At 35.3% G+C, this 72089-nt stretch overlaps 2 protein-coding genes and 1 long non-coding RNA gene across 3 annotated transcripts; all 3 read right to left on the bottom strand.

The window, feature by feature from the left end:
• Positions 1-29996: 29996 nt before the first annotated feature.
• On the bottom strand, positions 29997-30397 carry LOC130590698 (uncharacterized). Its single transcript, XR_008968544.1, has 3 exons — positions 30358-30397; positions 30203-30269; positions 29997-30116 (listed from the first exon to the last, which is right to left on the bottom strand). It is a non-coding gene; the product is annotated as an uncharacterized LOC130590698 (long non-coding RNA).
• A 4843-nt stretch (positions 30398-35240) lies between these two features.
• Positions 35241-36609, bottom strand: LOC130590892 (uncharacterized). Its single transcript, XM_057393605.1, has 2 exons — positions 36310-36609; positions 35241-36111 (listed from the first exon to the last, which is right to left on the bottom strand). The coding sequence occupies exons 1-2, from the start codon at positions 36549-36551 to the stop codon at positions 35244-35246; spliced, it is 1110 nt and encodes a 369-aa protein (XP_057249588.1). The 5' UTR covers positions 36552-36609; the 3' UTR covers positions 35241-35243.
• Positions 36610-51790: 15181 nt separating this feature from the next.
• On the bottom strand, positions 51791-52215 carry LOC104885185 (L10-interacting MYB domain-containing protein-like). The gene is made up of 2 exons (XM_010669887.1): positions 51913-52215; positions 51791-51823 (listed from the first exon to the last, which is right to left on the bottom strand). The coding sequence occupies exons 1-2, from the start codon at positions 52213-52215 to the stop codon at positions 51791-51793; spliced, it is 336 nt and encodes a 111-aa protein (XP_010668189.1).
• Between the last annotated feature and the right edge of the window lie 19874 nt (positions 52216-72089).

The following is a 72089-nucleotide window of genomic DNA, read 5'->3' as shown; positions in this document are numbered from 1 at the left end:
ATGTTCTCGGCTATTCTTAAATATTTAGGAGTAAAAAAATGCAAAAAAAAATTATTTTATTTTTTTGGTCAAAAGGGATGCGGTTATGGTCAAAACCGCAACCTTTCACTTTTAGTGAAGGGCTGCTACGGAAAGGGTTGCTGCTAAGAAAACGCAGCCCTTAAGGCTGTTTTGACCGCAACCCTTACATTTTTTTTCCACTAGCGGGGATTAGCTATAATTACTACCTAAATTGGCCTCAGTACCCAATTAGTGAAATAAAAAATTTGAGTCCCCAATTGGTGAAAAACACCAAAATTTAGGGCTCAACTTTATGCTTAACTCAATCTAAAACTATTCTTAGAACTCCACCTATCAGATTAAATTTTTGATTGAATTGGTCCTTTAACATATTGAATATGGTAAATACATAAAGGTTGTGATACAGGAAACGACGATGGGGATATCCTATCCAAAATCAAGGTGACAACCTTAGAAGCTCTTCAGCTGATACAATCTCAAAAGCACCTGAAGTTAGCACTGGTTAAAGCCTTAAAGGTCACTTTGAGAATTAGTTACTTCGGCGTACATAATTGTGGTCCAAGCTGAGACATAACAAGCCCTCAGGGACCGTTTCATCACCTAGAATCGAGGCTTTGATTACATGCTTACACTTTTGGGCTCACAATTTCTTTATGGCAATTGCTTTAGAGACTTATTGATAAGTAGTCTAATCTATCCTAATTAAAAAAATTGTCCCCTAAAAATAATTTTAAAAAGAATGTAGTAAACCTAATGTAATTTATCTATCTATCTATACAAAATTTCATATAAAATTCGTCATGATTTATAATAAGACGATGGTAATTTGACGTCCAAATGACTCACTTATAGCAAAAATGACAATTTTCATGTATAAGGTGATCCAATCCGTGTTTGGATCCTCTAGAGTTATAAAATAACTCTACAAGGTAGAGTTTGAACAATATTAACCATTGAATAAAAAATCAATGGCTTATATATTCTCTTTCCAGAACCCCTCCTATTTTATCTCATCATAATCTTCCCCTAAATCTTTCCCTTCCATCAATATATGCCCTCGATTCTAATATGTATGGCTCAGATTCAACTCTACCTCGTAGAATTTTCCTAAAACTCTAGAGAATCCGGACTCAGGTGATCCATTATCCAAAAAAGACTCTTTAACTTATAGAGTGATCCTTCTAATTTATAAAACTAGAATTTTTTTTCAAAACATAAACTCGATTTTTTTTCGGCATAATAGTCAAAATTTGAACATTAGACATACGAAGTATAATTGTTTTTAGTTGCAAAATTTGATTGGTTTAGTTTCTGTCACTTAAATCTCTCACCATTCTTTTTGTTTTTTTTTTTTACTTTTCAAAGTTAAATTCTATGAACAAAATAGAAATTTTATTGAATTTATTTATGATTTCTAATATTATAATTTTTTAGTTGGTCTTTGAATTAAGTACAGTACTTCATAAAGTGTAAAGAAAGTGGACAATTTGATTTCAAGACAATTTTTTCATAGGTTGTAGTTTGTAAGTGAATTTTTAAGTTTTTGTAAAGTTTCCTCATTTTAGTGATTTGCATAACGTAAATTATGCAATTTTATGATTTTAGTTGACTTGTGAGTGATTATTATTATTATATTTTTGGTATTTTTGTTTGAAGTCCCCTTTGATTTGTAAGTGAATTTATGATTTAGAATGGGAATGGGGTACCAAAGTCTCTTCATTCGGGGACACCATAGCTCCCCCTTCCCTTATATAATAGAGATATGTTGCACTTTAATTCTTGAATGATATTTTACATAAACTTTTTTACCTTGATAATTAATCGTTATTATATAATAGAAAAAGTTAGGTCCAAATATATGTAAAAGTTTCATTATATATAGTAACAATATAAAAAAGTAAATAATTTTTTTCCTTGTCTAACTTCTAAATTCTGATTTCACTACAAATACACCTCTATTTTTTATCATGACCCACCATTAATTGTGAATGGTTCTTGAAATAGTGATTTGTAAGTAAATTTTTGTAAATGTTTTTGTATGTATTGACGTTCTAGGTTATTATTTTTTGTTTGTATGTTAATTTTAAGTTTTTATAAAGTTTCTTGATTATTTGAGTGATTTACGTGATTTTTGTAATGTGATTTTGTCAATTGTATGAGTGATTTGTAAAGTTTATTCTTTTAAGTGATTTGCGAGTGAGTGTTGTAAATTAATTTTTGGTAGTTTTATTTGAGTGTCGATTTTGATTTTGACATTCCTTTTGTAATTTAGAAAGGGAAAGGGGGCAAAATAGACATTTCAAAAGAGGACACCATTATTCCCCTTCTCTTATATAATAGAGATGATTCATTTTAGAAAATAAAGTGACCCTTTTACGGAACAAGTGAGATAGTTTTACCATAAAATTATTGTAAGACAGCCTTTCCCTGCACCCTCCTCGCCATCGCCCAAAAAACTCTGTTATTATCTTCTCCTTTCTCTCTCCTCTATGTGCTTCAAGGTGAGGGGATAATTCAAGAAGATGAGCGAGTTTAAGGGTGAGTGAATTGGGATTGTGTTGTGCATGTACATGTTATGTTTTACGCACATGTTATGTTTTGATGATGAAAATTAATATAATATGTTATAGCTTGAAAGTATGTAACAGTTACAACAGATGCATGAAGAAGAAAGAAATTGATAAACGAAGACTTTGAAGAAAAGAAGAATCAAGAATGAAGTTCGAGTTTATAATTTCTTAGAATAGTAACTTTAGATTCAAATGTAATGTGCTTAGTAATATGCAATGTGCTCAATATAGAAATATAAAGTTAATATAATTATTATCTTCTTTGAGTTAAGAAAGTAAATAATTATATTAAAATTATATTTCTATATAAAAAGGAAATAAGTTTTCAAAATCAGAAATCAAAAGGGATTAGGAAAACAAGTTTTTAAAGAAAAAAGATTTTCTAAAAATTGCGGTTTAATAAAAATAAGTTTTGAAAAAGATTTATAAAAACGTGTTTTTATAAAACGAGTTTTAAAAAGATTTTAATAAAACAAGTTTTTGAAAAAGATTTTGATAAAAATCGTTTTTGATAAAAACGTGTTTTCTAAGAAAGATTTTTATAAAACAAGATTTTATAAAAACGTGTTTTCAAAGAAAAGATTTTTATAAAAACAGAATTTTATAAAAACGTGTTTTCAGTTTTCTAAAAGGATTTGGAAAAATACTTTAAGTTGAAAAAGAAAATCTATATGGAAACTTATCTTTGTTTGTTTAAAAGATAAAAGATAGAAAAAGATAAAGTTTATCCCTTAAATCAAGGATTAAAAGATAAAGATATTTTTAAGTGATTTTCGTCCTAACCAAGCCTATAAAAGGGAATCAGAATTCACTTTTAAATCTCACGTTTTCAGAGAGAAAAATCGAGTCTAATCAAAAAGCTGAAAACTATTTCCTTGGCACTGAGCATAGCACTGAGCTGTTAGGTTTAAGTTACTATTTCAAAATTGTAATTGTCCTCTATTTGCTTGACTAAGAAGCACATCTTTGAGGATCGTTCTTTTCTGTAACTTTTACATTATTGAGAGTGTCAACACTTAGAGTTAAGTGTTGGGAGTCATTACTAGGGTTAGTAGTGAGGGGAATCGTATTGTATCAAGAGTTTGATATTATAGGATTCAAAGAAATAAAAGAGTTTTTGTTTCTTGTGGACGTAGATCTCAGAGGTGAGATTGAACCACGTTATATATTGTGTCAAATCTAATATCTTTTAAGTTTATTATTCGCAAAAACGCAAATTAGTAATTTTCGAGTGTTCAGCTCAGAGCCTGGCACTGAGCTGTGAAAGGATTTTTGCGAAAATCGATTAGATTTCAACACTCAATTCAACCCCCCCTTCTTGATTGTTCCCTTAGGTTCCAACAAGTGGTATCAGAGCAGGCTATTCTCGTAAGACTCACATCTAGAGAATAGAAATCATGAACACACAAGACGACCTTCGCGACAAGTATTCCAAGTGTCCAATTTTCAACGGGAAAGACTATGGATGGTGGAAGACTAGGATGAGGATCTACATTCAAGGTTCTGACTTTCAATGCTGGAGAATCATAAAGACTGGACCTCTTCCTATTCAAAACAAAGATGATGAAGGAAACCTGATCGACAAGGAGGAAGATGAGTACAATTCTGTTGACTACGGAAAGGCAGAAAAAAATTTCAAAGCCATGAGTATTCTCCAATCTCGAATTGGACCTGATGAATATTCAAGGATCTCAGCATGCACTACAGCAAAGGAAATCTGGGACACACTGGAATTAGCACATGAAGGTAAAAGATTAAACAATGTCTATATAATCTGTCTAGATACCTTACCTAATGAGAAAATTTCTTGCATGAGTGCCCTACAAGACAATCCACTACTTTGGCATAAAAGACTTGGACATGTTAGCTCTAGACTGCTTAACAAATTGAGAAAAATGGATTTAGTAGATGGTTTACCATCCATAAACTTTGATTGGGAAACAATTTGTAATGCATGTGCTAGATGCAAACATGTTCGATCATCTTTTAAGTCAAAGACATTTGTTAGCACCTCTAAACCCTTGGAACTAATTCACATGGATCTTTGTGGCCCAATGCGTGTAAGGAGTAGAGGTGGTAGCAAATATGTTTTGGTACTTGTTGATGATTTCTCTAGATTTGTTTGGACATTATTCATTGGTGGGAAAGATGAAACATTTGATGTCTTTCTTGTTCATATTCGAAAAGTACAAAATCAAACAAATTGTAAATTGCTGTCTGTCCGTACTGATCATGGCACTGAGTTTGAAAATACAGATTTCGAAAAATTCTGCAATGACAATGGAATTGATCATAATTTCTCTGCACCAAGAACACCACAACAGAATGGAGTTGTAGAAAGGATGAATCGTACTTTAGAAGACATGTCTCGAACCATGCTTCTACAAAGTGGTTTACCTATGTGCAGGTAGATGATGACGAAGACTTCTCTATTGGACTGATTAGAGAGTCACGAGACAAACAGCATGATGAGAATCAACCTGAAACAAGTTCTGAGGCTCAGAGCATGGCACAGTCTGAAGAACAAATCAACAACTGCGACGAGAATGAAAAGATGCAGAAGAGATAACTGAAACTGTCGAAGAAGAAGTGTCGGCAGAACCAACAGAAGCTGAAGAAAACGAAAACAACAGTGAACGCTCAGAGCATGGCACTGAGCCACAGAACGAAATTTTCACTCCGAAGAAGTGGAAACACCAAGGATCACATCCTACTGACCTAATACTCACAGACATATCAAAGGGAGTTCAAACTCGTTCATCTCTTCATAACTTCTGTGCTTTCAATGCTTTTATATCTGAAATTGAACCATCTAATTATAAAATTGCATTGACTGACCCTGATTGGATTTTGGCTATGCAGGATGAGTTGAATCAATTTAAAAGAAACGAAGTTTGGCATCTAGAACCTCGTCCCACTCATCAATCAGTAATTGGAACAAAATGGGTTTTTAGAAACAAACTGGATGATAGTGGGATGATTGTTCGAAATAAAGCCAGACTAGTGTGCCAAGGCTTTAACCAACAAGAGGGAATTGAGTATGATGAGACCTTTGCCCCTGTAGCCCGTTTAGAAGCTATTCGAATTTTGATATCCTTTGCAGCTTTTAAAAATATTAAACTTTTTCAAATGGATGTCAAAACTGCATTCTTAAACGGGTACTTAAAAGAAACAGTGTATGTTGAACAACCTCCTGGCTTTATTGATCAAAATTTTCCTAAACATGTTTATAAACTAGATAAGGCACTTTATGGTTTAAAGCAAGCTCCTAGAGCTTGGTATGAACGCCTATCTATCTTTTTAATGGAAAATGGCTTTAAAAGAGGTTCAGTAGATAGGACATTTTTCTGAAAAGTAAGGGGGAAGAATTGCTAGTTGTTCAAATTTATGTTGACGATATTATTTTTGGAGCAACTACAGAATTATTATGTCATTATTTTGCTGAACTAATGAAAAGTGAATTTGAAATGTCTATGATGGGAGAATTAAGTTTCTTCCTAGGTTTACAAATCAAGCAACTAGGTAATGGCATCATGATACATCAACAGAAATATGTGAAGGAATTATTGAAGAAGTATGGTATGGAAGATTCAAAGACTTATCCTACACCTGTACCTACTGCACTTAAGTTAGATCTGGACGAAAATGGTAAGAAAGTAGATGAAACAATCTACCGAGGTATGATAGGTTCTCTTCTTTATTTAACTTCCAGTCGACCAGATATTCTTCACAGTGTATGTCTCTGCGCCAGATTTCAATCATGTCCAAAGGAGTCTCACTTCAAAGCTGTCAAACGAATCCTTAGATACTTAAGAGGCACTACTAACTTATATCTATGGTATCCTAAAGGAGGCAACTTTGACTTGATTGGTTATTCTGACGCAGATTATGCAGGATTTTTAGTAGATAGAAAAAGTAGCTCTGGAACAGCCACCTTCTTAGGTCCTTGCTTAATCTCATGGGCTTCCAAAAAGCAAAATTCTGTGGCTCTTTCAACTGCAGAAGCTGAATATGTTGCAGCCGCATCTTGTTGTGCACAGGTATTATGGGTAAGACAACAACTTAGAGATTTTGGTGTTTTGATTGATAATGTGCCCATTATGTGTGATAATACAAGTGCCATAAACATCTCTAAAAATCCTGTTCAACATTCACGTACAAAGCATATAGAAATTAGATATCATTTCTTACGTGATCATGTCGAAAAAGGTAATATAGCCCTTGAATTTATTTGTACTGAAGACCAAATAGCTGATATTTTCACTAAACCTCTTGCTCGTGAAAGATTTAAAAACTTAGATTAGCCTTGGGTTGATTTCAAGTGCATAGTTGATTAATGTGTCCTTTGATCCCTTTGCAAACTTAAGAGCTCAAAAGATTATACCTACACAAAGTCAGATGTTTGATTTAATTCAAGACTCCTGAAAAGGCTAATGATGCTGTCCTGATAACTGATACCTAAGTTGCTTCAGAAAAAATTCCATGAAAAAAATTCCAACAACAGTATCACAATTTTCGAAAATTCCATTGATGTTGCTTTGTTAAAACAAAAAGAATTTCAACAACTGTTTTATAAAATTTTTCTTCGAAATCTCGTGCAAAGCATGTGAGAAATAAGGCTAAGTAGACTAACCTTCCCTCATTAATTACCCCCACCTAACCCACAAAACCGGCCCTTTTTATTTTCAAAATAACCCAAACCCCCATCCCTTCTCATAACCGGTTAAACCCTAAAAAACCTTCCACCTTCTCTCTACCTTCACCATGGGAAGAAAAATGGTGGCTCGGCGGTTTCTCAAGAAAAACGTCGTTTCCTCACCAACTCCGTCACCCTCGTCCTCTCCGCCGCGCATTCCGACACCCCGCCATCACCAACACCCCCACCTTCCCCTCCTCCGTCACCTCCTCCACCACCTCCACAGCCAACACCACCGTCCACCACAAATCTACCAAAACCTCCCACCTTCACAAAAGGCCGTTTCAAAACCTTCGCTTCAAAATCTCCGGCCACCAAACCCTTTGTCCGAAAACCGACCACCAGATCTGCTACACACTCCGTGCCAAAGTCGAACCCACCTCCCTCTCCTCGCCGGCCACCGCATTCCGGTCCGTCAAGTTCCGCTGCTACCTCCGAAGCGCCTCCGTCAAGAAAACGAAAAACTCCTTCCGGTAAGTCTTCCGCTTCACAACCGCAAGAAAATTCTGTCAAAGTTTTATCCGGTCGGGTTTTTCCCACTGATTGGGTTGCACAACCCGCATTTAAGTTTTTCTTGGAGGCTTTACAATCACAAGGGTGGGTGAAACTAATGAATTATAACGCTGGGGTGTATGAATCTAAGGTTGCTGAATTTTATGAGAATTTGTCTGTTAATGAGGATTTGGTTTTAAGTTCGTTTGTAAATGGTACTATGATTACCCTTACTGTGACTGAGTTCGCTCAGATCTTGGGAGTACCTTGCTCAGGTTTTTCAGAATTACCTCACCAATCATGGCCGTTGTTGTCGGGAATTGACAACGCCACGATTAACCGGACCTTATCTGATCAGCCCCTCACTCATGCCCAAATTTTTTCTGTTTCCCGTCTCTCTGCTCCACATAAGCTACTCCGTAACTTGATCACCAAGTCTGTTTTGCCTCGCATTGAAAACCGTGGTGAATGTCTCATTATGGACCAAGTCCTTCTTTGGTTGCTAATTCATGATCTCCCCATTAGTCTGCCTCATCTGATGATTCTCCATATGAAGAATCTTTCTCAATCTTCTTTATACTATCCCTATGGTGTTTGGCTTACTAAGGTTTTTGATGCTTTTGATGTGATCTGTCCCCATACTAAGGGGGTCACCTGTGTTGATGTTATGAGTACTGGGCTTTTGAGCAAGATGGATTTATGTGTTATGAATGATGAATTGGTCAAGAAAGATTTTCGGGGTTGTGTTCCAAAGGATGCTTGTATTGGTTGTTTGAAGCTTGGGGAGGAGGTGCGTGAGATGCGCCGGCAATTACAGCAGATTTCGGCACGACAAAGAGCCAGTGATACCCTTGCCGCTCAACGTCACCGTCAACTTATGTCCAAACCTTGACCAGCTTTATTTATCCTAGTTCTACTTTGACCTTTTGATAATGCTTTGTAGTTTTTGTCAACTTGTTGTTTTTATAACTATTTTGGTACTTTTGGATACTTTTTGGATGTTTCTGATGATTGTGAATTGGTATTGGTTGTAGCACCAGCATCCCTAGCCCACTTGGTTGAGCTATTGGATTATTTTGGATCTATTCTGACTATATGTGTGCTTTTTTGTCTTTTTTATGCTTTTTGAGAATGACAAAAGGGGGAAAAGAAAGCATATAATATTAACTAGAATCTTGATGATACTCTAGGTTGAGATAATGTGAATAAAATATAAATGAGCATGTAGGGACAAGTGAATGATTGAAGCTATTAATCTGAGGTACGGATAGATTCTAAAAGGGTAAATACTAAATATTCAATCCATGCATTGTTTGAGGGGGAACAAAAGTCAATATGCATACTTTAAGGGGGAACAAATGTTTTTAATAATATTATATTCATGAGTTTGTCATCATCAAAAAGGGGGAATTTGTTGTGCATGTACATGTTATGTTTTATGCACATGTTATGTTTTGATGATGAAAATTAATATAATATGTTATAGCATGAAAGTATGTAACAGTTACAACAGATGCATGAAGAAGAAAGAAATTGATAAACGAAGACTTTGAAGAAAAGAAGAATCAAGAATGAAGTTCGAGTTTATAATTTCTTAGAATAGTAACTTTAGATTCAAATGTAATATGCTTAGTAATATGCAATGTGCTCAATATAGAAATATAAAGTTAATATAATTATTATCTTCTTTGAGTTAAGAAAGTAAATAATTATATTAAAATTATATTTCTATATAAAAAGGAAATAAGTTTTCAAAATCAGAAATCAAAAGGGATTAGGAAAACAAGTTTTTAAAGAAAAAGATTTCTAAAAATTGCGGTTTAATAAAAATAAGTTTGAAAAGATTTATAAAAAGTTTTATAAAACGAGTTTTAGAAAAGATTTTGATAAAAACAAGTTTTGAAAAAGATTTTGATAAAAATCGGTTTTTGATAAAAACGTGTTTTTAAGAAAAGATTTTTATAAAACAAGTTTTATAAAAACGTGTTTTCAAAGAAAAGATTTTTATAAAACAGATTTTATAAAAACTGTTTTTCAGTTTTCTAAAAGGATTTGGAAAAATACTTTAAGTTGAAAAAGAAAATCTATATGGAAAACTTATCTTTGTTTGTTTAAAAGATAAAAGATAGAAAAAATAAAGTTTATCCCTTAAATCAAGGATTAAAAGATAAAGATATTTTTAAGTGATTTTCGTCCTAACAAGCCTATAAAAGGGAATCAGAATTCACTTTTAAATCTCACGTTTTCAGAGAGAAAAATCGAGTCTAATAAAAAGCTGAAAACTATTTCCTTGGCACTGAGCATAGCACTGAGCTTAGGTTTAAGTTACTATTTCAAATTGTAATTGTCCTCTATTTGCTTGACTAAGAAGCACATCTTTGAGGATCGTTCTTTTCTGTAACTTTTACATTATGAGAGTGTCAACACTTAGAGTTAAGTGTTGGGAGTCATTACTAGGGTTAGTAGTGAGGGGAATCGTATTGTATCAAGAGTTTGATATTAAGGATTCAAAGAAATAAAAGAGTTTTTGTTTCTTGTGGACGTAAATCTCAGAGGTGAGATTGAACCACGTTATATATTGTGTCAAATCTAATATCTTTTAAGTTTATTATTCGCAAAAACGCAAATTAGTAATTTTCGAGTGTTCAGCTCAGAGCCTGGCACTGAGCTATGAACAGTGGCGGATCTAGAGTTGACATTAAGTGGGTTCAAGTCAAAGTCAAAGTCAAACTTATAGACTGAAAAAATAAATACATATAACAAGAAAAATAATCAATTTATTAAAGTTTAAACCAAACTGACACATATTTATATATTAGCTTGTTTTCTTTTTTGACAATTGTCCTCGACGAGGTTTCATTTTCTGAAAATACTGCATAATATCTTCATTTGTGACACTATCAAACATCTCATCTTCTATGAAGGTTACCAAGCAATCATTCATCCATTGATCACCCATTCGATTTCGCAACTTGTTCTTGACATAATTCATGGAAGAAAAATCTAAATTTGAATAAATAATTTAGAATTTCAAATGTTGACTATATTTAATTACTCTAAACATTAAATACTCACTAACTTACCACATAAAAAAGGGATCTAAATTGTGAATTGAAACTATAGCATAATAAGTTAATTCTATAATATATTCATCATTGATTTAGATTTGTAGAAGAAAAAATAATCTTTTAAAAAATAAACAGTGTTTTTTTTACCTTTTATCCTGTCGAATTAGTCGAATATTGAAATTGTTGGAAACTGGAATAATTGTTCTCCAAATATCTGACTTCCCGGCTTGCCCAGTAAAATTTTGTCAAAAAACACATATATGATGGTAATTTGCTGTGGTGTGATGTTGTGACGGCTATGTGATGTGACAGATGAATTGTTTTTTCTAGTGGAAAAGAGGGTAGGCTTATAGAGTTATAGTACCGTAAGAAGCAAACTGATTTTATTTACTGTATTTGATTTTTTTATATTACTGTTTCCAAGTAGGATAGGGATATAGGTAACTAGCTTACCTGTTTTTCCGTTAGAAACAGATGAAAAAGCTGCACATGGGAAGTTGTTTTATTGAACTAGTCAACTGTAAAAAGCAAAGGAAATTGTGCAGAATCCCCTCCACTCACGTTTCATCTTTTTTTTTCCCCAAATTTAGTTCACTAAATTTTTCCTAAAATCTAAGTGGGGTCATTTGACCCCCCAACCTAAAACGTAAATCCGCCCCTGGCTGTGAAAGGATTTTTGCGAAAATCGATTAGATTTCAACACTCAATTCAACCCCCTTCTTGAGTGTTCCCTTAGGTTCCAACAGATTGGATTCTTTGCATGCAGAGATTGAACGCGGATAAACAATAACACAAGGCGGCAGAACACGATCAACACCGCGCATCACTATATTAGCGGCACAAAAGAGGAGGGAAAACAATGGCAGCAAACAGGGGATGGGACACCATGCGACTACCAACGGCAACGCCTGCATGCAGCGACATTATATTGCCACAATTGGAACGACAACACGAATAAAGGAGGGAGACAATATAGCCGCGACCGCGAGCGAATGAGAAGGAGGTGAGTGATGAGTGTCCCCAAGGGTGCCGGTTCAGTCCCCTACACCGCCGCCAGTTCAACTTGCTCTCCATTTTAGGGTCTAAGGATTTCTAGTACCTTTATATCTCACTCTCCTCCTGTTCTAGGTTCTGATCAAGGGACGCATGAGAGTGGATAGAGCGTGATGAGAAGAAGGAACGAAGGAGGCAGATGAATGAAGAGAGAGAGTATCATGGGTGATGGTGGGGAGGGAGTTTTAGTGGAGGGGTGGTCGGAGAGATTGAAGGCCGGCGGTGGGTCGGAAAGATGCTAGGGGGAGGGAGAGATATTATAGGGATTAATTAGGATTTTTTTAGTGGGAATTAAATAAAGTTAATTAGGATTTAACAAAGGAATTAACTATTAAGGGTTAATGACTAATGTAGTTCACCAACTTAGTTATTTAGGCCATTTTGATGTATTACTATGAAACTGAATGGTATTTGGTTAATTTTGAAAAGTGCCAGTGTACTTTGTGAATTTTTAAAAAACTCGGGGTACTTGGTGAAATCTCCGATTTAAATTTAGTAAAACTTTTGCTACATATATAGTTTATAATATTATAACTTTTATACCATTGGAAATTGTTTGAAATATGCTTTGTAATAAGATTCATTTACAATATAGTTTTACCTATAACTTAAGAAAATATTTTTATTTAGATAAAAAATAATGTATAATCTAATCCTAGTCTAATGTACATATGAAAATATTTACAAGAATAGCATGATATATGTAATCATATTATTTCATTCAGGAACATACTCAATTGAAGTAAAACATATTAATATTGTAACAAAATTCATTCAGGAAACTTTATTGATATATAATGGGTACGTAGGATGGTAGAAAAATAAAACTACCTAAAAAATCAATAATAATATAGATTTTTAAAAATAAAGTTATATAAAGATAATAATACATACCTATATTTTTTATTAAAAAGTTACGGTTTGATTATGAATGAGAAACCTAAAAAGTTATGTAATAAGTTGAGTATAACTTTTCTCCATAATTTGAAAATTTAAAATTTTCATAACCATTGGAGAATGGTTAAATGATACTTCAAAACAGGATCTGTTATTAGTCATATCGTTATATAACTTATTAAAATATTTTTTTTAAATGAACGGTAACATATGATTAATATCTTATTTTAACTTGTGCGTTAAATTATACTCCTGAAATTGATATCATATGATATGATATAATAAGAGTATGAATTTGATATGATAAGAAATATTAGATAGATTATAGTAAGAATTTTTTTATAAATATTAAGAGAAAATAGAGTTAATTTTCAGTGAATTATGTAATAAATTAATACAAACGAGTATTATAAATTTTTCTATATAATATTAAAAAAGGTTAATTGGCGCGAACAACACCAACTATATATTAGTTTGGTGCACAAAATAGCACTAACTGGACAAGGTGCGTTTGACAACACAAACTTCATAAACTGGGTGCACTTAATAACATAAATGAAGCTTTTGGCCTAAGATTCCATCTACGCCGGGGAATCTTCGAATATTTTAACATTTTTAGGGAATCTCTACCACTGAATCAATTTCCCTTTTCTTTCCCTCCCTTTTGCTCCCAAAATCACGTGACCCTTATTTAACTCTTTTAAACCCCAAATTTTTTTCCCCACATTCAACTCCACTCCAAGAAAACCCCCAAATTGATTTTCTCTTCAAAACCCTAGATGTTGAAGATAAGTGCTAAATCTTCAGCAAATTCAAGAAATAAGTCATATGGAGGATGCTCGATTCAAATACGTTGTAGCCATGGATTGCCTGTTGTTCTCCAAACAATAAATAAGTTAAATGAGAACCATGAAAAACGATTTTATGGCTGCCCTAAATGGACGGAAGATGATTGCCATTGTTGTTGAATGAAATGGAATGTTACCTTTGGAAATAAAATAGTCTTTCGCAGTTGCAAATGAAATGTTACCTTTGTACTGAAATTTGCTGAAGATTTGGCACTCATCTTCAACATCTAGGGTTTTGAAGAGAAAATCAATATGGGGGTTTTCTTGGAGTAGAGTTAAGGATGGCAACGTATAGGATCTGGACCGAATCCTCTAGGATCCAGATCCGTTTTTTAGCTAAGGATCCAGATCCTGCCCGGATCCGATTGGTAATAAATTTGAGAATCCATATCCGATGGATCCCACGAATCCAGATCTAAAACGGATCCTAACTTATTTTTTTCTTCAAACGAATCTAATTTTCATCCTAACATTAAAATAGTTTAGCAAAACGTCAATTTCAACAAACTCGAGCAATATATACACCAAAAAACAACAATTAAGTTCATCAAAACTAAACAAATGAAAGTGTAATTTCAACAAACTCAATCAATACACCAAAAAATAAAAACGAAATCAAACTAACAATTCGAGCAACAACAACAACTAAAATTATCTTTTGAAAACTAAACAAATGAAATTTGCAAACAACTTGAGCAAGAAGAAATACAAATGGTGTTGCAATTACAAATTCAGGCGAGCAAAATGATAATTACTGATACAAACGGACGAAAATCAACAAGAAGAACAAACGAAAAAAATTCAAGCTACTTTCCAAAACAAAAATCAAAAAAATATTATTGTTCCAACGAAAGTCAGAAACGAGAACAAAGCTGGCGAGTGGCGACGCTGGCTGCTTTGGCGCGGTGGTCCGACTGCTCTAGCGTGGTGGTCCGGTGCCGGAATCAGTGAAGAGAGAGGAGTGAGTGACTGGCATGACTCGTGAGTACGTGAGCGTGACTCAGTGAAAACTGAAGAGGAGTGAAGACTGAAGGGAGTGAAACACTAAAACTAGGGAGTCTAAGTGAAACGGCGCTTCACTTGAGAGAATTAGGGTTTAATTATATATTTTAATTTTAACTTTAAAAAACATGTAAACGGATTCGGACCCGGGTAATTTTTAGAACTCGCTCGGTCCAGATTCGTTTTCAAGCGCGAGGATCCAAATCCTACCCGGATCCGCCGGGTCCAATTTTGAGGATTGGCGGATCTGGATCCACGGATCCGGGTAGGATCCATTACCCACTGCCATCCCTAAGTAGAATTGAGTTTAGGGGAAAAAATTTGGGGTTTAAAAGAGTTAAATGAGGGTCACATGATTTTGGAAGCAAAAAGGAGGGAAAATTAAAGGGAAATTGATTCAATGGAAGAGATTCCCTAAAAATGTTAAAATATTGAAGATTCTCCGCCGTAGATGGAATCTTAGGCCAAAAGCTTTATTTATGTTGCTAAGTGCACCCAACTTATGAAGTTTGTATTGTTAACCGCACCTCGTTCAGTTGGTTCTGTTTTGTACACCAAACTAATAGTTGGGGTTGTTCATGCCAATTAACACTATAAAAAATTCATTATAACTGAAGAGAGTTTGAGATTTGCTTTAAAATAATAATCATTAATTAGGAATATGATTGTGTATGTTACTATAATGCAATCATGATCTTTCTCCGAATCCTTTCATATAATATAACTACATAGAGGTATATATTCTCCTTATTTCTTTTTGTTCTTCCTATTCGGAACTTTTGGCACTATAAAAAAGTTGAGAGAACCTTCTAAATTCTTTTCAATATACAAGAGAAAACATATTATGTATGGTCTTGTTTAATTCGTTTGATTTAGTAGATTGAGAATATCAAACTTTTATAATTTGTCCTAATATAAAATTAAAGATATATTAATATGTATATTTACTAATACACAATAAAGGATATATCAATAATATATAATTAAAAATATTAATTGTGCATTGGCAAACAAAGGGTGTATATAGTTCTCACAAATAAAGTTTTATAGTGATATACTAACATATATATATGTTGAGTTTTGGAGGATGAAAAAAATTAGTGTTTAATTTTAAAAAATAACCTTAGAATATTATACTATGTAAGTGAATATAACATTTTACATAATTTCAAAAATTATAATAATTAGTATATATCACTGGAATTTCCTTGAAATATGTTTCAAAATAAAATCTTTTTATTGTATAGTTGTACAACCTAATATAACACTATAAATTAATAGATGTCATGAATAATTATTTGTAGAACCTATGAAAAATGAAATATGAATTAGAACAAGAGTAGAACTATAAGAAATATGAACCTCAATACATGTAATATTACTTCATTATACCATTAGAGCCAACAATAACACAAAATTATAACAACAATAGATTCATAATAATCACGATAAAATAAAACTCGACTTTGGATTAAGTGAATTACCTAAGAATTTTGTCAATCCTAACTAAAATAATTTTGTTATTTTAAATACCAATAATTAACCTTTTATGTTAGAAAAATGTCCCAAATAAATCAAAAAAAGGAAGGAGCACATAAAACAATGGGAAAGTATTAAAGTTATCTTATTTATTATCACATATAATGATAAATTAACTAGTATTTTGGATTGGACGATAATGTCCCAGTTACAATTACCAAATATATTATTATTATTTCATAATTTATTTTATTAGTTTTTTTTGTAATATTCTGTCTAATGCGAAATTGAAAAATGTATGTTATGGCATGATAAGTTGTTTTTTAAAAATTTTAAGGAACTAGGGATAAAAATAACAATTTCAATGGATTTGGGGTAAGAGAATGTTATTACTTAATTACATATAGGAAAATTTGCCAAAAAATACCTTGTACGAGTTTAGTTTTGCGAAAAAAACCTTATAAAACATTTTTTGCGAAAACAAATTAAAAAGTTAATTCTTTTTACAAGATGAAACTTGAGACCATTTTCCGGTGTTGACCATAGACTTTCCGGCGTTGACCCTAGCAACTTCCCTTCTTCCTCCATAATCACCACTTAGCCACCACTACCAACACTTGCTGCCAGCCCCTCACCACACCAGCCACCACTCTCCCCATTTTCCTCACTCATCCTCTCTCTCACTTCCCATGGTTCCTACTTTCTTCTCTCGCACCTCTCTTCCTCCTGTGTGCTGCCGCTTCAGACTCTGAGGCCTATCCTTTCCTGAATTACCTCCATCTTCCTTCTACTTTTTGGGTTCTTTTTGTTTGAATCTCAACTTCAAATACTTGTTTTTGAAAATTTCAGCTTGAATCTCAAAGTTTTAAACCCAATAATCGACTTTTAAGGTTTGACTCTCAAAGTATCAAACCCAAAAATTCAATTTTTGAGTTTTTAAGTTTTTAAGTTCGAGATCTGCTCATTTATGGTTTTTGGTTTGATGTTGAGCAAAGATTTCGAGGTAGTTTCTGTTTCATTTGTGGTGGTAGTGGGTAGTGGGTTTTGTGGTAGTGGTGGGGGAGGGGGTTTTCATGGTATTATGGTCATGTGATGGTGTGGTGGGTTCAGATTTTCTAGGTTGCGGAGGGGGGCTCTGGGTGGCGCAGCAGTGGGGGGTGGACGAAGGGAGCGGAGATGGGGAGGGGTGAGGGAAGGACGAAGATAGGAGAGACGAGAGAGGGTGGGGGGAAGGGGGGTGGGGGGCTGTCCCCTGAGGGGGTGGAGGGATGAGTTAGGGGCTGCTGGTGGGGTGGGCTGCAGGTGGTGGGGGTTGGGTTGGGGGTGAAGTGGGGGCTAGCGGCAGGTGTTGGTAGTGGTGGTTAGGTGGTGATTATGGAGGAAGAAGGGAAATAGAGGTGGTCAACGTCGAATAGTCTATGGTCAACATCGGAAAACGGTCCCAGATCTTATCCTGCAAAAATAATTAACTTTTGGGTTTGTTTTCGCAAAAAATGCTTTGTAAGATTTATTTTCGCAAAACTGAACTTGTGAAGGTTTTTTTTTGGGCAAATTTCCCTTACATATAATTATAATAGTTTATTAAGTTTTACTTTGAAACATAAAGCATTCAAACTGTAGCGGATTAGTGGTTAAACTCTCACATTTCATTTCAAATGTCATGTGTTGATTCTGTTGAAATCTTACTAACTACACATTATTAATATTTTAAAATGAGATTATAAACATGTGTATTAGAAACTTGAGAAGAGTGTCAAATGACACCTTTCTTTTGATAAAAACGCCTTTTAACATATTTGAGTAAATATAATCTTACATCTCTAGTTCTCTACTACATAAAAAATGACTTGTGCATTACACGAAATTTAGTAACTATTATGTATATTAAAGAGAAATGATTTGGGTCTAACTAGTCAGATAGCTAGAATTACAAGAGAAAACGAAGATATATACCTGCAGAAGCAGGGTGATGAAGCGTTGTTATAGTTTGTATGGAATTCCATTGTGGAAAATAGACAGTTAAGAAATTTGTCCTCCACATAAATAAGACATATTAGACCACTAGACTACCACCTATTGTCAGTTTAGAAATTTGTCCTCCAAATAAATCAGACATATTAGGCCACTACCACCTATTGTAATACCCGCTAGACCTATATATAACTCCAGACTCCAGAGTAAGGCTATATATTGACTATATATGCTCTAGCTAATTAAGACATTCTCGTCAAAAAAAATAAAGACATCAGCCATTGATGATTGACCCATTAGATATAAGTGAAACCCATACATGCAATTTTCATACTCTTACTAATTACTATAAGTCGAAAGCAACATGTATGCATGTTGAGCATCTTACTACAGTAAAGCAGCTTGGCATACATGACATGTGCAATATAATATTTGGTCGAACCTAACAGGCTAACAATTAACATGCATAAAGGGATGGGCAATTAACCAACCCCCCCACCCCTTCAAATTGAATGTACTTAAACAACACTACATTTTCATCAGATCATATGGATCCCATTAAGGGTGCGTTCTGTTCAACTTAAAAAATTAAGTTTCAGGTCCAATAAGTTCTGATAAGTTCAGATAAGTTGCAATAAGGTCTAATAAGTGCAATAAGTTCCAATAAGGTCTAATAAGGTCCAATAAGTTCCAATCAGGTGTAATAAGTTCCAATCAGGTGCAATAAGTTCCAATCAAGTCTAATAAGGTCCAATAAGTTCCAATCAGGTCCAATAAGGTCCAAATAGTCAATGTATAATAAACATTTGTATTATTGTCCATTATTTTGTTATTCATAATTTCATATCACTATTAGCGGATTATGTTATTATTATAATTTTAATTAAAGTACCACAATGATTATATAGTATTATACTTGTATTAGTGCCTATTATTTTATCATTTATTTGTATTATGTCTATTATTTCATTATTTATTTGTATTATGTCTATTATTTTATTATTTATTTGTATTATGTCAATTATTTATTGTTCATACTACTATTAGCTGGTTATTATTTTATTAGAATTTTTTATTAAAGTACCACAATGTATAGTATTATACTTGTATTATTGTCTATTATTTGATTATTCATATTGCTATTAAATAATATTATAATCATGGTCAAATAATTAAGGTTAACAATAATAATAATAATAATAATAATAATAATAATAAATGTTAATTAATTTTTGATTTTCTACTAGTGTTTTATAAAATCAAAACAAGACTATTAGATATATTAGTGGTAAAATTTATGTATAGGCAAATATATAAATAGTAAATTTTTTTGTTAAATTAATTATCATAAGAGATAATTAATAATCATTATTTTTCAAAGGACGGATTATAATAATATTACTCCATAAAAAATTTGAAGGGTAGTATTTACGTTAGTGGTAATATTTATGTTATTCATGGTCAATGTTTTTGTCTAATAAGGTCAAATAAGTTTCAATCAGGTCTAATAAGTTTCAATCAGGTCTAATAAGGTCTAATAAGTTTCAATCAGGGCCAATAAGGTCTAATAAGTTTCAATAAGGTCAATAAATTCCAATAAGGTCCAATAAGTTCCAATCAGGTTCAATCAGGTCCAATAAGTTGAATTAGGTCCAATCAGATTTAATAAGTTCCAATAAGTTCAGTTCAGGTTCAATAAGTTCAGTTCAGATAAGGTCCAATAAGTTCAGGGCCAATAAGTTGAATAGAACGCACCCTAAGTGGGCAAAGCCTCTTGATAGCTAATGGTTCGGAATCGAATCCGTTCAAGTTGAAGAAGTTGTATTGTTGGAATCTTTTAAAAGAGTACTCCAACAATATAATTAAAGTAATTTTATAGGTTAGAGGTACCAATTTAGAATCAAGTTGGTACAAAACATTTTCAAGTTCATAAAGCATTTATTGATGATCCCATGAGGTACAAGGATCTTTTGGTTATGTGACGTGATGAAAGTACCAAATACCAGCTATCAACTACCAACTTAGGGTGCGTTCTGTTCAACTTAAAAAATTAAGTTTCAGGTCCAATAAGTTCAGATAAATTGAGATAAGTTCAGATAAGTTGCAATAAGGTCTAATAAGGGCAATAAGTTCCAATAAGGTCTAATAAGGTCTAATAAGGTCCAATAAGTTCCAATCAGGTGCAATAAGTTTCAGTCAGGTGCAATAAATTCCAATCAGGTCTAATAAGATCCAATAAGTTCCAATCAGGTCTAATAAGGTCCATTAGGTCCAAATAGTCAATGTTTAATAAACATTTGTATTATTGTCCATTTTTTTATTATTCATAATTTCATATCACTATTAGCTGATTATGTTATTATTAGAATTTTAATTAAAGTACCACAATGATTATATAGTATTATACTTGTATCAGTGTCTATTATTTTATTATTTATTTGTATTATGTCTTTTATTTTAAAATTTATTTGTATTATGTCTATTATTTTATTATTCATATTACTATTAGTTGATTATGTTATTATTAGAATTTTTTCATTAAAGTACCACAATGTATAGTATTATACTTGTATTATTGTCTATTATTTGATTATTCATATTGCTATTAAATAATATTATAATCATGGTCAAATAATTAAGGTTAACAATAATAATAATAATTATAATTACAATATTTTGCAATTCGTCTTTAAATAACTAGAGATAACATGTTAAATGTATAAATAGTAAATTTTTTTTGCTAAATTAATTATCATAAGAGATAATTAATAATAACTATTTTTTTAAAGGATGAATTTTATTAATTATTACTTCATAATGAATTTTGAGGGGTAGTATTTACGTTAGGGGTAATATTTAAATTACTAATTGTCAATTTTTTTGTCTAATAAAGCCAAATAAGTTTCAATCAGGTCCAATAAGGTCTAATAAGTTTCAACTAGGTCCAATAAGGTCTAATAAGTTTCAATCAGGGCCAATAAGGTCTAATAAGTTTCAATAAGGTCAATAAGTTCCAATAAGGTCCAATAAGTTCCAATCAGGTTCAATCAGGTCCAATAAGTTGAATCAGGTCCAATCAGGTTTAATAAGTTCCAATAAGTTCAGTTCAGGTTCAATAAGTTCAGTTCAGATAAGGTCCAATTCAGGGCCAATAAGTTGAATAGAACGCACCCTTAGAGTCAAGTTGGTACCAAATTTAAAAAATATTCACTTTGGTACCCAATTAGTAATTTGGTACTAAATTAGAGTCAAGTTGGTACCAAGTTACCATAGTATCAACTTAACTATGATTTGGTACCAACTTATGGTTGGAGTCTCCAAAAAACTCCAACAATTGAACGTCAATCAAAGCTCCACGGGATGTGGCTTGTTGGGAGTAAGTTTATTTGTTTAACAACATAGAGGTATTACTATCATTTTATCCATCCCAAAAAAGATGTTTTATTTCTCCTTAATTCGCAGGTTTGCTAATGATGTAAGTATCATGAATATATTTAGTTTACACATTAATAGAAATTATTTGATTTAATGGATCGAATCAAATAAGACCCGTATGACTATGTTCTTTTCTTAAATGTTGAAAAGAATTTAGAAGATTCTTTTTTACTTACGAATAGTGCCTAGATTACAAATTAAATAGGAACATATTTTTTGAATGAAGGGTGTAGTCCTTGTATAATGCTTCTTCCATACCCTTTTGTTCTTTATACTTAAACTCATGTAGTTAAAGATTTAAGTTTTGAGATGTTTTCATATTCAATAAATGACTATATTCAAAATATCAAATTCTTGAATTTTTACCAATCTGTGTAATGTATTTGAAAGATATCAATGGTAAAAGATACTAGTGTACGTAGTGTAGATTGTGCAAAAAGAAGTGCAAAAATAAAAACAAAAAAATATAAGATGAATGTTTATTTTGTTTTACTATTAATATATAATACTTCCTCCTACAAAAGTGGCACGTGGTGCTTTTTCACGTACTCATATACACTTCTTTGGACATTAATATCTCTAATTACGTATAAATGATTAAAATCATAAAAAGTTGATATTTGGAATCTTCACATTGAGAGAAACTAAACAAGATCCCAATTGAACTATATATTTTCCTTATATGATGATAAGAGAAAGCTTGTCAAAATTGATTAATGAATAGTATCCAAACATTAAATGATGCAACTATTTTGAAACGGAGAAAGTATATATTGGCAAAAGTTTGCTGGGTCTTGAAGAGACCGCGTTTTTAAAAAACACAATCTAGTTAGGGGTACAACTCAACCTTGTCATTTCTTTTCTTTCTAATAGTGTTCATGTTCTCATGCCATTTTCAAAAAGATTAGACATATTCCTCGTCTAACCTAGCTTAGATACACCTTTAACATTACCAAAATAATAGCTACAAAAATTTGAGTGTCATTGTTACACTATGCAAATTAGATCATGGGAAGGGAGTAGGATGAGCATCGACGTCGTTTCATTAGTTTTAGGGGAGCCAAAAATTGGGATGGCTTCTGGCGGTATTTTTGAAAGTGGGTTAACTCCCCCATTTCAAGCTTGTATACTTTGTTGCTTACATCACTCACCCATTCACTCTTTTACTCTCTCATTTATTTTTCAAGAGCCATTTCAATTCTCTCTCTCATTTATTTCGTTCTTCATTTATTTCTCCCTGATTTTCATTCATTTCTATCATAAATTCCCAAAAGTTGATATTTGGTTTTATTTTCTGTTTTGCATTTTTAAAACTTTGCATGTTTTATGTACTCAATTTGTAAAATGGGGGATATAAGTGAAAATGATGAAATTTCAATTGATAATGTTACTTCTCCTAATGCAATGGGAGATTTAGGTGATGGAGGAGAAAGAGAAGAAGATGAATTACGAGGAATTCCGGTATTTATTTGTTGAAGCAATTTTTTTGATATACAAATGCATATGGTTTGTTGTACAATAATATACGAGTGTACATTTTGTATTTTTCAGTGATCAAAGTAACGACCATCAGTGTACATCGTGATTTATCCTTATTGCGTTGGTTGTGGTACCTTTTTTTGATTCCTAGCTCCACCTACAGTTGCATGTACATGTACGTACCTTGCTGGGGGGTTGTCATTGTATATTATACACTCAAGCATAGAAATTGAACAATCTTGCTATAACATTATACATTGAGTCATAACCAGTGAATATTCAATAAAACAATATTGTACATTGAGTCATATCTAGTGAACATATTGAATTTCATCACTTTGAATTGTGGCACCTAGAGCACTGTGAGGTATGAGACTGTAATTGTACATATTGAATTTCATCAGTGAACAAACATCAACACACCAGTGTACAAAGAAACAAAGATTGCAAATTACTCACTTGACATCAGCTTCAAGAATTGGGTTACTTTCAGCTGGGGGGTTGTCATTGTATATTCTGATTTTTTTAATGAACAACCACGAAGCCAAGAATGTACAAAGAAACATAATAGAATAGAAGTATTCATTTGGCATCCTAGTTGCATGTAATGTTTCACTCTCACTTGTGGGACTGTCAATGTCATTATACATATATTGAATTTTAATGAACAACCATAGTCTATCATTTGTACCTTTACCCCAGTAATGTACAATCAATTTCACTTAATGTACAACAATGTAAATAATAAGAAGCAATAACCACAGTTTGTTTGCATGTTCATAAAAATAACAACATAGTTCATATGTTCAATGGAAGTCCATTATTGTACAACAGAAAGATTAACAATGTAAGTTAATTGTTCAAATCAAATTCCATCATGCAGCCCCATAAAATCGCCAATAACACACAATGAACAATAACAGACATCCAAAGTGCAATCCTTGTGATATAGTGAACAATGTGTAAAGACAGATCTTCAAAGTAGAGGTTCAGATATTTTTTCAGATTTTTCCCCTTTGCTCTCAAAAGAGTGGCCAATGGTATTTCTTCACTTTGTGTTCTTGCATCCCCAAAAAAACGAAATTTAGTAACTAGAGGACGAAATATTTAAACATGGAAGGAGGAGAAAATTACTCAATTGTTGGGATATTGAACGGAATTTGGGGTATTGAATGAACTATTTGCAAAATTTACGACTAATTTTTGGGATGGTGGAAGATAATTATAGTGGATTGAAAATATGGAGGTTATGGAGGCTATGGAGTTTTTGAATTTTTTGGAGAGGGAAAATGTAGAGGGAAGTGAAATGGTGGAGGTTGAGTGTGGGAAAGTGAGAAGTGGGATGGTGGTTTACCCGCATTTAATTTGTGAACAGTAACTGTCAAATCAATTACTTTTTGCATTTTCCATCTGTACACTGGAAGTAAGTCAATATTCATTGGCCGTCAAATCAATTACGTTTTGCATGTTCATTGGTGCATTTTGTTCTTCTTGCCTTGCGTTTTGGAGCTGGTGTAGGATGTTCACCCTACACCTCATTCCAACATCTACTTATTGGAGAAAGAGAGGGGTAGTGAATCAGTGGCAGGGGAGTTCTTTGGGTAGCGTTTTCCAATAGAATTAAAGAAGATTTCCGACGAGCTAGTGGGTTGTGGAGCCACTGCAGTAGGGTGTGAGTGAATTCCAAAATGATATGAAACACCTATCAATAATGACATGAAATATATAATTTTATAAATAGTATGAAATAAATTTTAAAATGACATTATATAATAATTCCAAATCATATAAAATATATTTAATGACATGAAAGAGATTTATAAATGGGATGATATTGTTTCAGAATGACATGGATCATAACTCTAAATAATATAAAACATACCAACAATGACATGCAACAAATTTAAAAATGAGAAAACAGTTGCAAAATGGTAGAAACATAACAATAACAACATGAAATAGATTTTTAAAATGACATGAAATAAATCCTAATGGATATGAAACATTGCAATAATGACATTAAACAATTATATTAGTTCGCACGTCTGAGTTTTTGTTACACACTGCTAAAAAGCATACATAATATTAGGAAAACAACGAAAAAACACTAAATTTAGTCATCTTGACATTCCGCCCGGTCAATCAAATAAGGTGGCCCTGTGGGGCGGTGGTGATTTCTTATAAGGACTTAAATGGGCACCACCCGGCAATCGGACAAGGCCGCCCGATCGGGCTCACAAAAATAATTTTTCAAACTTCATTCGCGATTAACATGGCAATAGCACCTGATTAGGCAAATCTCGCCTAGTCAGGCCAAACCGCACAGTCAATCAGACGAGCACTTTTCTCCAGTTTCTCACTTCAATTTTTCTTCCAAACCGCATGTCTTACTTTACGGTCATGCTATGGGCCAAAATTTATTTGAGGCACCAAATGCATAATTTGAACAATAAAGCATAAATGAGAGGAATCAAGTCCAACCATAATACATATCAAATCACATAAATAAGAGGTCAAAAAAGCTCAAAGCAGTTTCAATTGCTAAGGAAGCGGGGTAAAAAATCTTTATATAAAATAGACACATCATTATTCACTGTAAGATAGAATTTTCTAAATTATTTTCAATATATAAGAAAAAATGTAGTTATGAGGAGTCTTATTTAATTTATCTTAATAATTACTTTATTAATATTCAATCGTTATTGTTTATGCTAAATGCTAATAGAGTAATTGTTTATACTAATAGAGTAATAGATAATGAAAGATACTAAATATCAAATAAGTATATTAACGAACATGGACGGTCAAAATAGACAAACGAAAAAAAATAGAGACAGAGTAGTGGAGTACGCACAGTCTATGAGTCTCTCCAGGATTTACATTATCGATCAGGGTCCAAATTAATGGTAAATGTTTTATGTTTGAGTATTTGACGGTCTAAGGAAAGAACAGTCGAGTCTTACAATCCTCTGGAACACCTTAAACTGCCAAGTCTTTGCTTTCTATTTAAGGAAGTGCCATCATGATTCATACAGCAGAAACAGTTCATCTTTTCAAAATCGCCTTCTCGTAATTTTCTTGGGAACATGCAAAGCCAAAACACAGAACATTTGCTTTTCCTACTTCCATTTTTCTCTCATCACAAACATATTTGTTTAATTCCAATAACTCCACTATAAAGTATAATTTATAAACCATGGCGTCCTTGTCATTCATTCGTTAAGGTGTCGTCAAATGTTCTATGACAAATTTTTATATTTGATTCAATATGAAGTGTTGAAATATTAAGTAAATCAGCAATTTCACAATCGAATAATCGATTTCATATCTTAAATTTGTTCAGTCGGTTATTTGTTCTTCTGTTTATCTTTTTCTATATTTTATTTTTTATTTTACAATTACTATCTGTGCGACACTGTGACCTCATTAAATGTGTGGAAGCCGAATAGGAAAATAAAACACTGAGCATATTTATGTAGAAAAATTATTAAATGGGATCTTAATTCTTAGTACTAACTACTAAGGAATATTTGGTGTAGATGGTGAAATATTTTAAGATATAAGATAATATTGTGATGATATTATGAAAATAATATTATATACTATATGATGTTATTGTGATAATAAGAGTCTTGTACCAGGAGATAGAATTAGTAAATTGAGATATACTCCCTCATATCTTTATTAGTTTACTCTTTTTTTTCACAAAATTTTAGGAAAAACAATGTTGTGAGACATAGAAGGAAAGAAAAATATGTTGAACCCATGTATGTGGTACACATGTGACTATGTAAGTTGTCTCACATTAGAGAAAATGAGAGAAAGTACCACAATATAAGCTACAAGAACTACTCCAACTATTGCCAATTGGTTTTAGGATGGAACCTCATTTGTGCTTATTATGGTATAACTTTTTTTTTTTCATAGACCAAACTAAAGTCACGTAAACTACACAAAATCTGCCTTTATAATAATATGTAATTACAACCTAAAGCAAATGTAATCATAGCATTGCTCCATTACAAGACATCCAACCAATTCATAGACCAACTTGAAGTCACGTAAACTACAAAAAATCTATCTTTGTAATAATATGTAATTACAACTTAGATGTAAATAATGGTAGGCATTGGTCCCTTATAACCTTTCACCCACAATTGTTGTAACCAGTTCTATACGGATCATTGGGAAGTACGACATCTGGGTAGACTAAGATCCATTCCTGCTCAATGTCAAACGCGAATACTATTTCATGAACAAAAGTAAGTTTGTCTTTTCCGAACAATTTTTTAGCCTAGGAAGTGTTACAAATGCGGTCACTAATAGCTGTTTTAACTCAACAATTAATATTCCACGCCAAAGAATTCCGTTAACATCTACCTACTGAATATCTTCAATGCGACTAATGGATTTAATGTGATGTCTGACTCTCATATATTGAAATTTGTTGATACAAAATTTGAGAGACAACTGTCCCGAACAGAACTGGGAAATCCACCTCGCATGTTTTTATACGGAGCGACTCTTCTACCTTATAAAATGTAACAATCTCTGCTCCTCCTTGTTCGGTTCACCCAGGCCCGTTTCGTATTATTTATAAATTTTAACATGGTATCAGTGCTCATTGGGGTTGAGGGGTGGATGAGATTTGAACGCATGACCTTTATGTCACGCTGGCTTTGATACCATGTCAAAGGACCAACTCAACCAAAAGCTTAAACTTTAAGTTGTAACCGGTTGGAGAAAGAGGAGAGAAAGTAAAATATAAGCTAGAGGAGCTACTCCTACTATTGCCAATTGGTTTTAGTATGGAACCTCCTTTGGGCTTGTATGTGGACCGAACATTCCTCCTCCATACCGGGTTGTTTATGCCCATTTTTTAGTCTTATCAAATTTATCATGGTATAAATATTTTTTTCAATAGATCGACTTGAAGTCACGTAAACTAAACAAAATCTGTCTTTGTAATAATATGTAATTACAACTAAAGCAAATATAATCATAACATTGCTCCATTATAACACTAGTGGAAAAAAGCAGTAGGGCTGCGCTGAAAATGGTATGTAGGGCTGCGCTTTTAGAGGGCAGCCCTTTCCATCGCAGCCCTTCATTATTCAAGTAGGGCTGCGCTAGAAAAGCGCAGCCCTTCAAGACGAAGGGCTGCGCTTTTTTCAAAAAGGCGCAGCCCTTCCTAGCAAGAAGGGTTGCGCCTTTTTGAAAAAAGCGCAGCCCTTCTAGCAAGAAGGGCTGCGCCTCCTTCACAAGCGCAGCCCTTCTTGCTTTAGAAGGGCAGCCCTTCTTGCTAGAAGGGCTGCGCTAGTTTAAACTAGCGCAGCCCTTCTTACTTGAAGGGCTGCGCTATTTTAAACTAGCGCAACCCTTCACTATATATATTTTTTTTTATTTTGCTTGCACACAGCCTGCACATACCAGCAGCACAGCCTGCACCCACACACCAGCCCCACCCCACCCATAACCTCTCTTGGACAAGAAAAAAATGCAAATTGCAATACGATAATAGATGACAAGTGGAGAAAGGTAATAATTAACTTCAAATATATTAAATAATGTAAAAAGTGTACATAGGTGATAGAAACTAGCTAGTACTTATTGTTGGAGCGAAAATCTCATCCTATGCAATCATCGGTAATGTAGGACGCCAACTTATCCCGAACTTCGTCAATTTCTTCCTTGGTGAAGTTCCTCAAACGTGTATGGAACTAGCATAAACCTTGCAAAACAACCAAGGAATAAACATATACAAAAAGTCAATCATTTTACCGTAGTTAGTACTTCTAAAAATGACATATATCTTCCCGAAATGGAATCAAAATCAAATGCAAGCCTAAAAGTCTACACACTAGTTATAATATATCTCATATAATCATGTTCAAAGAGAATTTGAGGTTAAATCACTTCATAACTACATTTTGGGAGCGAAAAGGCCAAATTAGGCCAAAATAGGCCGGAAATGGCCTTTTTCGTTCCCGAAATGCAACCAACAAGAATTAAAGCCTAAAAGTCTACACACTAGTTATAATATATCTCATATAATCATGTTGAAATAGAATTTGGGGTTAAATCACTTCATAAATACATTTTGGGAGCGAAAATGCCAAAATAGGCCAAATAGGCCGGAAATGGCCTTTTCGTTCCCGAAATGCAACCAACAAGAAATTAAAGCCTAAGAATCTATATACTAGTTATAATATGCCTCATATAATCATGTTCAAAGAGAATTTGAGGTTAAATCACTTCATAACTACATTTTGGGAGCGAAAAGGCCAAATTAGGCCGGAAATGGCCTTTTTCGTTCCCGAAATGCAACCAACAAGAAATTAAAGCCTAAGAATCTACACACTAGTTATAATATATCTCATATAATCATGTTCAAAGAGAATTTGGGGTTAAATCACTTCATAAATACATTTTGGGAGCAAAATGCCAAAATAGGCCAAAATAGGCCGGAAATGGCCTTTTCGTTCCCGAAATGCAACCAACAAGAAATTAAAGCCTAAGAATCTATATACTAGTTATAATATGCCTCATATAATCATGTTAAAAAAATTTGAGGTTAAATCACTTCATAAATACATTTTGGGAGCGAAAATGCCAAAATAGGCCAAAATAGGCCGGAAATGGCCTTTTCGTTCCCGAAATGCAACCAACAAGAAATTAAAGCCTAAGAATCTACATACTAGTTATAATATGCCTCATATAATCATGTTCAAAGAGAATTTGAGGTTAAATCACTTCATAACTACATTTTGGGAGCGAAAAGGCCAAAATAGCCCAAAATAGGCGGAATTGGCCTTTTCGTTCCCGAAATGCAACCAACAACAAATTAAAGCCTAAGAATCTACATACTAGTTATAATATGCCTCATATAATCATGTTCAAAGAGAATTTGAGGTTAAATCACATCATAACTACATTTTGGGAGCAAAAAGGCTAAAATAGGCCGGAAATACAACAAACAACAATTGGAAACCTAAAAGTTACATACCTTTCGAAGATCAACAACATCTTTGCAATAGTTGACGATATCGAGCATGAACCTCATGACGTAATACCCACACGCAAGTCCACCTTCTTGTACCGGACACTAAAATTCACCAAAGATCAATAAATGACATGTTATATGTGTATTATGTGTTTGTATAAAAGGATGCAAAAAATATTACATGTTACCTCGACTAAATACCAAACAGGAGCTTTTCCTTGTCGAAGTCCAGATGAAGTAATCTTCTTCATCACACTACATCAATACACATTATTATAAGATTAGATGTACATTTAATATTTAATAAGCAATAAGTGTGCATATATAGTTTCAATTAGGCTACCTATTTAACAATGATTTGACTAGTAAGGACCGTATTGTTCTTTACGCAAAGAATCAAAGTGGTAGACTTCGTTACTTGACACACATATTGCAATGAGTGTCCAATGGTTCCTACAACAATAAAAATAATGTTATGTTATCGTAGAACAACTAATAGGTCAATTTAATTAATTAAAAAGTCAGTTTACGAAGCATACGATTCAATGTAAGGAAGAAGAACGATCTTATATCCAAGACGAGAACATGCGTTCAAAGAATCCTTGAGATATACTTTCACCTCTTTTTCGTTTTGTACGCAACTGTCATCTCGTACAAAGCTTGGACATAACCAACCAAAGATTGGCTGACTAGATCGCCTCACATCATTGTATAATAGCCAGAATTCATATTGATAAAAATAAAACTTACTTATTATGGAAGTTATTATTAGTTGGATTGAATACTACTTAATTAAAAAGTATTACCTCATGAATGTTTGTATCATGGAAACATTCAACTCTTCCCCAAGTAAGAATTCTTTAATATCATCCTTACAAAGTAGGTCGATGTTTCCTCATCAAGTGTGGTGGTGCGACAACTTAATCTCAATCATTGCTCCATCGGCTGCATCACTAATGCACTCATGTAGCCGAAGCACGGTTTAGTAAGGCGTTGCACCACCTCCATATCCGTAATGAGTGGATACTTTGCTGAAGAATTCGTTCCCACTTGGGCACGTCGGCCTCCCTGAGGTGAAGCTACCTTCTTTCCCTTCCTGTCGGCCTTCCCCGAACCCTAGTAATTAGTTAAATTAAAAGATATTACTGACAATCATATATAGGAACTATAAAAGAAAACTATGTATATAACTTATGTTAGAGATTGTACCTGATATGCTAACCGCACCAATGCACGCGGCCATAGAATATAACTGCCAATGGAATGACAATAACTGTAGACCAACTGCTGCATTCGCAGCGGAAGAGGAAATGCTTCGAAACCGTCACAATGTCTTCAACGCTGACCACATAGTGAATATCAGCTACTGGCTGGTTGTGCAATAGTGGCCGGTCCCTAGGGGGCTGTACAGATCCATAAGCCACGATAATGAATCTACCATGACCATCTCCTTGATTACATAGCTCACATGGTGTCTCTTCCTTTAAAAAAAAACTCTATTCAAGGTTAGTCTATGAAACAACATATTTAAGAACAATATGTTGTGATATTAAACAATTACCGTTAACTCCGGTTGTGGACGAGGCTGCGTAGGAACAGGCTGCATAGGAACATTGCCCTGCGTGAAAGCACCAAAAGTCGGTAAGCCCATCTGCGCCAAAATGGCGTTGAAATTCTGAGTCATCTCCGCTCTGAGCTCCTCCCGAAGTTCGGCTTTCATAGCCTCCACATCTATGGAAGGTGATGAATTGACATGGAGGTAGTGGATCTGGACGTAGAGGTGTATTGATCACCATACACCTTTCTCACCCCGAGGCGGACACCTCCTACGCCCCTCACACGTCCATACTGGTCCCGTCCTAGAGTCTCGTGTAAGGCATCAACTTGTCCTCTAGGAGTGAACTCACCAGCTCCTCCTTTTCCTTCAAGCCAATCTGCATAAATGATAAGAGAGAAATACTCGTGAGCGCAAATTATATTATTATGTAAACCTTATCAATAACTTATAATATGTACTTACAATGGCATTAGCTATCTGTTTTGTTCCGGGATCAGGTATGATTCTCTGTCCCTTTGCATCAACCCCATGCATGGAACACCACCAATCGAGCACTCTATCTGGTTGCCGCTGTGCAGCTGTCGTCGTAGAGCTAGTCCCGATTGCGTCGTGGTCGACGCAATGCGTGGGGTAATGGTCATACATCCACGATTCTCTCGCCTGACCATACGAATGAGCACCCAGATGGTGGTAGTGCTTCCTAGATTTTGCATTCGCGCTATTTTGCTCACGAATTGCCTGAAACACACAAATATAAACAAAGGTTAGATATGGTGTTATATAATATTGGATCTGAAGTATTAATCTTAGCTAGTAAAAAATTCTTACAACAACTTCTGGGGTAGTTGTTTTTTGTGCAACAAATGCATGCCACTGCTCAGCTGTGATATGCCTCCATATCTGATATGGAAGCTTGAGGGTCCTCGAATGATGTGTCATGTGAAGCCTCAGAAGAAGGTGTTGCTTCCCCGTCGTAGATTTTCTTCTTCTTTGTTCCCCCGACTTTTCTCCGCTTCGTGATCCACCCCGACACTAGCTTGGCCTTGAAGTCTCGGAACCTTTGGGCAACTGCGGATAGAAACAGATTCTTCTTCGCTTCATCGTTTGGAATATGGAATTGATTCTACAAAGAACGATACACAAATTACTCAATATTACATAGTATATTTAACCAAAGTGTTAAAATTCTAAATAAGTTATACGCGAATCTTACCATAGTATCTTCCCAAATCATCTTCTTCAAAGACTCGGGGACCTCTTTCCATGAGTGGAGAATGGAGAGCTTATGCATGCAAATCCCAATTTGCATGGCAATACTTTTGACGCCATTTTCCACAAGGTTCCCCAAGTGATCGTACTCCAAAGTCATTAGGGTGGGTTTCCCTAGTGACTTTGTAGGTCCCCTTCCTTTCCTCTTTTTCGTCTGCAAGTTCTTACTTGCAATTGACGTTTGTTTACCTTTTTCTTCACGGCGAGCCATAACCATTTGCCGTTGTTCCTTTTTGTATCGAAAACATCATCCTCGGTAGTGTGTTCCGCACTCGTATCCGTATGCACATCCTCCATGTCCCTGAAATGGTAAAAAACATACGAATTAATTAAAAAAAATTGGCAAATTAAAAATGTAACTAGTATGGTGGGGTAAGGGGCGGTGGGGGGGGGGGAAAGGGTCTGCAGGAAGGGGGGGCAGGGGGTGTGGGGTCTGCAGGGGGGAAAGGGGGCGGGGGTGTGGGGGGTCTGCAGGGGGGGAAGGGTGGGGGGGCTGCAGGGGGGAAGGGGGGGCGGGGTGGGGGTGGTGGGGGGGGGGAACGGGGGGGGGGTGTGGGGGGTCTGCAGGGGGAAGGGGGGGGCAGGGGGTGTGGGGGGGTCTGCAGGGGGAAGGGGAGGTGGGGGTCTGCAGGGGGGAAGGGGCAGGGGTGTGGGGTCTGCAGGGGGGGAAAGGGGGGGGCAGGGGTGTGGGGGCTTGGCAGGGGGTGGGGAGGGGGCAGGGGGGTGGGGGGTCTGCAGGGGGGAGGGGGTGTGGGTCGCAGGGGGGGAAAGGGGGCAGGTGTGGGGGGTCTGCAGGGGGAAGGGGGCAGGGGGTGTCTGCAGGGGGGAAAGGGGGCAGGGTTGGGGTCTGAGGGGGAAGGGGCGGGGGTGTGGGGGTCTGCAGGGGTGGGGGGGTCTGCAAGGGGAGGGGCAGGGGGGGGGGTGTGAGGGGGAGGGGGGCAGGGGGGAGGGGGCAGGGGGGGAGGGCGGGGGTGTGGGGGTCTGCAGGGAAGGGCAGGGGGTGTGGGGGGTCTGCAGGGGGAAAGGGGGGCAGGGGGGGTGTGGGGGCGTCTGCAGGGGGGGAGAGGGGTGTGGGGGGGTCTCAGGGGGAAGGGGGCAGCAGTGGGAGGTGTGCACAGGGGGGAAGGGGGGCAGCATGTGGGGGAGGAGGTGGGCAAGGGGGGTGGGGTGGCTGGGGGGTGGGGCGGCATGGGTAGCGAAAAGGCCAAAATAGGCCGGAAATGGCCTTTTCGTTCCCGAAATGCAACCAACAAGAAATTAAAGCCTAAAAATCTACATACTAGTTACATTATACATCATATAATCATGTTCAAAAAGAATTTGAGGTTAAATCACTTCATAAGTACATTTTGGGAGCGAAAAGGCCAAAATAGGCCAAAATAGGCCGGAAATGGCCTTTTCGTTCCCAAAATGCAACAACAAGAAATTAAAGCCTAAAAATCTACATACTAGTTACATTATACATCATATAATCATGTTCAAAAAGAATTTGAGGTTAAATCACTTCATAAGTACATTTTGGGAGCGAAAAGGCCAAAATAGGCCAAAATAGGCCGGAAATGGCCTTTTCGTTCCCAAAATGCAACCAACAAGAAATTAAAGCCTAAAAATCTACATACTAGTTACATTATACATCATATAATCATGTTCAAAAAGAATTTGAGGTTAAATCATTCATAAGTACATTTTGGGAGCGACAAAAGGCCAAAATAGGCCGGAAATGGCCTTTTCGTTCCCAAAATGCACAACAAGAAATTAAAGCCTAAAAATCTACATACTATTACATTATACATCATATAATCATGTTCAAAAAGAATTTGAGGTTAAATCACTTCATAAGTACATTTTGGGAGCGAAAAGGCCAAAATAGGCCAAAATAGGCCGGAAATGGCCTTTTCGTTCCCAAAATGCAACCAACAAGAAATTAAAGCCTAAAAATCTACATACTAGTTACATTATACATCTATAATCATGTTCAAAAAGAATTTGAGGTTAAATCACTTCATAAGTACATTTTGGGAGCGAAAAGGCCAAAATAGGCCAAAATAGGCCGGAAATGGCCTTTTCGTTCCCAAAATGCAACCAACAAGAAATTAAAGCCTAAAAATCTACATACTAGTTACATTATACATCATATAATCATGTTCAAAAAGAATTTGAGGTTAAATCACTTCATAAGTACATTTTGGGAGCGAAAAGGCCAAAATAGGCCAAAATAGGCCGGAAATGGCCTTTTCGTTCCCAAAATGCAACCAACAAGAAATTGAAGCCTAAAAATTGGAGAAATTACACACACCTGAGTTTATGTCTCATGATTCTATTGAGCTTCCGCCTTTTCTTAGGATCCTCAAGTACATGTATCCCTTCCGTGTGATCTACACGCATATAATTCTCCGACATATTTACATCATCTTCCACACGAATTTCAGGATAGGTAAAGGGGGGAGGTCCTCAAATGCATCATATTCTTCCTCATTATCAACATCACCAATACCGAGGATACTCCTTTTACCAGGTACAACAATTGACCACTTATGATCAGCAGGATCAGTTACAAAAAATACTTGCTTCACTTGTGATGCAATTACAAATGGCTCCTCAGTTTCACGTAAACGACTAAGGTCAACAAGGGTGAAACCGCAAGGATCATCGTTTCTTACACAACGGCGATTATTGTCAACCCACGTGCAACACAAGAGGCAAATATTAAATGTACAGTAGTCCAGCTCCCAGATTTCTTGTATTCGCCCATAGTAGTTGCTTTCAGCATGTACAGGCGACTTATCTTTCGAGCTTGCATATTGTGTAGACGACGCCACAAGTGAAACACCACTATTTTGTTGCGATCTTGACTTGAGATCTTGACGTTCAGTCCAAAAAGTATACCCATTAATATCATAACCCTCATAAGAGCGTACAGCTTCACGAGGACCAAATGCTAACCACTTGACTGTTTCAGGAACACTTTCATCCAAATCATTGAGTACTCGTTTATGAAACCAATCAATGAAAGTCTTGTTATGCATTTGCGTCAATGCCCTCACTCCTTTTCCAGGATTGCTAACACGTAATTCCTCCATATGTTCACTTAAATAAGGATGGACATCTGGTACGTGATGCAATACAAATAAGTGAGCTTGTTTACGCTTTTCTACGGAAGGTGTGATCAATTTTGAACCAATTGTACCCTTGCCCTCAAGTCTGCCCTCGTGTCGGGATGTCGGAAGTCCAACAGGATCAACACTAGCAAAATACTCAGCCACAAAATTACTGATCTCTTCACCCACAATCCCTTGAATTATACTACCTTCTGGTTGTGCAGGATTACGAACTTTATCTTTCAAAGTTCCCATATATCTCTCAAAAGGATAGCACCACCTCAAAAACACTGGACCACACAGCTTAATTTCTCGAACTAGATGGACAATGAGATGGACCATAATGTCAAAGAATGCAGGGGGGAAATACATCTCAAATTTGCATAGAGTTTCAACTACTCTAGTCTGCAAGGAATCGAGGGTCGACGGGTCTAGGACTTTGCTGCAGATTGAATGAAAAAATGAACACAGTTCTGTAATGGTGTGCCTCACATGCTTTGGAAGTATCCCACGAATTGCAATCGGTAAGAATACTTGCATCATGACATGACAATCGTGCGATTTCATACTCGATAACTTCAACTCACCATTTAAGGTAACAAAGCGCTTCATATTCGATGAGTAGCCAGTAGGGACCTTAATGCCATACAATGACTCGCAAAAAATCCGTTTCTCTGCACGCGACATCGTGTAGCAAGCTGGTGGCAAATAATTCTCTCTCAGAATCCTCCACCTTTTTACTTTTCTGTGTTCATCATCATCAACCCTTTCCTCCCCTCTTTTCTTCTTTCTTCCGTCCCTTTTCTGAGCCCACAACTCTGGTCGAATCCCCTCTTGTTCCAAGTAAAGTCGTGACGCCTTAACATCTTTTGTCTTACCCGGAATATTCATAAGTGTCGCGATAATAGCTTCACAAACATTCTTCTCTATGTGCATGACATCCAAACAATGTCTGACCTTTAGATCTTTCCAATATGGGAGTTTCCAAAAAATGGACTGTTTTTTCCATAATCCTGTAGGTCTATCAACCTCACTAGCAGGTTTACCAAAGACTGTTTCAATGCCCTTCACCTGATTATAAACTTCAGTACCAGTTAATGGTCTACGAGCAACTTCTTCTTCAACCGTCCCATCGAATGCCTTCTTCTTAAACCGATAGGGATGGTCGCGGCTGAGGAGCCTTCGTGTGCGCATATACACATGTTTGCAGCCCTTAAGGTGTGTAGATTTCATGTCATCTAAACAAATCGGGCAAGGTTGTTTTCCTTTAGTCTTATACCCAGATAAGTTCCCATAAGCTGGATAATCGTTCATAGTACAAAAAAGCATGGCACGCAGAGTGAACATCTCATTAGCATACGCATCAAATACTAACACTCCTTCGTTCCACATCTTCTGTAAATCTTCAACAAGCGGCTGAAGGTATACATCTATGTCATTTCCAGGTTGTTTGGGCCCCGATATAAGAAGCGACAACATCATGTACTTACGTTTCATGCACAACCAAGGAGGCAAGTTATAAACCACTAAAACTACTGGCCATGTGCTATGCTGCGAGCTGAGATTGCCAAAAGGGTTCATGCCATCCGTACATAATCCAAGCCTCAGATTCCTATCCTCATTACCAAATGACTTATGCACCCTGTCGATAGTTTTCCACTCAGGCGAATCAGCCGGATGCTTGAGCAGACCGTCTTTCTTCCTACGATCTGCATGCCACCTCAAATTCTTCGCATCTCCTTTCATTGAGAACATGCGCTTAAATCTAGGTATTATGGGTAGATACCACAACACCTTGGCTGGTGGTCCTTCACTACCTCCAGCTCCTTCACGCTTGTACCTCGACAATCCACAACGTGGACACTCATGTAAATGCTCATACTCATTACGATAAAGCACACAATCGTTAGGACAAGCATGTATCCGCTCGTACTCTAAACCCAAAGGACACATCAACTTCTTCGCATAATAGTACGACTTTGGCAGTTCATTTCCTTCAGGGAGCATCTCAGCTAAAACTTCCAACAACGATGTGAAACTAGAGTCCGTCCAACCAGCGTTCGACTTAATGTTGAACAGTGTTACCACTGCAGAAAGTTTGGTGTACTTTGTACAACCTGGATACAACGGCTTTTCAGCAGCCTTAGACATAGACTCAAAAATACGAGGTCGTCTACACGACTGATCTTCAACCTCGTGTATCATCTCGTCTACCCGATCCCTATCATCATCTCCAAATTCATCATCCAAATTCTCATCCCCTAACTCATCATCATCCTTCTTTTTTTCTTCACATACATCATTCTTTAATCCAGAGCTTCCCATATACCTCCCCTGCTCACCATGCCAAATCCATACATGGTATTGAGGCCTAAACCCACGGCGAAATACATGCTCCCTAACCACATGTATACTACTAACCTTGCTCACATTTCTACAATCCAAACAAGGACAATAAAAGTCGACTGCTCCAGAGGATGTTTGATATTCTAATGCACTTCTACAGAATTCCGAGACCCCATTCACAAACTCAATCGATTCACGACTACCATACATCCAAGTACGATCCATCTCATTCAAGAAGACCACCTCTAATAATTAAACACAACATTCATTATAATGCATCAATCATTATTAAAGTACACATACACTCACATATTCAAATCACACACGTATACAACAAGCTAAGATAGTCACATGTTCAATTGTATGCATGCAGTCAAAGGTCCTTATCACTCCAACCTAACCCATCCTTGGACGTCTAATCTCACTAGTGAATATATGCCAACTTTCAATTCTAAGGAAAATCCGGCAGCATTTCCCTACAGTTCTCCAAGTACACAATGTAGATAATTGCTTATCTACATATGTACCCAGAGAACAATGTAGCGAAACGATAAGCCAAGATTTTCCTCAGAATTGAAAAGAAGACACACATTCACCACCTAAGTGAGATCAAACGTCCAAGAACAGTCCCAAACCGGGGACTATTCAAGACTTACCCCTAATGAGTAAGTCTTGAACGGGTATCTAGGCATATATGATGATGATTCAAACAACTACTTATATATTTTCATATATATAGCTAAATCACATTGCGTTTTCATACAATCTCATATCAACAAATAATATATTATATATACATTATAAAAATACATATACATTCAATAAATTATCAACTTTGTCTACATGTTAAAGTAGTTACCTCTTAACACCAACGACGAGCAATGAAGAGAAAAGAGATACTTGGAACTTTACTTGCCTTCCTTAGCCTCTTCTTCCTACAATTGACAAAACCCACATTGCACATTAACCATTTAATTCAATTTAACAAAACAAAAGTAACTTAAAAACAAAATTAATCCATACCTAATTAACCACTCAAATGGTGGAGAAGAGAAGAAAATAAAAGAGAAGAGAAGAGGGTGGTGCGCAAAGGGGTGGTGCGCAAGGGGTGGTGCGCAAAGGGGGTGGTGGTGCGCGAAATGTGGTGTGCGAATTGGGGGTGGTGGTGCGCGAAATGTGGTGCGCGAAGGGGGTGGTGGTGCGCGAAGGGGTGGTGGTGCGCGAATATTGTGCGCGAAGGGTGGTGGTGCTCGAATTAGGGCAGCAAAGTGGTGGTGGTGGTGGTGGTGCAACTCGAAGAAGTGAAGAGAGAGAATGAAGGAATATCGCACTTGGGTAGTAAGAAGTGAAGAGAGAGAATGAAAGTGGGAAATAATGAAGTAAGGCGCGCTACATATTGTATCAAAAAAAAAAATTTGAATGAAGGGCTGCGCTAGTTTCAAAAAAGCGCAGCCCTACACAAGAAGGGCTGCGCCTTTTAGAAAAGCGCAGCCCTTCTGCATGTGAAGGGCTGCGCTTCCTAAAAAGCGCAGCCCTTCACCTACAGAAGGGCTGCGCTTTTCTAAAAAGCGCAGCCCTTCTGTAGGTAGGGCTGCGCTTTTTTAAAAAAAGCACAGCCCTTCATACAAAAGGGCTGCGCTTTTTTTAAAAAGCGCAGCCCTTCATCAATAGGGCTGCGCTTTTTTTAAAAAGCGCAGCCCTACTTGCGCAGCCCTTTCGATTTTTTCCCCTAGTGCAACTAATTCATAGACCAACTTGAAGTCACGTAAACTACAAAAAAAAATCTGTTTTTGTAATAATATGTAATTACAACCTAGATTAGATGTAAATCATGGTAGGCATTGGTCCTTTATAACCTTTCACCCACAACTGTTATAACCAGTTCGAATACAGATCGTTAGGAAGTACGACTTCTAGGCAGACTAAGATCCACACTTGCTGAATGTCAAACGTGAATACTATCTCATGAATAAAAGTAAGTTTGTCTTTTCTAAACAGTTTTAGCTTAGAAAGTGTTCCAAATGCGATCACTAATCACTGTTTTAACTCAACCGTTAACATTCTATGGCAAGGAATTCCATTAGCATCTACATACTGAATATTTTCATTGCAACTAATGGATTTAATGTGATGTCTGACTCTCATATCTACTTGAAATTTGTTGATACAGAATTGGAGAACCTGCTGTCCCGAACTGAACTAGGAAATTTACCTTGCATGTTTTTGTACGGAGTGACTCTTCTACCTTGTAAAGTGTACCAATCTCTCCTCCTCCTTATTCGGGTCACCTAGTCTAGTTCCGTATTATTTATAAATTTAACATGGTATTAGAGCCCATTGGGATTGAGGGGTGGATGAGATTTGAACCCATGACCTTTATGTCACGTTGGCTCTGATATCATGTCAAAGGACCAACTTAACCAAAAGTTTAAGCTTTTGAATGAGTTAGTTATTTATCATGGTATAAGAGCCCAAGGTTGTTGGGCCTTTCATATTGGGCATTTGTCATACAACTAGATAAGTCCTTCTAAGGACACTCACATGTAAGGGGGAGAGTTGAACCCCATGTATGTTGCGCACATGTGAAATATCCCACAATGGAGAAAGATGAGAGAAAGTACCACAATATAAGCTAGAGAAACTACTCCTACTATTGCCAATTAGTTTTAGTATGGAACCTTCTTTGGGCTTGGATGTGGACCGAAAATTCCTCCTCCATATCGGGTTGCCATGCCCATTTTCAGTCATATCTAATTTTCATATCTAATTTATCATGGTATAATTTTTTTTTTCATAGGATAACTTGAATTCACGTAAACTACACAAAATCTGCCTTTATAATAATATGTAATTACAATCTAAAGCAAATGTAATCATAACATTGCTCCATTACAAGGCATCTAACTAATTCATAGACCAACTTGAAGTCACGTAAACTACAGAAAATCTGTCTTTGTAATAATATGTAATTACAACCTAGATTAGATGTAAATCATGGTAGGCATTGGTCCCTTATAACCTTTTACCCAAACCTGTTGTAACCAGTTCGAATACGGATCGTTGGAAAGTACGACATCTGGGTTGACTAAGATCCACACCTGCTCAATGTCAAATGTGAACTATCTCATGAACAAAAGTAAGTTTCACTAGTAGAATAAATGCTATTTGCTGCGGTAATGTTGCTGCGGTTTTACCTATACGCAGTAATATAACACGCAAAAAGAAAAGAAAAAATAGAAATTGACAATATTGTTGCGGTTCCCGCCCAAAACCGCACCAATATTGTCTAACGCACACTTTTTAAAAATAATGTGGGGCCCTGAACAGCAAATATTGCTGCGGTTTCCATGTAGGACCGCAACAATATATTAAAAAAATATTTTTTTAATATATCGCTGTGGTCTTACGTGGCAACCGCAGCAATATATGCTGAACTAAAAAAAAAACGGAGCGCCAGTTGAACAATACTTAGGGTTTTTCGGTTTTTCTTTCATTTCGCAAGAGAGGCGCCTCTCTCCTCTCTCTCTCCCCCTCTCTCCTTCTCTCTCTCCTCTCAGCCTTCGTTTTCTCTCACCCTTTCTCCTCACTCACCGTCGTTCGTTTTCCCTCTCCTCATCTCCTTCGTCTCCGGTGCGTCTTCGTCTCCAGCGCGTCTTCGTCTCCGGCGTGTCTTCGTCTCCAGCGCGTCTTCGTCTCCGGCGAAATCTGGTCGTCTTCCTCTCCGGCGAAGTGGTCGTCTTCACCAACTTTGCGAAAATTCAGATTCGGCGAGTTCTTCTTCGCCAAAATCACCAACCGTCGATTCTCCTCGTCGATCTCCTTCTACTTTCGTTGGAAACCGTCGAGCCTTATTGTTTGTTCTCCTCGTCGGCCGTTCAACCCGGCGGTTCTTGGATTTAATATGTTTTTTAGTTTTTTTTTTCCTTTAGATTTAAACTTATGTATTTTTTATTTTCTTTATATTATATTCTAATTTAGATCTAAACTTCTGTATATGGTCAGACAGAAGTAGTATCTTCATTCTAATTTAGTCTCCACTAGCGTCATTCGAAGAACGAACAAGAAAAGGCTGACTGTTTAGGTTCTTAATTTTTTATTTTTTTTTCAATTTAGATCTAAACGTCTGTAATTTTTATTTTCTTCATTTTTTTTTGTCTTTTATTGATATTTTATAAATTTAAATGTTCTTGTTGTTATGCTTATGATGTATTTTAGTTACTTTAGTTTTTATTGCATTTTAAGTATTTATAACATTGAAGATTTTGATTTTAAAAAAAAAATTTTTTTTTTTGAAAAAGTGCACATATTGCTGCGGTTTTGGCCCAAAACCGCAGCAATAGGTGTATCTTTTTAATATTGAAAAAAACAAATATTGCTGCGGTTTGGTCTAGAAACCGCAGCAATATAATTATTACCTATTGTTGCGCCCTTAATTGCTGCGCGTCCAAAACTGCAGCAATAGGGCACTTTTTAACCGCAACAAATAGCATTTATTCTACTAGTGTTTGTCTTTTCTGAACAGTTTTAGCCTCGAAAGTGTTCCAAATGCGGTCACTAATCGTTATTTTAACTAAATAATTAGTATTCCACGGCAAGGAATTCCATTACCATCTATATACTGAATATCTTCATTGCAACTAATGTATTTAATGTGGTGTCTGACTCTCATATCTTCAAATTTGTTGATAGAAAATTGGAGAGTCTTGGACCTTTCATATTGGGCATTTGTCATGCAACTGGATAAGTCCTTCTAAGGACACTCACATGTAAGGGGGAGTGTTGAACCCCATGTATGTTGCGCTGATGTGAATTGTCCCACATTAAAGAGAGATGAGAGAAAGTACCACAATATAAGTTAGAGGAGCTACTCCTACTATGGCCAATTTGTTTTAGTATGGAACCTTCTTTGGGCTTGTATGTGGACCGAAAATTCCTCCACCATAATGAGTTGCCATGCCCATTTTCAGTCATACCAAATTTATCATGGTATAATTTATTTTTTTTACATTGGTCCCTTATAACCTTTCACCCACAACTGTTGTAACCAGTTCGAATACGGATCGTTGGGATATATGACATCTGGGTCGACTAAGATCCCTTCTTGCTCAATTTCAAACGTGAATACTATCTCATGAACAAAAGTAAGTTTGTCTCATCTGAATAGTTTTAGCCTTGGAAGTGTTCCAAATGCGGTCACTAATCGCTGTTTTAACTCAACATTTAGTATTCCACGACAAGAAATTCCATTAGCATCTACATACTGAATATTTTCATTGCGACTAATGGATTTAACGTGATATTTGACTCTCATATCTTGAAATTTGTTGATACTAAATTGGAGAGCCTGCTGTCCCGAACTGATATTGAAAATTTACCTTGCATGTTTTTGTACGGAGTGACTCTTCTACCTTTTGAAGTGTACCAATCCTTCCTCCTTGTTCGGGTCACCTAATCCCGTTCCGTATTATTATAAATTTAACATGGTATAAGAGCCCATTGGGGTTGAGGGGTGGATGAGATTTGAACCCATGACCTTTATGTCACGCTGGCTCTGATATCATGTCAAAAGACCAACTCAACCAAAAGTTTAAGCTTTTGATTGAATTAGTGCTTTATCATGGTATAAGAGACAAAGGTTGTTGGGCCTTTCATATTGGGCATTTGTCATGCAACAGGATAAGTCCTTCTAAGGAAATGTCTCATATTGGAAAAAGATGAGAGAAAGTACCACAATATAAGTTAGAGGAGTTACTCCTACTATTGCCAAATGATTTTAGTATGAAACCTTCTTTGGGCTTGTATATGGACCGAAAATTTCTCCTCCATACTGGGTTGCCATGCCAATTTTCGGTCCTATAAAATTTATCATGGTATAATTTTTTTTTAAATTTCTATCCAAATAGCTTTCAAGGAACCAACAAAGTGATAATGAATATGTTTAGTTAATAAATTTAATGAGTACTTTATTTTTATTTTTGGAAGTTAATTATGTCAACTACACTTTTAAAATAGTTCTAGTGTGAATAACTCTTATTAACAAGGTTTCATTTTATTTCTTGGTAGTTTTTTGTGGAAAAAGTTTGAGCTAGGTGCATGATTTGGTGTTAAGTTTGCGGAACCTAAAATGTGGTCATCATGTGATGTGCAAATTGTATTAGTTGTTGTGGATTTGTAGTGATATGGTGATAATGAATTTGTATTAGTTGTTTGGTTGAAATTGATTCGGAAAAAACTTTTCATGCTGATGTTTGATGTATGGTTAATTATTTTGAGTTTGGTATTTCTTGTTCATACAAAATCTTAAAAGAATGCATATAGGTAGCGGGAAGTTGGAACTAAATTCGAGTTGGAACAAAGTTCGAGTTCGAGTTCAATCTTTAACCGATTTCGAGTTCTAGTTGAAATGAGTTCGAGTTCGAGCTTGAAACGAGTTCGAGTTCGAGTTTAGGTTTCGAGTTCGAGTTCGAGCTTGAAATTTTAAAACTCGCGAGTTTTCGAGTCGAGTTAGGATACGAGTTTTCGAGTTCAAGTCGAGTTTAGTCAAACTCGAGCTCGACTCGCATCATTGCCAACCCTAGCGACTAATGGATTTAATGTGATGTCTAACTCTCATATCTTGAAATTTGTTGATACAAAATGGGAGAACCTTGAACCTTTCCTATTGGGCATTTGTCATGCAACTGGATAAGTCCTTCCAAGGGCACTCACATGTAAGGGGAGTGTTGAACCCCATGTATGTTGCGCATATGTGAAATGTCCCACATTGGAGAAACAGGAGAGAAAGTACCACAATATAAGCTAAAGGGCGGAGCTACTCCTACTATTACCAATTGGTTTTAGTATGTAACCTTCTTTGGGCTTGTATGTGGACCGAAAATTCCTCCTCCATACTGGGTTGCCATGCCCATTTTCAGTCATATCAAATAAATCATGGTATATATTTTTTTTTTCATAGGATAACTTGAAATCACGTAAACTACAGAAAATCCGTCTTTATAATAATATGTAATTACAACCTAAAGCAAATATAATCATAGCATTGCTCCATTATAAGACATCCAACTAATTCATAGACCAACTTGAAGTCACGTAAACTACAGAAAATCTGTCTTTGTAATAATATGTAATTACAACCTAGATTAGATGTAAATCATGGTAGACATTGGTCCCTTATAACCTTTCACCCACAACTATTATAACCAGTTCGAATACGGATCATTGGGATATACGACATCTGGGTCGACTAAGATCCCTTCCTGCTCAATGTCAAACGTGAATACTATCTCATGAACAAAACTAAGTTTGTCTTTTCTGAATAGTTTTAGCCTTGGAAGTGTTCCAAATGTGGTCAGTAATCACTGTTTTAACTCATTAGTTAATATTTTACGCCAAGAAATTTCATTAGCATCTACATACGGAATATCTTCATTGCGACTAATGGATTTAACGTGATATCTGACTCTCATATCTTGAAATTTGTTGATACAAAATTGGAGAGCGAGTCTGTTGTCCCGAACTGATATAGGAAATTTACCTTGCATGTTTTTGTACAGAGTGACTCTTCTAACTTTTAAAGTGTACCAATCTTTCCTCCTTGTTCGGGTCACCTAGTCCCGTTCCGTATTATTATAAATTTTACATGGTATCAGAGCCCATTGCGGTTGAGGGGTGGATGAGATTTGAACCCATGACCTTTATGTCACGCTGGCTCTGATATCATGTCAAAGGACCAACTCAACCAAAATCTTAAGCTTTTGATTGAGTTAGTCCTTTATAATGGTATCAGAGCCCAAGGTTGTTGGGCCTTTGTCATGCAACTGGATAAGCCTTTCTAAGGACACTCACATGTGAGGGGGAGTGTTGAACCCCATGTATGTTGCGCACATGTGAGATGTCCCACATTGGAGAAAGAGGAGAGAAAGTACCACAATATAAGCTAGAGGAGGTACTCCTACTATTGTCAATTGGTTTTAGTATGAAACCTTCTTTGGGCTTGTATGTGGACCGAAAATTCCTCCTTCATACTGGGTTGCCATGCCCATTTTCAGTCATATCAAATTTATCATGGTATAATTTTTTTTTTTCATAGGATAACTTGAAGTCACGTAAACTACAGAAAATTTATCTTTGTAATAATATGTAATTACAACCTTTATTAAATGTAAATCATGGTAGACATTGATCCCTTATAACCTTTCACCCAAAACTGTTGTATCCAGTTTGAATACGGATCGTTGGGAAGTACGACATTTGGGTCGACTAAGATCCTTTTTTTGCTCAATGTCAAACGTGAATATTATCTCATGAACAAAAGTAAGTTTGTCTATTCTGAATAGTTTTAGCCAAGAAAGTGTTCCAAATGTGGTCACTAATCACTGTTTTAACTCATTAGTTAATATTCTATGCCAAGAAATTTCATTAGCATCTACATACGGAATATCTTTATTGCGACTAATGGATTTAATGTGATGTCTGACTCTCATATCTTGAAATTTGTTGATAAGAGCTCGCTGTCCCGAATTGAAGTGGGAAATCCACCCTGCATGTTTTTGTACGGAGTGACTCCTCTACCTTATAAAGTGTAACAATCTCTCCTCCTCCTTATTCGGGCCACTCAGGCCCGTTTCGTATTATTTTTAAATATTACATGGTATCAGAGCCCATTGGGGGTTGAGGGGTGGATGAGATTTGAACCCATGACCTTTATGTCATGCTGGCTCTGATACCAGGCCATGTTAAGCTTTTGGTTGAGTTGGTCCTTTATCATGGTATCAATGCCCAAGGTTGTAGGGCCTTTCATATTGGGCATTTCTCATACAACTGGATAAGTCCTTCTAAGGACACTCACATGTAAGGGGGAGTGTTGAACCTCATGTATGTTGCGCACATGTGAGATGTCACACATTGGAGAAAGAGGAGAGAAAGTACTACAATATAAGCTAGAGGAGCTACTCCTACTATTGCCAAATGGTTTTAGTTTGGAACCTCCTTTGGGCTTGTATATGGACCAAACTCTCCTCCTTCTTATTGGGTTGTCCAAGCGCATTTTCAGTCATATCAAATTTAACACGGTATCAGAGCTCGAGTTGCGAGTCTCGTTGAAACTGAATATTTGGCTGCTACTAGATAAGAATTTACCTTGATAGGATGTCAAGCCCTTAAGAGGATTATTGCTCCGACCTTTCCAGTTAGCTCTAAGGCCGGGTATGTTAAAACCCATTGAATACCACAATATAAGTTAGAGGAGTTATTCCTACTATTGCCAATTGGTTTTAGTATGGAATCTCCTTTGGGATTGTATGTGGACCGAACTCTCCTCCTCTATACTAGGTTACCCAGACCCTTTTCAGTCACATCAAATTTATCATGGTATCAAAGTAGACGATCCTAACCCATTATGAAATGCAAGATGGAAGGTATATATTGAAGATCTGTTTGGAGCAAAACAAGCCCAACAGAATTGTAATGGCCCCAAGAAGGGGCCTAGTTGACCTCATGTTGGAAATCCAGAGAGGGCCCAGCGAGGATGTTGTGACCTATCCAAATTGTAAGATTAAAGGTGGCTCACATGTGAGGGGGAATGTTAAGAGTAAAGTCCACATGTGAGTTAGGAATAATTGTCCCACATTGAAGAATTAGAGAGAGAGTGACTAAGATATAGATTAGTGGGTTACTCCACCTATCATCAATTGGTTTTAGGATGGAACTCTGCCAACCTTTATGTGGTCACACTCTCCTCTAGACGTGGGCCTATAATTTTATCTTAAAGTTGAATGTATGTGTGATAGTGGTTCTATTCCAAAAATAGAAACAAAATAAATGTGTAAACTAATAAGCGACATCCCAAAAAGAAATACGGGTAAACTAATAAAGATTGGAGGTAGTACTACCTATTATACAACTAGAATTCTAGTTGGATATATTTTAAGAGTTAGTTGTTAAAGTTTATCTAACTTATTAGAACTTAATTAAATTAATTATCCGAACTTATTAAAAACTCAAAACTTTTAAGGTGAAAAGAATGTACCCTATGTGTCCTTGATCCATTAAATTGTACCAACAAACTACTGCTTCATCTGTTTTTTAAAGGTTGCAACGTTTTTGTGTTGTATGCTTGTCAACTCATAACTTAGACCATCAATATCTGTAATTATCTTTTAGTGTAAATTACAGATTGTTGGTATTTTGTAAATATAGAGTAAGAAAAACATATTTAATATTTTATTACACAAATTATTAGAATGAACGGTCTAATTTTAACATAAAATTAGACAAACCCAAACCTACATTCTCGTAACAAGCACATTCCATCTCACTCTAATCCAAAACTATTCCTATGCATCCCGCATCATCCTAGTCATCCCCTTTGTTCTCCTTCCTTTGTTTCCATTTGAATCTCGAACTACAACAAATAATTTTTAAAAATAACCAGAAAATCTTATTGAACGGATTAACCTAGTCACTAAATGGATTAATCCAATCACTAAATGAATGAAAAATGTGATTACTAAATGGAATAAACTGGTCATTGAATAGATTTATCTAGTCACTATATCAATAAAGGTGGTTCGTTCTCTTCTTATAGTACGTATGAGGCTTAGGGTGCGTTGTGTTCAACTTAAAAAATTAAGTTTCAGGTCCAATAAGTTCAGATAAGTTGCAATAAGGTCTAATAAGTGCAATAAGTTCTAATAAGGTCAAATGAGGTCCAATAAGTTCCAATCAGGTGCAATAAGTTCCAATCAGGTCTAATAAGGTCCAATAAGTTCCAATCGGGTCTAATAAGGTCCAATAAGGTCCAAATAGTCAATGTTTAATAAACATTTGTATTATTGTCCATTATTTTGTTATTTATAATTTCATATCACTATTATCGGATTATGTTATTATTAGAAATTTAATTAAAGTACCACAATGATTATATAGTATTATACTTGTATTAGTGTCTATTATTTTATTATTTATTTGTATTATGTCTATTATTTTATTATTTATTTGTATTATGTCTATTATTTTATTATTCATATTACTATTAGCTGATTATGTTATTATTAGAATTTTTTATTAAATTACCACAATGTATACTATTATACTTGTATTATTGTCTATTATTTGATTATTTATATTGCTATTAAATAATATTATAATCATGGTCAAATAATTAAGGTTAATAATAATAATAATTATTATAATTATGATATTTTGCAATTCGTATTTAAATAACTAGAGATAACATGTTTTCGTTACTAATAACTATGAAAGATATAAATGTTATCAATTGATTGCTTCATTATCATCACCGGAGTATCTTTCTTCATCGGAGTATCTTTCTTCATCTTCTACATCATCCTCTTTAATCAATACGTTTTCTTCACCAACATCCAACCATATTTCATCTGCAATTTTCGCCCGCGTTATCTCCATATTCTTTGTTCTCGTCTTGTCAGTCAAATTTAAATCAGCTCTTGGTTCCATGGATTAAACTACTTGCAAAACTGGAATCCCTAAATCATGTAAACGAATAAAATTATGTAGCGTGCATGTTGCCACGATGATAGCCAACTGGTAAGCATCATCCATCTTCGGCATCATTCTTAGAATCTTCCATCTATTTTTTAGTACACCAAAAATTCTATCAACAGTCCCACGTAATGAAGAATGTCGATAATTAAAATGCTCTTTCCCTTTGGGAGAGGACCATTTCTAAATTCAGGAGTATGAACTCTCAAACCTTTCTCTTGATATGGACTCAAATATCCGGTAGAATTTGGATATCCAGAGTCAACCAAATAATATTTTCCTATTAGTGCAAAAAAGATAATTTATAATCATAGTTAAATAATGCTTCAAATACTTAACAACAATAATATGATACCTGGAGGTGGGTGGTCGAATCCCATATTAGGATCGCTTAAACAGTGCCTCAAAACCGCTGTGTCATGTGCACTTCCTTCGAACCCGACACAAATGTACATGAAAAGCATATCAAAAGAACAAGAAGCTAACACATTCCACGTTTTGTTTCCTTTACGACCTCTAAATGGTTGTGCAGCTTTATCTCCCACTATTGCGTCTATGTGGGTCTCATCTAGAGCACCAATATAATCCTACATAGAAACACTAATCATAAAGTAATGGCGATCATCTTCATAACAATATTGAAAAATTTGAGGGAAGTGATTATTACCTTAAAGAAAGGCCAATACTTATCATTGTTGGCAATTTTTGTTGGAACTTCATTTAAACTTTGATAAGGCCGAAAATGATATCTTTTGATAATGCAAATAAGGCTTGCAATACCTTTCTATAATAGATACAAATAGTTGATATTGAGCGTTGAAATCTATCAGCTGCATCACGATATGAATCGGCTTTCGCCAGGATATACAAACATATGCCAACCTGCTCCGCAACAAGTACAAACTTTCCATCTGACATTAGTTGTTTTTCCATGAGCAGATTCACAAGGTTGATGAAAATATGTTTTTCTACTCTTAATTGTTCCTTGCATAATTGTGGATGACCATTCAATAATCTATGGATCCAATGAGAACCAGATTCACCTCCAACATGCAATGGTATTTTATCCATGCGTGTAAGCAATCTTTTCAGCTCATGCAAAGCTATGTACATCATACAATTCTCAACCAACATGTCGTCCATTCTACAAGCCAAACATAAAAAGAAGATGGAGATAAACAACTAGTAATGCCAAGAAATATTTAGAATTGAGGTTGATTGCTTGAACATAAAGTAACCATAGATAAGCATCGTCATAACACCCATGAAAATAAAAATACATATTAAAAGCGTGAAATGTCGTCCTTGAAAATAAAATACATTTAAATGCAAGTAGTTCTTATGTCCTAGAAACGATGCCCTTGAAAAATAAAAATACGTAAGAGATAATTAAGTTCCAGAAATCGAACATCACTCTAATCATCAAATTGAGGGATGTAACAATCACCGGGAAATGTAACTTTCTTTTTTAAGAAAATGAGTCTATTCTCATTATCGGAAAGAGCAAGCCACAATTCACCATTCTTCTTTGGTTCACGTAAGTAATCCAAGCAATCAATAATGAAAGCTTTTCCATGAACCTTAACTTCGGGAATCTCTTGCAAAGTTGTGATTAATCTTTCATATAAAGAGGATGATGGAATGGATTGTGCTTTGGAGGACCCTAATTGGATGTCTTTCCTTAAAACATCCATACATGTTTCAAGGTCTTCCTTTATAGTTCTCTTACTATCAGTGCTTTTTACGTTTTTCCCCAGATAAACTCTTACTTGGGGACCTACTAGCATCACAAGAGTCGTCATCATATCCTTTATCCCCATTAACTTCTCCATCAGCGGAATCTCCCGATCCTTCATCAACATCAACCATTTTCCCTTTGTCAAATAAGCTTGGCCCCGTGGAATTAATACTCGAAGCCATACTTCCAGTGGAAAAAGTTCCCCCAAAGATTTCAAACATCTTTTTCTCGAATCGTAGTGGTTTTTTTAAAAAAAGGCTAAAGGTCTTCCTTTATGAACCTGGAAATAGTAATACATAAAGATTAGTGAATATGAATCAGACGAGATATATAAATTATAAAAGAATATGTCTACATGTTAATATATACCTGAACAAACGCTTTCCACTTCTCATCATGTGGATCAATTGTCGGGCATCCAGTGTTCTCATCCCACCCGATTCCGGTCCACTTGGTCTTCAGTTCATACCAAGCCTTAAATCTGTTTCTACAGTCATTATAGTAATTCTCTACAGCCTTTTTCTCGAAATTTTTCCCAGTTTGTGCATTCAAACGTATTTTAATTGTATCCCAATCATACTTAGTATTGCCACCGTTCTTGTTTTCAAGGCACAAATCTAAAAATATTTCGGTAGTCTTAGGGGTCCAAAGTGTCCTTTCCTTAGGGGGCATTGTTGTTGGCTAAATCAATACACATTTAAATATAATTTTAGAAATTAAATACTAATAATATCATTGTTACACAACCCATCACAACAACATCAACAATACAGCAAAGTAAAAACACCACATGGCCAAAGCAGATAAGCACATAAACATAATTTTACAATACGCTCGAATCCAAGAAAAACTCATTCACTTTTTACTAACAAATTCAGTAACATATCCTTCCCAAAAGACAATCACAAAAAAACCACATAATTTGGCCATCACAACTCATTCATATTTTTACTAACTCATTCATATTTCTGTGATGATTAACTATCACAAAAAAAATCATATTTCTGTGATGATTAACTCATTCTTATTTCTGTGATGATTAACCATCACAAAAAAAATTCTTTCAATAACAATCCATTAATGAATTCTATTAACTAATAATCTCAATATCATACCCAAATTTACAAAGAACCACAATTTGCAATTAATTCTTTCACAACAATTAATATTCACACATAGAACAATTAGAATTCTCTAACAATTAAAAATGCATCACTAACAATTAATATTAACCATCACAGAAATATAAAAGAAAATACCTCAGATCCAGACAGTAGGCGGCAGTGGTGGTGAAAACTGAAATGCACGGGCGCGACGGCTCACAAGCCGCTCAGGTGAAGAACTGAAGGACGAAGAATGGCTTCGTGTTATGCAGTGAAGAAGAACGACGAAGAAGTAAAAACGTGAAGAATGCCTTCATGTTATGCAGCGAGCCATAGAACGAAGAACAATAAAGACCAGTCGTGTTTGTGTCTCTAATGGAGTATTGGAGAAAAACAAAAAAAAAAGAAAAAACATAAGGAAGAAAGGAGAAGAAGTGAGAAGAAATCCGAGAGGAGTTGAAGCTACTGTGATTTTGAGCAATTTTTTTTCTCTTTCTTCTAGTAACATTCACATAAATGAAAGGAGAAGAAAGCTGAAGAAATGAAGGAAGGAGTTGTTGTTAGCAATAAATGTTAATGCTATCTACTTTTTTTTTTTCGATAAGTTGGTTTTATTTTCATTGATTAGGAAAAGGAGAATCAGGCCCATAATCAGGCCCTTTACAATGAAAGTTCACTGCCTTTTGCTCAGCTTAAATTAGTAACTACTGCAGACATACATAACCAAGCTCATGAAGTAAAGATCACTGAATGGAGAGGCAGGATTAGCACCATGCCAGGAATTCATCTAATCTGCTTAGGCCTTGCTTTGCCAAGATATCCACCACCATGTTTGTTTCTCTTTCCTTACTCATGTGAAGAAATTCTTAATGCTATCTACTTACCTTCACATTAATGAAAGTGAAGTGAAAATTTTTTATATGTGCCAATTTTAACTTGTTAGCAATAAATGTTAATCAATTTTTGATTTTCTACTAGTGTTTTATAAAATTAAAACAAGACTATTAGATATATTAGTAATGAAAGTTATGTATAGGCAAATATCTAAATAGTAATTTTTTTTTGTTAAATTAATTATCATGAGAGATAATTAATAATCATTAATTTTTAAAGGACGAATTATAATAATTATTATTCCATAAAAAAGTTTGAGGGGTAGTATTTACGTTAGTGGTAATATTTATGTTATTCATGGTCAATGTTTTTGTCTAATAAGGTCAAATAAGTTTCAATCAGGTCCAATAAGGTCTAATAAGTTTCAATCAGGTCCAATAAGGTCTAATAAGTTTCAATCAGGGCCAATAAGGTCTAATAAGTTCCAATAAGATCCAATAAGTTCCAATCAGGTTCAATCAGGTCCAATAAGTTATTGAATCAGGTCCAATCAGGCTTAATAAGTTCCAATAAGTTCAGTTCAGGTTCAATAAGTTCAGTTCAGATAAGGTCCAATAAGTTCAGGGCCAATAAGTTGAATAGAACGCACCCTTAGTCGTGCCTGATTTTAAATTTTGAAAGTATGCAATCTCTTACAAACCAACTGCTGGTCAAAATAATTGATACATGAATTAGTAATGTAAAAGTCAAATTGCTGCAAAATCTTTAAAAATCAAATAAAGTATAAGTATTACTCTAGCCATTGAGCTAACTTACTTGAAGAAAAAAGGGGATCATATCCACGTTTATCATAGTTAATTTTTGACCTTTTTCGAATTTGCGTAAGGAGTATTTATCAACTATGTTTCTTTATGTGCTCAAACGTATCCTATATACATGATACTAGACGTAGTTAAGCGAGTCCATCCATTGTGTAGCTCTCTCCAGGCCCGGCCCTGAGGGGTGTTTAGAGGGGCGATGGCCTAGGGCCCAAGTCTAAAAGGGGACCAATCCTCTAGGTTTAAAAATAATAACAAAAAAAAAATTACTAAAACAGACATGTGAGGGTAATACCGAGAAACAGCAGCACACTTCACCAAAACAACTTCTCATCTTCTTCAGTTTTCTCTCTTCACTCTATTTCCAAGAACCAATTAAAATCTTCTTTTGATTCCCAAAACTTTCTTTTACCACCATTAAAATTGTGGGAAATTTTCATATTTTCCAAAATGTAGTTGTTAACCTTCTCATAAATATGGGAACGAGAATTATTTTCTACAATTTAAATGGGGAAAATTGCACTCATAAGTTTTAATCTCAATCAATTGAAGATATTAAGAGATTTTGAAATAAAAAATATAAGGGTTTTGGGAAACAATGTGCCGTTGAGATTGTAGAAGCGTCGAGCGAGTTTTATTGGGGATTGGGTTTGCTATGTGCCTCTGCCTCTACGGCTCTACTGATGGTGGTCTGGTTGGTCTTTGGTGAATTGTTGCCGACTTGACGAGGCTTTGCAATTCGTTGCTGCCTGCTAGATTTCTTAGTACATTAAGGTGTTGTCATTTCATTCTCTATTTCTCTAATTTTCTTGTAATATGATTATATGATTTGGGTGTTTGATTTATTTTTTTATGTGTAAATATGTTGCCTAAAATGCATTTATTTGGAAAACGTTGAAGTTGATGTTATTATTAAAGATTTTACATCTCTGAATTCTCGTAGAAACCGTTTTAATGATTTTTTTTATATTAGTATGTATTAAGTGTGATATATGACTTGCTTGAAAAATTTTCTTTTTGGTAAATTTATTGGTAAAATTACATTCGCTTAAGAGTTTATTTTAATAGAAGTACTATCATATTTTTAATTTGTTCTATTAGAAATCGCAATTTTTAAAAGGGCCCCAATTTATTATTTTGCCTAGGCCCCAAAAAGATCAGGACCGAGCCTGGCTCTCTCCTATCAAGTAAGACCTGGCCTAAATGATAAGCCTTTGATCTCATAAATTTAAGATCATGGGATCAAATCTCACTAAAAGTTATTTGGAGGCGAGGTTTGCATTATCATCATCCCTTTTCAAGAAGTCAAACATGTAAATATGGTTGAATATATCTACAAGAGATGTCAATTTAATAAGGTCATTAATATTACCTACCTAAAAAAATATGCAGTACTCTCCCTCGCTAAATGATTAAATGAATATCACTACGTTCATTCGCATATAAATTTAAAAAAGATGTTCATAATAGATTACAGGTCTTGATAAGTAACTCGTTTTAGAACCAAAGAAAATGTCAATATAACTTGGGCAAAATCTTGACTAGGTAGTGGTCGTTGTCGTTTGATAATCAGTTAAGCACCAAAATGACTTATTCAGCAGGAAAAGAATAAATAGAAATACACAAACTTTTATATGAGGCGGGCCACACCTTCAACTAATGGTGTGGCCACCCCCTTTCCTCTCACTCCCCCTCTCCCCTTCTCTCATGCACGCCCCCCCTCTCCTTTTTTCTCGTTTTTTTAAAAACTCTTTTTTTCCTTTGACGTGTCTCTAATTTTTCCTATTTTTTTGCCTCATTTTTTCTCTCCTCTTATTTCTCCTTTTTTTCCAATTTTCTCTCTCTTCTTATTTTATTTTTTTTGAGGGGACTCTCTCTTCTTATTTCCTCTAGAATTTTACCATTAATTCCCCTTCCCTTCTCTCACGCACCCCCCTTTTTCTCTCATTTTTTTAAAACTCTTTTTTTTCTCTCTCTTTGATGTGTCTCTCATTTTTCCTATTTTTTTTGACTCGTTTTCTATCTCCTCTTATTTTCCCTATTTTTTTTCCTATTTTTCTCTCATCTTATTTCCTCTAGAATTTTACCATTAACACATTGATAAATAAGGACTTAGCCAGCTAATAATAAATCCAAACTAGGCCTTATAATGATGCTCGTGTCCCCTTTAAAAAAAAACTCAAGCGTGAATCCGTTTTCGGCTAACCGTATTTGAATGTACGTGTAATCCTTATCATTTGTAACCTTATTTTATGATACGAGGAACCCATTACTTCATAATAAGTAACTATTATTATTTGTACCCTTATTTTATCATACGAGTAATCCATTTATACTACAAGTAACCATCATATTTTTCAAATGACCCATTATTTTATAAAAGTAACCTCATTAGTTAACAAAAGTAACCCTAATTACATGTTTGAGTAACCTTATTTATTTGTTCGAGTAACCTCATATGTTCGCAAAAGTAACTCTAATTATTATACAATAGCTTGAAATGTTTGTATAATGTAATCATAAGAAAAGTACAAGTAACCCATTAATTAGTTCATAAAAAGTATCCCCATTATATATTTAAAGTAATCTCATTTATTCATAAAAAGTAAAACGCGTTGCTTTTCAATGCTAAGGTGTTTTAGTGAATTAGAGATTACTTTATCAAATATTAAGGGGTTATTTTACTGACACTAGGGATTACTTTTTATAATGATAAGGGGTTACTTTTACTGAAAGTATATGTTACTTTTTCTAACTATAAAGGGGTTACTTTTTTTTTATAAATAGGGGTTACTTTTACTATAAATAGGGGTTACTTTTACTGAAAGTATATGTTACTTTTGCTATAACTAAGGGTTACTTTTACTATAAATAGGGGTTACTTTTACTGAAAGTATATGTTACTTTTGCTATAGCTAGGGGTTACTTTTAGTATAAATAGGGGTTACTTTTACTGAAAGTTTAGTTACTTTTGCTATAACTAGGGATTACTTTTACTATAACTATGAGTTACTTTTACTGAAAGTATATGTTACTTTTTGTAACTGTAAGGGGTTACTTTGCTATAACAAGGGGTTACTTTTACTGAAAGTATATGTTATTTTTTGTAACTGTAAGGGGGTTACTTTTACTATAACTAGGGGTTACTTTTACTGAAAGTATAAGTTACTTTTTTGTAATATAATAGGTTAATTTTATTGAAACTAGAGGTTACTTTTTGTAATAATAAGAGATTACTTTTATAATTATAAAGAGTTATTTTTAGTGAAACTAGGGGTTATTTTTTTCTGCAACTAGAATTATAAAAAAGCCATACATTAAACATCTTGTATTATAAAGATAGCCATAGTTTAATCATTAGCAAAATTCATAAACTTATTTTTTTCTCTTTCCTCCCTCTTTCTCTGCACAAATGTCCAGATTCAAGCAACCATTCATGAATCCTTTTCTTCTCTTCCATCTCACTCCTCACTAACAATCACCACCAAGCACCTTTTTCTTCACAAAACTCGATTCAACCCAACAAATAACAATGGAGGAAAAATTACTGATTGTGTCTATTTCTTAGCCTCTCCTTTCACATGCAAGAAGGTCCTTTTTTTTTTACTTCCCTTTTCAAATTCTTTCCCAAATTCATACCTTTTTTTATTTCTTCTCTAGTTTACTTTCAATTCTCTTTCGTTCATCATTTTTCCCCCTTTTCTTTGTGTTTCTTTGATTGCGGAAGTTTGATTTGTTAATGTACGACTTTATTCTGTTATTCAAGTTTTTTTGTGTGTTATTGTACGCCATTAAAATGAAGAGTTTTTTGAAAGAAGAAACTGAGGAGAGAGAAAATGGAAAATGGTGAGTGAGGGGAAGGAGGAAGGAGGATCGAAGAGGAATTGGGGTGGGAGGAGAGAGAAAATAAATCCGACATTACTGTTTTACAGGAAGCTTTCTCTATCTATCTCTATCTCTTTAATGGCAGACGGATTCAGTGATGTGTACAACTTTTTGAGTTGATCTTCTTCGAAGGTTTATGTTGTTTTGTTTTTTGTTTTTTTATGGAAGAGTGAAGGAGGAAGATGGGGAACACACGCACTCCCTTTGTTTGACAGTGACGCGCCAGCCACACGGTTTCCTTTCCGTGTGGCGTGTTGCACAAAAAACGGACTGTTCTTTGAAAATCTCCTTTTAAGTGGTCAAGAGTCTTACTTCCTTTCCCTAACTTCTAAGCTAAGGCTATGTTCAGTTCACCTGAAATTTTCTGATCTGAACTTATCTGATCTGATCTGATCTGAACTTATTTTTTCTGATCTGATCTGATCTGAACTTATTTTTTCTGATCTGATCTGAACTTATTTTTTCTGATCTGATCTGATCTGATCTGAACTTATTTTTTCAACAAGATCTTATCTTTTATAAATATATATTATTACTATTATATTTTTTTTTTTGAGGGGAAAAGCATAAGCTAGATTAATCAAGGGACAAAATGTCCGTAAGAATATAAGGAGCCACTTCACGTGGATAGTGGTTCTCCCAAATTTGTTCAACACCAAAAGGAACTAGCTTAGCTAAATGATGAGCGACAAAGTTGCCCTCTCGTTTTACATGGGACCAAATTAGGGATTGAAAACAAATGCTAGAGGATATAATATTCGACAATACATTGTCCAAATCCGAGAGAAAAACTGATGTCTTCCGAAGACGATTTATGATAGTCTGACAATCAGATTCAACCACCACTTGATTCAAGCCAAAACGTTTCCCCAAGCGCACCCCCATCTCAATGGCTTTGGCCTCTGCTATTTCAGGCGTCCAGTAAGCTCGCACACGTCGCGAGGCTGCAAAACGAACAGTGCCTTCATGATCTCGGGCTATTACTCCCATGCCCACCCAACCTTCCACTGCTAGGGAGGCATCAACGTTGATCTTCCAACTGGGCGCTGGCGGAGGTTGCCAAATACGAGCACTCGGAGTAGTAGCTCCCCCACGGTGGTAAATGTCTGCAGAATATTTACCATATTCTTCGGCCAAACGCAACGCCCTTTCTAACAGCAAGTTGTTTGGAGTGGTTTTTCCTTCGAAAATTTTATTGTTCCGTTCTCCCCAAATGCACCACATAAGAAAGGCACCCTTAATTCGCATCTTTTTATCCAGCGATTTCCATTTCTCGACAAGGTCACAGATGGTTGTACACCCATTATCATCTCGCATGGGAGAACATCCACTTTCTTCCCAGATTTCATCAAACCGCGGACAGTAAAGTATAGCGTGGCGGTCAGTTTCGGCCTCACCACAATCCCAAGGGCAAGCCATCGTGTCAATGAGGTGGCGTTGAAACAATAGGCCTCGAGTCGGAAGAATGGCCGTGCACATTTTCCATAAAAAATGACGAACTTTGGGACTCACTTCAAGACTCCATAACTCAACCCAGGCGTTATGAAAATTTTCCAGGTTACATCCTTTCCCGAGCATGTAGGCCGTCTTCACAGAATAAATGCCATACTTAGATAAAGCCCATGTCAACACATCTTGAGAAGGAGATGGGCATAAAGGAATTGCAAGGATGCATTTTTTGTCTCGATCATTGAAAACCTCCTCAATAATATCAATTCGCCACTCCATACTCGAGGGATCAATAAGTTCATTAACCATCATAAGCTCATTTCGGCGAGGTGAGCTAATGAATTTGCCACTCTCATCTCCAACCCATGGTGCCTCCCAAATGTTGATATCAACACCATTCCCAACTCTCCATATCAAGCCTTCTTTAACTAACGCTTTTGCACTCCAGATACTACGCCACGAATAACTGCAGGAATAACCAAGAGAAGCCTCGAGAAAATCACAAGATGGAAAATATTTTGCCTTCATAACTCTGCCTAAAAGAGAATCAGGGGCAGTAAGAAGGCGCCAAGCCTGCCGTCCAAGTAGCGCATCATTGAAAACCGCAAGATCTTTAAAACCCATACCTCCAAGGCATTTCAAAGTACACATCGTTTCCCAGTTTTTCCAGTGAATTTTCCGTTTCGCAGCAGAACTGGCCCCACCAAAACCTCGCCATTGCTGCTTGGATTTTCTGGATGATCACAGTAGGAAATTTATAAACTCCCATCAGATAGGTAGGTATCGCTTGGATGACTGCTTTCAATAACACTTCCTTTCCAGCTCTGGATAATAATTTCTCCTTCCACCCTTGGAGTTTCTTCCAAATTCTATCAAGAAGCGAGTCAAAGATAACTTTCTTTGATCTTCCTGCAATGAGGGGATACCAAGGTATTTCTCATGCTTATCAACCTGTCGCATTCGCAAGATTCCCATAAGAGCAACTTTTTGCTCACCATCTACACCTTTACTGAAAGAGACCTCCGACTTATCATAATTAATTTTCTGCCCGGATGCCATTTCATATTTGTTGAGAATATCAACTATTTCTGTGCATTCCTGACGGGTGGCTCTTGTAAAGAGAAGACTATCATCCGCAAAAAGAAGATGGGAAATTTCCGGCCCACTGCGACTGGCCTTAGCACCATGAATCTGCTTCATCTGCACTTTCTTCTGAATCATCTTAGAAAATACATCAGCTACCAGAATAAAAAGATAAGGAGAGAGTGGGTCACCTTGACGGAGCCCTCTAGTAGGTATAACCGATCCACAGACACCACCATTTATAATGAAGGAGTAAGAAACCGAAGAAACACAGCACATGACTAAATTCACCCATCTACCATCAAACCCCATAGTAAGCAGCATTTTCCGAAGAAAGCCCCATTCAACTCGGTCATAGGCTTTGCTCATATCCAATTTCATTGCAATAGTGCCCTTCCGACTGCGGTTACGGTGCTTCATTGAATGAAACATCTCCAGAGCAATAAGTGCATTGTCAGTAATCAAGCGACCTGGCACAAATGCACTTTGATTTTCGGTAACGATGGACGGTAGAAACTCTTTCAAGCGCAGAACAAGAGCCTTGGATATCAACTTGTATAAAACATTGCAGAGGGCAATAGGCCGGAATTCCGCAGCAAGCTTCGGCTCTTTGACTTTCGGAATGAGTGCTATATTCGTGCAATTCAGATCAGCAGGAAAAGAGTGCCCATGAAGAACATTGCAAAGAAAAGCCGAAACCTCATCCCCAATTATGTGCCAGAACCGCTGGTAAAAAATCGCGTGCATTCCGTCAGGTCCAGGAGCCTTGCACGGATGCATCTGAGAGAGAGCAGTATAAATTTCTTCCTTGGTGTAAGGTCTCAACAAAGCATGATTACAGGTATCAGAAATAATAGGGTCAATGTACTGCAAAACATTCTGTAGATTAATATCAGAGGGATTACAAGAATTAAAAATGTTACTAAAATAGTTAGTAAAAATATTCTCAATCTCCTCGTTATCCGAACACCAGACACCATCAACATTCTGTAGCCCTTTCACATAATTACGTTTCTTTCTCTGAGAAGCTTTATGGTGAAAATATTGAGTATTCTTGTCCCCATCTTTGACTTCCGCTACTCTAGACCGCAAATACCAGTAGGCTTCATGTTTTTCGTGCAAATCATCCAGCTTTTTCTCTATGACCGCACACTCCCTGCAGCTAGCCTCCGTAACATCTTGTTGTTGTGCCACACTAAGAGCTTTCTCCAACTTCTTTATTTGGTTACCGAGTTGATGAAAATGAGTAGCACTCCAGGTAGCTAGCTTGTGACCCACTCGAGCAATCCGCCTAGTAACCATTTCACCTTCAGACTCCTCCCACGCCATCTTAACCTCGGCCTCACAATCAGAATCCAGTAGCCAGCATGTTTCGAAGCGGAAGCCCCGCTTTTTCCGGCCATGAGTCACTCTCGGGATGGGACGAGTAACAATAGGGGAGTGATCTGACTTATATCGAAAGAGATGTTCGACACCCATAGAAGGGAAGAGAGCCGACCATGCCATATTTCCCACAAATCGATCAAGTCTTTCCCTAATTCTAGTAGTAAGAGTAAGACCACGCTCCCAAGTGTACCAAGACCCTGCATAACCCAAGTCACGAAGGGAACAATCATCAAGCACCCCTCTAAAAGCATCCATCTCACGACGAGGACGATCAGCTCCTCCAGATTTCTCCTCATGACTCAGAATCTCGTTAAAATCGCCTCCAATGAGCAGTGGTAACGAAGTGCTGCCACATAGGTGGCGAATGAGCTCCCATGTTTTATACTTCTCCTCCTCCTTAGGCCACCCATAGAGCCCTACAAACCGCCAGCAATTTTCGCCTACACCTACATCTCCACAAATATGATGACTCGAAAAAGAAACCAGCGAAAAATCAATGTCCTCCTTCCAAAACAAACACAAACCCCCTGCTCTTCCATTACTCGACACCCCAAAAGCATTCTTATAACCCAGTTTATCCTTCAGAGCTTCCGCAACATTTTTACAAATCATAGTTTCGGATAAAAAAATGATATCAGGTCCATAGGCAGTACTCCATCGTCGGAGTTGACGAACTGACCGGGGGTTGCCCATCCCCCGGCAGTTCCAACACAAGGTACTCATAATGAGAGGCGGGGTTGGGGCTCGCCAACCTCCGCCAGAACAATGGAAGCCAAATCATGTTCAGTGCTTAGCTTAGAGCGCTTCATAGCACCTGAACCATTATCCTCCTCCACAAAATCAGAGTCATACAATCTTTTGTTAACAGCAATATAGTCATCTGTCTCCATGTTCACCAAATCACCTTTATCAATTAATTCATCTCGGTTGACTCGTTTCCATTTATTAGCACGAGATTTTTTTGTGATCAATTTTTTAGCAGTATTAGAGTCACAATGATCAACAGCAGAAGTGGCTTTAGCAGCAGAAAAAATAAAGGAATTGATGGCAATGGGGGCAGGTGGCTCATTATAGTCTTGTAAAGTAATAGCATTAATTATACCTTTAGAAGGAAAAGGTGGGTCAAAGGGGATAAACTCATGATGATGTTGCTGTAAAGATGCCCCCTCTTGATGACTGTGCTCTCCAACAACCAAGGAAGCACTTTCGCACGCTGCCCTAGGTTCTAATTCAAGGACCCCTGCATGCTGTTGCTCCTCCTCAGATGATAAAGCCTTCTGTTTTGCACCTTTTTCTTCCACAAAAATAATTTTTTTGGCAGACCGAAGACGTCGCTCCTCCTCCAATTCTTTCGACCTCCCTTTCCGTGGAGTCGCCTTCAACCCCAAACTCCACCCCAGTCCTTCTTGTTTGTCCTCCTCAGCCACCACCTGACAGTCCCTCTCCGAGTGCCCCATTATCCCACAAGCAAAACAGAAGAAGGGGAGGCGCTCGTAAGCGAAATCAACCTGGAACTCCTTGCCGTTTCTATCCTTTAGCCTCCTAAACCTCCTTATTGGCTTAGTAACGTCCATCATAACTCGAACTCGCCGGTATCTTCCAATCCCTAGTACATCCTCCTCAAGCTCCAAAATTTCTCCCATATTACCAACCAGAGCACGTATTATTTCATCAGAACGATAATTAAAAGGTAAGTTTTTTATGCGAACCCAAAACGGCGATTTAGTAATTTTAACATTATCTGGCTGCTCCTCTCCGTCAGCCTCCTTCAGAAGGAGAAGCATGTTATCAAAGCACCATGGACGTCCGTCCATAACCTTCTTAAGATCTTTCCAATGAAAGAATTGGAAAGCGTATAAATTAGGGCTTAAAACCCTAATAGCAACCCCATGCGACAAACACCAAACATTTGTAATCGTGCGTTTGAAGGCTTCGATATTATATGTTCGCTCAGTCAAAATTCGGCCAAGCAAGAGGAGCGAAATTTTATCACCATCGCAATTAGGGTTCAAGATCTCCAGGTCTAAAACCTTTTCTTCTTCGTCATCTAACCGTAGTCTAGAACAGATTGATGTGAGTTCCTCAGCCATGGCTAAGGTATAAGGCCGCCGCAACGGAGGCGCACCTCCAAGGTGAGCGAGCACTATCGACGGAAATCGCAGTAGAGAGGGTGCCCTTTTTTCCAAGGGAGTTTTTAGTAGGGTTGAAACTTTATTATTACTATTATATAATTACTTTATAAATCATTATTATGCAATACATTATAAGATATTCGTTATAGTGTTACTATTATTATCATTTTATTTCTATTACAACTTTTATACAACTTTTATTATTAATAATAATAATTATTATTATCATTATTATAAGAACAACAATAATAATTATAATCATAATTATTATTATTACTAAAAATAATTATATAACTCAAGTCATTATTTTATAAGAGCACTTATTATTTTGAAATGTAATCCGAACATAGTAGTTTCGTTATCATGAATTTGAGATATCATATTTTATATATTTCTTATTTTTGCGTCAATCTTATGTTCTTAACACGTGGCTTTTAATTTTCTATTATTTAATAACAACAAAATAACTTAATATAATAATAATAATGACATTTATAATGGTAACAATAAGATTAATAATAATTACCAATATTAATAATTAATAAGTACAACAACAACAATAATAATAATTCTTTTGAACAAATGTAATAGTAAATAATAATACCCCCTTTGTATTTTTTTTATCTTTGTCACTTAGAATCTTGACACTATTCACAATAAGCTAAGAGATAATCTTTTAGATTTTTCTCAATATATAAGAAAAAATATAGTCATGTGGGGTCTTGTTTGATTCGTCTCAATGAGTACTTTATTAATATTCAATTATTATAATTTTTATTAATATGTAGTGAAAGATATTTAATAATAATAAGTTTTTAAATATAAGCATGATATGATCTGAACTGATCTGAACTGATCTGATCTGATCTGGTCTGATCTGATATGATCTGATCTGATCTGATCTGAACTTATTTTTTCTGATCTGATCTGATCTGAACTTATTTTTTCTGATCTGATCTGATCTGATCTGATCTGATTAGATCTGAAATAAGCAAAAATAAGGTGAACTGAACATAGCCTAAAATGGACTACAAAGTTCCCACTTTTCATTAACACGCTATCCATAAGACCATAATCATACATTACAAGGCAACTTTTCATATGCAGGAGTATTTTTCTTCATTTTTTTCAGCGAATTTTCTTCCTATTTAATAACATGAAATAATAATACCTTTTGTCCCTAGTCCAAAGCACGTGTGCGTGATTAATAAATTTTCTTTCAATTTATATGTATGTATATATATATATATATATATATATATATATATATATAATATATATATATATTATATATATATATATATATATATATATATATATATATATATATAGGGCTGTCTTAAACAATTCAGGGGCCCTGTGTTAATTTTAAATTTAGGCCCCAAAATTTTTAGAATATATAACTACGACATATGTGAAAATACATACGAGGCATATAATGTCATATTTGTTATTTCAAACGACAAAATTCATAGTTGAGAATAAACTAATACTACCTAAGAACGAGAAATCTATGTCATTATTTAAAACTTGAATGTAAAAAATGAAAAACATTAAGAGTTAATTTGGTAAAAAAAAAAAGATAAATTTCTAGAGTTGGTAATTTTCCACGAAAATGATACTTGATTTTTTTTTTTTTTGAGAAAAGCATACTTGCTTTTATTAGTTTGATTGTATATAAATAAAAGAGGAAAAAAAAAGGGGCTCAAAAGCTAGCTTGTAGGATTTGAACCCTTGACTAAATACAAAGACAAGGAATCATTATAAGGTAGTACCAATGTGCTACAACATAAACCTTTGCTATTCTATCACAACAATATAATTATAAACTGATTTTGGGGCCCTATTGACTTGGGAGTCCTGTGCAATGGGTCTGTTTGCACAGCTCATTCACCGGCCATGTATATATATATATATATATATATATGTATATATGTATATATATATATGTATGTATATATGTATATATATATATGTTTATATATATGTATGTATATATGTTTATATATATATATATATATACATATACATATATATATACATATACATATATATATACATACATATATATATATACATATATACATACATATATATATATACATATATACATACATATATATATACATACATATATATATATACATATATACATACATATATATATACATACATATATATATATACATATATACATACATATATATATACATACATATATATATATATACATATATACATACATATATATATATACATATATACATACATATATATATATACATATATATATATATAGGGGCAAGATCACATGAGAATGCTCCTTACATGAGAAATGAGAATGAATCTCAACCACACGATTGAATTAGAGTTACAACACTTGTTCATTAGAGTTATACCCACCTAACAAAATTTGGAGCCAAAAAAAAAGTTTGAATTTTGAATTTTTGTTTCTAATATACTTTTTTTTTTGGAGTTACATCACTTTTTCATTAGAGTTACATCACTTATTCATAAGAGTTATAGCGTGTAAAATTCATTCTCATTTCTCATGTAAGTAGGCATTCTCATATGAACTCACTTCTATATATATATATATATATATATACATATATATATATATCACGTGAGAAAGCTATTTAGATGAGAAATGAGAACAAATCCTAGCCGTTAGATCCAGGTGCATTTAATGGTCGAGATTATTAAGTGGAGAAGTTGAGAAAAAATCCGCGAAATATCTCTCACATCCCATCTCCCCCAAAACACTCTCATTTCTCTCTCCTCTCGTTCTCTAACAATCATCATCAATTTTCACCGGCGATTCCGAGGAGATTAAAAATCAAGCTATTTTCTCATCACATTTAACAGAGCAAGAATATATTTCAGATCCTCGCACTTCTCAGTCACCAAATCATCACATGTTTGTATCTATCTTATGTTACACCATAAGGAAACTTATCGAGCATGGTGGATTTCGTGAAGTAGGCGCTAATTACTTTGTACAGTAAGGTATCAAAAGACTTCTCTATTATGACAAAGAGAGTGTTTGTATCACTAGGTCCTATAAATCCAACAAAAGATTTGGCATAACTATAACAAATATTGCTAATTTCTAAGACAAATATTGATATATAACTCTAAACAAGCATTTGAAGTTAAACTAGTTATGCATTACATTAAATAAGCCACATAATCAAGTATGCTAATCAAATGGTTATAACTGTAATTAACTCTAAACAAGCATTTTATTTTCTACAACTCTAAAGAAGTTTTCTTAATATTAATTTTCCTGTATATAATATAACTCTACACAAATCTTGTTGCAACTCTAATTACTATTGCATATAACTCTAAAGAATTGTTGCTATAACTTTAGTTTTATTTTCTACAACTCTAAAGAAATGTTTTCATAATTCTAATTACTATTTCCTATAACTTTATACAAAACCTTCTTATTTGTAACTCTAATTAGTATTTTCTATAACTATAAATAAGTGTTGTTGTAACTCTAATTACAATTTTCTAAAATACTAAAAAAGTAGTGTACTCATAGCTATAATTACCCTTTCCTATAATTTTTAAAGAAGAGATGGCATAACTTTAATAGGTATTTTGCTACAACTCTAAACAAGTGTAGCTGCAACTCTAGTTACTACTTGTTATAACTCCAAACAATTATTTCAATAAAATTAATTATTACTATCTATAACTCTAAACAAGTGTTTGTATAACTCTAATTACTATTGCATATAACTCTAAACAAGATCTGATGTAACTCTGCCAAGTATATTCTACAACTCTAAAGAAGTTTTGCCACTATTCTAATTACTACTTCTTGTAACTCTAAATAAGTGATCTCATAACTCTGATCTATAAACATGTTGCCATAACTTTAATTGCTACTTCCTATAACTCTTAAACGAGTATTATGTAAGTCTAAATATACAATTTTATAATCACATCAATTCTTCCATGTCATAATGCTTAACCACATTAATATCTTCCTATAACTCTTAATCAAGTACCCCCTCTGTTTTTTTATAAAAATTATTAAAAGAGACGGTCTAATTTTGATATAAAAGTAGACCTAGTCACTAAATGAATTAAACTAATCACCAAAAGAAATTAACCTAATCACTATTGGACTAATTCTCTTTTTAATATTGGATTTACCATCGTCTAATTTTAATTTAAAAATAGATGGTATCTTACAAGACAAACTCGTTTTTTTATTGTTCTTACTTAGAATTTTGATACTATTCATATTAGAGAGAATCTTCTCAATTCTTTTTAATGTATAAGAAGAAAAAATATAGTCATATGGGATCTTGCTGTTTGATTCATCTCAATTAGTACATTATTAATATTCAATCATTATAATTTTTACCAATATATAATTAAAGATATTTAAGTTGGAAGGTGTGCATTAGGAGAGAGCAGAGAGAAAAGAGGAGGGAGAATGTTCAGCAAAAGTTCAATGCGTGACAAACCACTAAGGTTTCGGCAATTTTCATTGAACTTCTATCTTTTAATCTAGGCTGTTAATAAGCCATTATCTAAAGGCTCATATTTGTTCTCACTTCTCATATAAAATACCATTCTCACATGAACTCATTTCTATATACATACATATATATATATATATATATATATATATATATATATATATATATATATATATATATATATATATATATATATATATATATATATATATATATATGTACATATACATATATACATATACATGTATATATTTGTAACAAGTAGTTTTGTTGGTTGGTTAATTGGTCACATTTTATTCATGAAATGGGTTGGATTGGTATTAGTCTGGATACAGCAAAATCATTCTATTAGATCTAATAAGTACCTTGTGGCAAACTTGAGAAATTATATGGCTCAAATCTTTAGTATTCTTTTCTTTGTTACCTGTGTCTACTATTTAGGATATATATATATATATATATATATATATATATATATATGTATGTATGTATGTATGTATGTATGTATGTATGTATGTATGTATGTATGTATGTATGTATGTATGTATGTATGTATGTATGTATGTATGTATGTATGTATGTATGTACACACACACGCACACGCACACACACACATATATATAATTTCGGTTAAACTTTTTTTTCTAGACAATCTGCACTGATTTCTGAAATAAATTTTTTTTTATCTATGATAGATTATTTTCTCTCTAAAATTATATTTCTAAAATAAATTATTTTCTCTCTAAAAATATTCCAATATGGAAAAAAATAGCGAAATTGCAGAAATTAAGATATTTTCATGATTAGTTTTAATGAATTAGAGATATTCTATCTAGCAATTCCTTCTTTCTTTGATTTTTTTTCAAGTTTTGGACTTTCATCGGCACTAACAATTTGGACATTTGGCTCCTTGATTTAGTTCATTCATCATGCACTCGAGAGTACCATGTGCATGGTATACCCAGAACTAATCTGTGCTTATTTGCTCATTTGGAACTCTCCTTTTTTTGTACATTTCATTCATTTGGATGATTTCAAATGAGTAATGACAAAAAAAATAGTCTTGAATAGTATATCATGCTGACAATACACTCCGGGTGTATGATGAAATTTTGGCAGCTCTTATCTGTTTTGGATGGACATATATAATTAATTACTTTTGTGGTGTTATTGGTTTTAATTTATCCCTACTACATTTTTCTTCAAAATTAAGCTTGCAATAACGTGTTTAATTTTTCAAATTTCAATTATGAGAAAACGTTTTAGCCGAAATTGAGAGAAAAATTAGTATAAATTTGGATCGGACTGGACTAGATTTGAACTTTGGAAAAATGATTTGGACTGGATTGAACTCAAAAAAAAAATTTAAAAAAAATTGGATACGATTTCTCGAGTCCAAAAAACTATAGAATGGATTCTATTTTGGCAAACTCCGATTTAGTCAATCCAATTTACTCCCCTACCCATAGCACCTATAATTTTTCTTACAAATAACTGATTCAAGATGGTCAACATGAACTATGAAGTATATATGTAAATAATGTCAAATATAAAAATGGTAAACCAAAAACGAGGAAGTACGAGTTTGAAGATAATTGGTACATGTACTGATGTACATTCAAGTTTTTAAAAAGGTCGAAAAAATTATTTAACAAATTCATTTAAGGTTTATTATACATGTTTTTTTAACAATAACAATATCCTTTGACAAACTCAGATAAATTTACGTGATTGAAATCCAATTAATTAATAGTGCTGCCTACTATTTCCCCATTTTCTTATTAAACGCATCATATTACTTTTACACTATTTAAAATATAAAACTAGTTTCAGGATAATGTTCAATGCAGGCTTGATAGGGCTCTTGTCACTACTAGTTGGTCGAATTTATTTTTGGATGCTCATCTATGGAATTTGGATCGAGAATGGTCGGACCATGCCCCGATTAAACTCACCTTGTGGAGACGCGATAGTGTGCAACAGCTGGGTGGTAAACCTTTTCGTTTTGAGCAAATCTGGGCTAGCGAAGCAGAGTCTGAGGAGGTCATTGCGGGAGCGTGGTTGTATGGGGCGAACTTGGAGACTAAGGTGGAGGCATGTGCGGCGAATTTGAAGAAGTGGAGTGGGGAGAAGTTTGGGCCCATCTTCCGAGAATTAAAGAAGAAGCGCAAGAAATTAAAGAAGCTTAATGGTGCTCAACTCTCGGCAAGCCAGTTGGAGAGTAGGCGTGGGTTGCTCCATGAGATCGAGATTTTGTCCCAACATGAGGAGCGGTACTGGCAGCAGCGTTCACGTGCTTTATGGTTAGCGGATGGTGATCGTAATACTAAATTTTTCCACCAGAGAGCTTCAGAGAGGAAGAAGAAGAATCGCATAACTAGTCTCAAAGATGATGCGGGTGTTGAGCACGAGGGGGATGAGAGTGTGGGAAAGCTTGCAGTGCACTATTTTCGCAAAATGTTCACTTCGGAGAACCCTTCATTGATTTCACAGGCCCTTGCAGATTTTCAGAGTCGGGTTTCTATAGAGATGAACAACATTCTGAGAGCGGAGTATAATGAAGAGGAGGTTCGTATAGCTCTTAGCCAGATGCATCCAATCAAGGCTCCTGGCCCTGATGGTATGTGTCCTATGTTCTTTCAGACATACTGGCACATTGTTGGTAAGTCTGTTACTGATGCAGTTCTTGATATTTTGCGTGGAGCTAAGATTCCTAGTCATTTGAACAAAACTTTCATTGTTCTGATCCCGAAAAAAAGCAAAGCTGATTGTATGTCTGATTTCCGCCCTATTTCTCTCTGTAATGTCGTCTATAAATTGGTGTCAAAGGTGCTTGCTAATCGACTCAAAGTTTTCCTTGATAAAATTGTTACTGTTAATCAGAGTGCTTTTGTTCCGGGGCGTCTGATAACAGATAACATTCTGGTGGCTTTTGAGTTGTTTCATCATATGAAAAACTCGCAACATGTAGAGGGGCATATGGCTCTGAAACTGGATATGTCTAAAGCATATGATCGTATTGAATGGGATTTTTTGGATGAGGTGCTGAAAAAATTTGGTTTTGCGGTTGACTGGTGCAACAGGGTTATAGATTGTGTCCGTTCTGTGACCTTCTCAGTTCTTATTAATGACCGACCTTCGGAGGAATTCTCTCCTAACAGAGGTCTCAGACAAGGGGACCCCCTATCGCCATATTTGTTCATCTTGTGTGCTGAAGTGTTCTCCCATTTGCTTAGGAAAGCGGAGGAGAATAATTCTCTGAGAGGTATCAAGGTGGCCCCCACCGCTCCTTCTGTTAATCATTTACTGTTTGCTGATGATTGTGTGATTTTCTCTAGAGCTACCATTCAT

This window comes from Beta vulgaris, chromosome 3 (assembly GCF_026745355.1).
Source record: "Beta vulgaris subsp. vulgaris cultivar EL10 chromosome 3, EL10.2, whole genome shotgun sequence".
In the NCBI taxonomy this organism is placed as follows: Eukaryota; Viridiplantae; Streptophyta; class Magnoliopsida; order Caryophyllales; family Amaranthaceae; genus Beta; species Beta vulgaris.
Note: the sequence above shows the minus strand (reverse complement) of the source record. Positions and strands in the feature narration are given on the sequence as shown.

Coding starts and splice junctions, on each gene's coding strand:
- LOC130590892 (XM_057393605.1), bottom strand. CDS start 36,551: ATGAAGCGCTTTGTTACCTTAAATGGTGAGTTGAAGTTATCGAGTATG. Junction 36,112..36,309: donor ACTCTATGCAAATTTGAGAT/GTATTTCCCCCC, acceptor TGAAGAGATCAG/TAATTTTGTGGCTGAGTATT.
- LOC104885185 (XM_010669887.1), bottom strand. CDS start 52,215: ATGCCCCCTAAGGAAAGGACACTTTGGACCCCTAAGACTACCGAAATA. Junction 51,824..51,912: donor AGTGGAAAGCGTTTGTTCAG/GTATATATTAAC, acceptor TACTATTTCCAG/GTTCATAAAGGAAGACCTTT.